Genomic DNA, 72,089 nt, shown 5'->3' with positions numbered 1-72,089 from the left:
CACTACTGCTGTATTATTAACATGTGTAATGCCTAAAAAGTGCTCATTCACATGTCCCAATTTGTTTATATAACGCAAAGCAATTGCCAATTGTTCTTTAGTAGACATATCATGTGATTCATCAACTATAGAGAAATGATATGTCCACAACATTTTTACAACAAATCTTAAGTGGTAGGTTGTTATTGGATGTTATTGTTGGGGCAAAAAAGTAATCTTACTGTTAGATTCAAATTTGAACCAATAACAACTAATCACCTATGATTTGTTGTGAAAATATTGTAAAAATGTTGTGAATGTAGCATCTCTCATCAACTATAATAGCAAATAATGAGTCTCCAATATCCTTAATAATAGCATTTATTGTATCGACGGTTGCAGCATTTGCTATTTCTTTTTGGATATCAAGAGAGGTCATTTGATGATTTGCATGAGCATTTTCGAGGAATGCCTTATCAATTTCTTCATTGTGCTTTGCAAGAAACCAAAATAATTCAAGAAAAATTCCTTGATTATTGGAGTTTTTAGATTCATCATGGCCATGAAATGCTAATCCTTGCCGTTGTAGAAAACAAATACAATCCACTGATGCATTCAAATGAGTTCAATATTCCCTTTTTTCAACATCCAATTGTTTGTTTATAACTGTTTGAATACTTTGTCTCTGGTTTAACAAACCTTCACATTTTCTTTGAGCTATATTATGTGCAATGTTGTGATCCCCAACGTGATTTTATAATTTCTCCTTATTTTTCCAAATTCTGAATCCTTTAGTAACAAATGAGTCTCCCCTTCCTTGATCACCAGTATTAGGTCAAAAAAGATAACAATATAGACAATATGCAGCATCTTTCGTCATGCTATATTCCAACCAACGAGTTCATTTAGGATTTGATCCAGACTCATTATTATGATCAAGATTCTCCATAATCTCAATTAACTACAAATATATATGTCATATCATTAAAATAAAGAAAAATAATTACCAATTTATGGTTAAGAACAATCAAATTAAGAGATCAATATAAATACAAACAGTTTAAACGTATAATTTGAATTATAAATTCATGGTTAAGAATAGTCAAATCAAGAGATCCATCTAAATATAAACAGTTTAAACGTATAATTTGATTCTTCAAAAAATTAAATAAATCAAAGAAAAAGTATTAAGAGTATGCATACCTGTGAATATTTGAACGTATAACTTAAAAACCCAGCTTAAATGCATTTAAAAACTCCACAGATTCTCCGAGGTACAAACTGAAAGAGACTAGTATCAAAAGAAATTTTTATTCTTTTTGATGGGAGGCGCGCTTTGTTTACATTATATATACACCTTTTTTCTTTTTTAGAGTCATATTAGGCTGCTAGTTCTGATTCCTGTTTTGTGTAGGTGTAGCAGTAGGTTGTTATTTTTTTATTTTTTTATTTTATAATCATTACGAGGTGGGACCCATAGTTTTATATTAGAGTTGTAGTACGTTTTTGTTTTCAAAATTCCATTAGGTTGCTGTCTTCTAACTCCTATTCAATGTAGAGGTTGTTCTTTTTTTTTTTTTTTAATCATTACTAAGTGTGACCCATTGGTTTTATATATTAGAGTTGTAGTAGGAGTGGAAGTCTACTAAGAAAAAGCTTACATGAATTGAGAAAAAAAAATTTTGTCTTTTGCGTCAAGGGTGAGGGCAAATAAGATATTTTAGTTCAATATAATATTAAAATTAGTGAAAATTTTGAAAGTTCAGGGGGCAGCTCCCCCCCCCCCCCCCCACCCTCGCCCCCCTCCCTTCACCCCTGACTTAAGACCTATCTCGTCATTAAAAATCCTTTGAAAAAAAAAAAAAGTATACTGTATGTATGGACTCCCTTCTCTTTTCCCTCCAACTCCCTCTATTCCAAACAGACTATATGGCGTTATACATACTTCTGGTAATTAATCAAACCTTATACTTTTGATTGTGACCATTTGAACCCCACATTTTCATTAATATGATAAACAAAACCTCCCATTCTCATTCTATTAAATTTTATCCAAAGAGAGAGAAATTCGGCACCAATACATAATTACATATACAAAAAGGTAATGTTCTTAATTTTGTTTCGTTTTAGTAGGAAAATCTCGTACTAGTACGCAACTTGGAACAATAACACCCTTTGTTCCACCTCAAATAGAATTTCGGCCCATTCCGGTGTGTTTCGAGCATTCCATCTTTCTAGGATGTGTCAGTTAATTTCGGTCAATATAGAATATTCAATCAGTATTAGAATTTTGAATATGAGAGAGAGAGAGAGAGAGAGAGAGAGAGACTTTGAGGTTATGGGTCTAATAATTAGAAAGAGAGTGAGAAGGGGAAATAAAAGCAAGAGCTACTGCCAGTATTCCCAATGACCAAAGAAAAAGTGAGCTTGAGTGGATTGGTCTTGGTCCTCTTGGAGGGGTTTTTTTTGGCATTTAACATTATTTATGGAACATTTTAAATAGTAAGTTGTCAAGTTTGCAAACTATTAGCAAACTAGTATCTCGAGACCCTAAAACTCGAGTTCAATATGGAACTCGAGTTTCAAGTGGGGTAATTTCTACAATATCTAAAACTCGAGTTCCAGCCATTTTCCACATCTTCTTATTCTTCTTCTTCTTCTTCTTCTATAGAACTCGCGTCTCACGTGGAAACATTGTTCCACGTCTGTTGTGTACTAGTATTGGAACTCGAGTCTTAAATGCTTAAGTTTTGTCACCAAATTAGAGTCTCTAAGACTCGAAATGCTAATTTATAAAATAATTTCAAAAACTTGACAATTAATAAAATTGTTAGAAAAAATTGATGCTAAATGCCAAAAATTCCCCACTTGGAGGGTATGCTGAAAGAAGAGAGAGAAGAAGACAGATGAGATTGAGAATAGGGTAGAGAATGAGAGGAGAGTACTAGACTTCCAAAAGAAAAAGTGATAAGTAGTCCCGTGAGTGCATGGGAATCATGGGATACTTCTTGGAAGTATCCTATGTTGGAAATTCCGCATATCTCTATCTATTTCTATTAGGTATATAAAAAGGGCCAATGCTTCTACAGTGCCACTTTGGTGTATTCACTTTTTTTTTTTTTTTTTAAATAGTTTTGAACCATTGCTACAGTGCCACTTTGGTTTGTTCAAGTGGCACTGTAGCTACAGTAGCTACAGTTTTTTTTTTTTTTTAATTTAAATTTTCAGTCTTCCGTTTGTACTTTTTTTCTTTTAAATATTTATAAGAACTCACATATATATTGTTATACTAACACAATAAATTTCACAATATTTTCACAATTAATGAGGTGTCAATTTCTTATAAGTCAACATAAAATAATAAAATATGAAACTTGTGACCAACCACAACTGAAAATAAATATTTTGTGAAAATATTGTGACACTTGTTGAGTGAATGTATAAAAGCTATAGTACTTTTGGTTTGTTCAATATGTACTTTTTTTTTTCAATCATCAATATATGTTCTTTTTTCTATATATAAAAAGAGTGAATAGACTCATAAATAGTGTTATGAACAATATTTTTGGTTTAGCGACTTACCATTCCCTCCCCCCTTTTTTTTTCTTCAAGTTCACTAACTTTTTTTTTTTTTAATTTTTAATGGATCTTTATATGTTTACTTTGTACTTGAACTTGTAATGTAAGTTTACATTGTATACACACAAAAAGTAGCAAATATTATATACATTTAATAAGGTCATGAACAGTATTTTTCCGTATAATGAGTTGCCTATTTCCCCTTTTTTTAAAAAATTTTATTTCTTCAAGTTCACCAACTTGGTTTGAGATTTTTTTTTTTTTTGTTAAGAATCCTCATATGTTTACTTTCTACTTGTAATGTAAGCTTACATTGTATACACACAAAAAATAACAAATATTATATACCTTTGCAAAAAAGAAAAGAAAAAAAATTGTACAAATTGTGCAAATGTGTACAACATTTGCTAATTTTTATGTGTTTACAATATAAATTTACATTGTAAGTGCAATGTATATTTCTATATATATATATATATATATATTTCTATATATTACAGTAATTTCGCTACAATAGTTTTGGTTTGTTCAACTTTCACTATTTTACTGGCCGATTTTTTTTTTTTTTTTTTTTTTTTTTTGTGATTGCTTAAAGTTGTAGTATATTTGCTATATTATTTTTTATTTGTCCAATTCACATTGTTTCACATTATAATAAAATATTAACATCACAAATTGGCACAATATTTTCACAATTGTTGAGGTGTTAATTCATTATAGGTCAAAATAAAAAATAAAATATTATACTAGAACTAGTATCCAAAACAAAACCAAATAATGTTTGCTTTTAATTAACTAATGTTAGTAATCTGATCAGTTTAATGAAAAAAAAAACAGTTTATTAGAAAATTGATTGTAAGTTAAAACTCTACATTAAATTCATTAACTTATATTATTATTTAAATAAATAATAGTAATAACTAATAAATAACAAGTTTATTATAAATAAATAAAACGGTATCGAAACGCTCTAATAGAGAAACTGAAACGAATGCCAAAACGGTATTCATAGCTTTGCAAAGAAGCACTGATTTGTTTTCTGAAAATAGTGGTGGCTTTTTTGGTTGGAGAGAGAAAAAATGATTTCTTGATGAATTTTTGCCTTTTTGTGAAGTCTCCCCCTCTCAAATGTAAAGAAATTAAACGATGAGCCGTATGGGTTGAAACATTGCTTCTTCATTTTTATCTTCTTCTTCTTCTTTTTTTTAATTTATTTTTTAGTGTGTGTGTGTTAGAGCTCTTGCATAGAATTTAACATGGTGTAATGGTAAATGGACACCACGCAAGTGTGTATATGCGTTGAGGTCTAAAAAAAGGTCATAGTGAAACAAGCCCAAAAAAGAAGAACAAGTCAAGCCCAAAAGGAAAAATTCAGGCTAAGCCCAAAGTAATAGATACGGAAGACCCATGAGGGAATAAAAGAAAGGCCCAGAGGATCCTGAAGCGCAGAAAAAGAGAAGCATCCGAAAAAAAAAGAAGACCACGGCAAAGTATAAGAAGCAGGGATCCTCAGGAACCATCAATAAGCACGGATCCCTTCAGGCACAAAGAAAAAGGAAGACTGGGACAGATCGACAGAAAGAAGACAGAAGAAGAAAACAAGAAATAAAAGCAAAACACGAGCGACCTCTCATGGCACAGACAGAAAAGGCCTCGGGGAACCAGGACAGGGAAGAAGAATGATAACAAACGACTTTCAAAAATGGCAAAACAGGATTCCGCCCAAATAGGAAAGAAAAGGGAAAAGAGGAAGACGCCAGAAATGGGGATGCCGAGAAGGGCATATCTCAGCACGTCCCGAAGAGGATAGCCAACCAGAAGTTTTCAAAAGAATCAGAACCGAAAGAAGGAAAGAATGAGAGAAAACGGAAAAGGGACTTACCGAGACGATGGGGACAGGACATGCTTTGTTTGCAAAAGAACAAAACAGGGGAACCAACGGTTCCCTGGGAAGCCCAGAAAACTCCATTATAAAAGGAGGGGATGGGTTGTGAAGAGAGTAGCGAGAAAAAAAGAAAGAAACACAAGAAAGAAGAAATTCTCTAGGAAAAACTATCAGAAAATCTGTGTAGAAAGAAAAAATACTAAGGGAAAAACAAAGATTGCTTCCCGGTATCCTGTAAAAGCCACTATTGCACCTACTCGGATTCAACGAGAATCAAACTTTGCAAGTTTTGAAGGCTGAAATAGCCATTCAAGACTGCAATTTTTGAGCTTGACTGAACCTTGTATCACGTCCTAGTGAGCTTTCTGTAATCCAACAGATAACGAATTAATGAAACATTGCTTCATATTTCCCAGGATCCCCGCAGCACTATTTTTTATCGCTTTGCTAATCCTGTTTCTTTCCTTCTGAATTTACCTTGTTAATTTTTTGGCACTCTTCGATATCCTTGTTTGTCATTTTTCTTTATATTGTCAGGAGTATTCTCTGCATCCTACTTGATTCTTAAACAGCTCGTTAGCTGCGGTGAGTCAAGGCCTGGTCCACCAAATCCTCCTTTTTCATTTAGGCCCAGGATCCTTGGGCCTGAGTGTCACGAAAAAGGCACCCTCACAATATGTCACAGTCTCATAGGTATAAAAAAACATCTACTATATATTTTATAATAAAAAAAATACACTAATGAAAACTCAAGAGTCAAGCAAAAGCCAAAAGACAAAAAGGGTTAAAATTAAAAACTAAAAAAATGAAAAAAAAAATAGTGATTAAGAGAATTCATGGCCACAGTATCTTTTTTTTTTTTTTGAGAGAGTTTCAACCTATGGCGTCCACACCTGATGATAGTTCTTTATCATCAGACCAAGACACCAATCAGTTTTTGGTGTAGGCAAGGGTTGAACCCCAGATCTCTTATACAACCATCAGAGACTTTACCAGTTGAGCTAACTGGAACCCACGGCCACAATATTTTTTTGATATCTTATTTTAGGAAAAATAAAATTAGTAATTATTTTTATGGAATGGATTGAATAAGTTATAAATACGAATGATTAAAAAAATTTATTTTTTATGTTTAAATGGCCTTTTTGTTGACTATTTTGTTCATTTACATATTTTGTTCTTTATACAAAACTGTGTTAACACTAAGCATATAGTCATCAAAGGTTTTCCTCTTAGACATAGGTCATTGTTAAACCGAATAATGTAAATTCCTTCTCTTTCTCTTACTTCTACTTTGCCTCTCTATATATTTTTTCCTCTCTTTTTTCCTATCAAGATATAATTTGGAAATATTGCACCCATATGAAAACCATGCACAAGAGTTAGAAATTTAGCAATGTAAGTGTCCATGGGGAAATTATTGTATACTTTCGGAATACCATAAATGCATACTCTCTCCTCTCACATGAATGGTGGGTCCCACTAATTAAATTCATGGTGGGACCCACCATTCATGTGAGAGGAAGGAGTACGCATTTATGATACTCCGGGAGTACTTAATAATTTTCCGTGTCCATGAGTCAACTATCAATCCCCAGGTGACAATTTCCAAGCCAATTCACGGACCCTCCAAGTAGCAGGATGAAGATTAATGGGGGAAGAACTTATTACCTAGCTAGAAGAGCAAGGATATATTACATCTTCAAAACATTTGTTAAAAGGAGTGTAAAAAAAGTGTCAAAAGCCTTGTAATTTAGTAGTACTATTGGGCTTTCTTTATAAAGGGAATAGGGTTCAAATATCTCTCCTCCACTTGTTATATCTTAGAACAATTCAGTTAAAAAAATACAGTCTTTCGTCAATACGCCTCCCCAAAAAATTACATATAGAGATTATTGGATTACACATGTGAGTAAAGTGCCACGTTGAATAATAATGAGAAAAATGAGTAGTTAATATAACATAATTAAGCACATACACATTGGGCTTAGGCCTTTTGGGTTAAAGTGCGTCTTTATATGTTATATTAATTATTCAAGGAAGCTCCCCAATGTGTTTATCTTCCCAACAAGTGATATCAAAGCCCATGGTGGTGTGGGGCAAAGGTAGCAAGGTTATCAAGGTTCCTTTCACATTTGGAGCTGAAACGAGGTGTGAGTACTTAAAACCCTTTCGCTAAAGGAGTAAGGCAAGTCCCTTTTGTAGTTAGAGTGGGGATGATATATTGCACCAAGTAAGTCCATAAAACCCACATAAACGATCTTGGAAAAGGCCCAACAAAAGAGTATTATCTCCAATGGTGCTAGAAAACAATGAGGTGTTTATCTTCCCAACAAGTGGTATTAGAGCCCATGGTGGTGTGGGGCAAAGGTAGTAAGGTTATCAAGGTTCCTTTCACAATTGAAGCTGAAATGGGGTGTGTGTACTTGAAACCCTTTCGCAAATGAAGTAGGGTAGGTCCCTTTCGTAGTTGGAGTAAGAACAGTATATTATACCAAGTAAGCCCATAAAACCCACACAAATGATCTTGAAAAATGCCAAACAAAGGAGTATTACTACCAATAATGCTAGACAATGGTGAGGTGCGAGGTTCCCATGAAGGATAAAAGACATGCAGTGTATGGATGCACTAGTACAGTGAAAGGCTCATTAAGCAAGAGGGAGCGAGTAGAACTTGTTCATAGCCCATGGAGAGGTCTTGAATACTGATGAGAAGAATGATGACTTAATATAACATAATTGAATACATACCCATAGGGTTTACGCATTTTGGGTTAAAGTATGTCTCTATATATTTGTTAAGGACCATTTTTTCGGCCCATGTGGCATTACTTCATTGGCAACCCATGCCACATTAACAGATTATTGATTTTTTAGGTAAATCTATTTAAAACTCAAAATAAGCTCATATCTCATTCAACTACATAGATTGGGCTCACATGGCCCACGAGATCCTTACTTCAAGAGGTGGATTCATGGTCCACAATTTCCTCTTCATCAATTGGGATCATAACCCTACGACATCATCAACATCAACATATGGATTGGGCTTAAACAATGAATCAAAGCTCACGGCCCATATCACCTCTCTTACACTCATGGCAAGCAGCTTCTTCAATAAGAGCCCATATTTACACAAAATAACAACGAAACCCAAGGCACGTCATCTCATTTTTGGCTTATGACCCAAGCTCATTAGTCTCTTTGGGGAAATTTTAGGAGTCATGGTTTGGAGGGCCAAAAGGTATGTTCAGTAAAGCTCTAGCGGTTTAAAGTTGATAAAAGGAACATGTTGCTTGGCGTGTCCCAACTCCCTAAACTCTGATGAGTCTGTATGTAACGGGTAACATATAGTAAACATCTCTTATCACATAGCACTTAAAATGATATAATTCCCCATTGCTCTTTTTCTAAAACTTAATATTCATCGTATGACAAGTACTCAATATCTCCAACCATCTAACTGCTGGAAAGATAACTCTTTATTCAATCCCTAGCTATTGCTATACAAATTTAGAAACTTCATTATATTATTCTACATAAATCTCATTACTTCTTTTAGCTAAAATCTAACTCAAACACATGGCCTAATCTGATTGGCTATCTTTAATCTCCAACTATATATAAAATATTCATGATATCTCTAATACTTAGCTGCTGTTTGCCACAATCAGACCATATATGTCATTGTCAGCTGCTAGAGCAGAGCATTAAATACTCTTCTTACTTGCCAAGATTATGTCACAATACAATGAGACCTTGACTAAATCTTTAAAACTTCCTTAGCCTTTAACCAATCATTCTATTACTTGCTAGAAATATGTTGTAATGGAGCCTTGGACCAAAAACACAAACACCCGAAAAGGAAACATTTCTAGCTGAACCCCAATAGTGCATTCAACACTTGACACCTGGCTAGAAGTGATATCATCAACCATTTAATGCTGAAATCCAGCAACCATCTATTATAACCAAAATAGCAAGATACCCTTCAAAGAGATCTTACCATTTTTCAGCCAAATCCATGAAATGACCCCTCCAGCAGTCTGAAATCACCCAACTGACCTCATTTGCTTCTGCCCAAAGCAAATTGCTGTCTCATGACAGTTGTGACAACTGTCTCAAGATAGCAGTTACAGCTTTTTCGTGACAGCTGGGACAGCTTTTTCAGAACAGTTGTGACAGTTGACCAACAGCCTGATCATTATTGATTTTTCCACATTTGACTAAAACCAAAACCAACTATTGAAACTACCTTTTTCTTACTAAAATACCTTCATTTGCTGTTGCTCTTTCCCCAGTAGCTCTTACCCGAAACAGCAAGAATACCTTAAAGCTAAACATACCTTTTTTGGCCAAATCTTAAGATGGATTCTCTGAAGATTTATTGCTATTTGGGACAGATTTTGGCTGATATTATTTGCTAAAATACCCCTTTAAACTCAGCTAAATGGAACCCTTCATCAACACCTCAAAGGGGACACCAATGGAGAACAACTCTCTCATAAGCTTTCCTATTCTTTCTCCCTCTAATTATCTTTTGAAGTTCTTAATGAAGTTCTAAGCTTTTGAGTTTTTTAGTCTCTAAATTAGGAACTAAACTCTTCATCCCTTAGCTCATAAATGCTATTCATAAGCCTTCATACAATCCCAGTAGTAAATCCTAGCAACATTGTTAAACACACTACAACACCAATACTCTCTTACACTCATTCTCTCACTCTCCATATCTAGAAAATACGTCTATCTTACTGCTCTTATCTCCAAATACCTAAACACATCTCCATACTCTTTTCTTACAAAATCTTTTTTCTTGGAAAGCAATCTCTACAACTTCTCCAGCGATTAAAATCTCATAATTTTACTATCTTTAACCTCCATATCTCTCATACTTCCATATATCATACATATTACAAATACTACATTCCACAAAACATTTATATCTTTTACCATCTCCACACTTCTCAAGAGATATCAAACACTCATACTAAAAACCCTTCTCATGGAAGGCATGAACTTCTATTACTAAAATCCTTCTCCTAGGAGGCACCAAAATCTCATATCGAAACCCTTCTCTTAGAAGGCACAACTACTTCTTACAAAAACCCTTCTTTTAGAAGGCACAAATACTCCATGCAAAAACCCTTCTCATGAAGGCAACACTATTCATAACTTCACAACAACTAAAAGAACATTGTCAAGGGGAAAACTCATCTAAGTGCATGATAAGAGGGGCAAGCTTAACCAACCCCTACACACAGCTGGATATACTCTCTCTCCCTTTAGTTGCACCCACTTTTCCCCCTTAATCTTGAAGTTGTCAAGGCAAACTGCCCCTCTACCGCTAGGGTCACTCTGCTGGGATATTATCAACTCACAGAAGCTGTACAGCTGGGGCTGCAAACCATCAAAGATAAGTGACTTTGCTTCCTTATCTTTAAATTTACATCATTGAGTATATGATTACTTCACATTTAAATACATATTACTTATTCCAACTACTATTACAACTATTAACCAAGGCTTAGGGCAATCTTAACTAGCCTCTATCGTTGGCATCCTGCTAGAATCCTATTAGCTCACTGATGCTACACTGCTGAAGCTATAAACCATATAGAGGGGTAAGCTTAACTAGCCTCTACTGCTGGCATTCTGCTGGAATCCTATCAACTCACTGATGCTACACAACTTGAGCTATAAACCATACAAAGATAAGTGACTTTGCTTCCATATCTTTAAATTTACATCATTGAGTACATGATTACTTTACTTCTGAATAAATACTATATTTCAACTACTATTACAACTATTAATCAAAGATATTATATCAAACACATATTATATATTTATTCGACCATTATCGTGATTCTTAGACTTTGGCTTTAATGATCTTGTAGGCTTAAAAGTACGCCAGTAGCCATTGGACCACAGGGCCCATTGTTGAGTTCCGAAGACAACTCCTCAAAAAGAACCCGGGCCTAGTAAGGTCATCTCTCTAATGGACCACACGTGGCTGGACAACCGAAAAAGACCCCCAAACAATATTATATTAATTACAAAAGGAGGCTCCCCAATGTATTTATCTCCCCAACAGAGATAGCATTTAACTCTGGTTTGCCCTTGAATAGGCCAAACTTAGTATTGGTAATTGTAAAATTATAAATCAGCATACTTTTATCTAATGTATATACTATATGTACATTTATTATCTTTCAAATATATTGGTAAAATATAAATATGAAAATAAAATATTTAAAGAGAGAAAGAGAGAGCAAAAGAAGGATTTACCTAATTCAACCTAATGGCTTACTCTTACATTGAATGACCTTTATTGGATATGCTTTTATTATTCTAAGAATAATTGTGTTTACAATAAACCCTAAGCAGGTATATCTATAAATCAAGTTAAATAGGTATATTGACAGTCAAGCGACCCAATATAATTTGGGGTCTATGTTATTATCCTAGTGTCCCATATGAATTAAAATAATTAGCTAGTCAATTCAACATGTGCTCTATGAATTAACCATGTTTTAAATGAGCTACATGTGCTCAAATCATAACTAACTCATCTTAATCTCAACTAACTAACTAAAATGATTACAACAACTATGAGGAGATTACAAGGCATATGACATAATTTGGGGTTTCTATCATTTCCCTCCCCTTTAAAACATCTTGCCCACAAGGTGTTGTTGTGGTTGTCATCTTCATCAAAGGGAATCTTCCAATGGACTAATACCTTAGTGACATTTTGATCACCATATTCATGCACCTCTCTTTGACAAGCAGTCTTGTGTGCATAAAGGTTCCTTCTTCATAGATCTTCAACCTTTGCTCAAATTCTTGAGTCTTCAATGGTTCTTCAATCTTCAAGGTCTCATTAATTCTTAGGACCTTGGAATGTTCTTGGATCCTTAAGACCTCATTTAATTCTAGAATCATTAGAATTGTTAGCACTAGCATCTTTGATTCTTGGATCACCGACACTTGGATTGTCGATTCTTGAATTGTGGACTCTTGAGTGGGAGCCTCCATTGGTGCATCAAGAATTGGTTCTTGGTCCTCTAGCATGAAATTCGTGGGCTCTGCATCTTAGATTCTTAGAAAGGTAGTCTCCATTGATTCATCAAGGATTGGGTTACCAAATCAATCTTGTTGGGCACATATGAAATGCACCCTATTTGTGCACAAACCCAATACCTCTGCATCATGGAACCAATCTCACGCTTCTCCTTCCATGTAACAAGAGGCAAGAGCTACTACTGGTACTCCCAATGACCAAAGAAAAAGTGAGCTTAAGTGGACTGGTCTTGGTCCTCTTGGGGGACTTTTTTGGCATTTAGCATTATTTTTGGATCATTTTAATTAGTAAGTTGTCAAGTTTGCAAACTATTAGCAAACTAGCATCTCAAGGCTCTGAAACTCAAGTTCAATATGGAACTTGTGTCTCTAAAACTCAAGTTTGAAGTGGTGGTAATATGATGTGGAAGAAAAAATCCACTTGGAACTTGAGTATCTAAAACTTGAGTTCTAGCTATTTTCCACATCTTCTTCTTCTTCATAGAACTCACGTCTCACGTGGAAACATTGTTCCATGTTTGTTGTGTGCCACTATTGGAACTCGAGTCTTAAATCTTCAAGTTTTGTCACCAAATTTGAGTCTCTAAGACTCGAGATGCTAATTTATAAAATAGTTTCAAAAACTTGACAACTAATAAAATTATTAGAAAAAATTGATGCTAAATGCCAAAAATTTCCCTCTTGGAGGATATGCTAAAAGAAGGGAGAGGAGAAATGCTAGTAATCACGTGGGTGCATGGGAATCGTGGGATACTTCTTGGAAGTATCCTCTGTTAGAAATGCTGCACATCTTTATTTATTTACCCAAAACAAAACCAAATTATTTTTGCTTGTAATTAACTAATGTTAGTAATCTGATCAGTTTATTGGAAAAAAAAAATCAGTTTATTAGAAAATTGATTGAAAGTTAAAACTCTACATTAAATTCATTAAGAATGGTGCAATTAATAATTCAACGATAGAGCTTATGGAAAAGAAAGGTTAAAATATTGGTGGCAGAGAGAGATAAGAGAAAGAAGTCAGAGACTCCCAGTAATACTATTATTAGTCTACTATCTCAGATATGTTGAGTTCTTGGAGGTATTGGATAGACATGTTTAGGTCCTTTAATCTCAGTCGAGTCAGTCTAATCTTAATTATGTATAAATAAAATAAAATGAACAATGTATACAATCGGTAACTTGACAAAAAAGGAAAACCAAATCATTTTTTTGAAAAGTGATCTCAAAAGCTATGGTATGGTTTCGTTGCCTTTCCAATTTTGGTGAGTTTCCACTCCATCGGATTACTTTTTATTTTGATTCCAATTCATCCTTCCATTTTTTTCTTTTTTTCTTTTTTGGTATGGTGGAAGTGACTAAAAATGTGTTATTAATCAAAATACTTTTCTTGAGGGGAAAAAATTGGAAGATCATTCAAGAAATTAAACATTATTAATCAATCTCAACCATTTTTTAAGCTTAATTTTTATCCATTTGTACATTGTAGCGTTGTTGTTTGTGTTTGGGATCTGGTATATGACCAAGTATGAACTAGTCAAAATCTCATAATTGTTAATTGGTTACAGGAAGCTTCAAGAAAAAGATGGAAGATTTAGATGAAGACGTAGAATTTTAAAATCAAATAAATACCATATATTGCACTTTTAAGTTCTAACTAAAATTGGAGAGAAATAAAGGATTCAATTGGAGAAGATCCTTAATAAATAATGACAAATCTGGATTTTTTTTTTCTTTCTTTTTGTCCTTTTTGAATAAAACTTCAAGGCTTTAGTATTAGGTTTTATACACGCATTTTGAATAAAACTTCTGGGGTTTTGGTATTAGGTTTTATATACGCACAAACATTTAGGTATCTTATCTATAGCTAATTATACAATAAAGGAGTGTTTCATGGTTGACATAATTGCAAATTTAATATGTTTCGGGTTTACAGTGAAGGCTATAAATAACTCAAACTATGCATGAAATACTTGAGTTATTCAAAAAATACTAACTTATGTTCATTTACTTAACAAACAAGCCAGCTCTATCACAAAGACTTGACTATTGAATGAACTAAACTCCATAATAATATACATTCATGAACATGATACTCTATTTAAGATAGTATTAAATGTTTAAGGGGAAAAAAATGTGGATATAAAATTCAAAATACAGCCAAAAAAGTTCGCATGCCATTTGTCACCATGTAGTGAATGCTTGGCTAATGAGAAAAACACTTATCTGAATGAAAATATTTAATATTCCTTATAATTTTTTTTTTTTAATACAAGATAGAATTTCTATTTTAACCTAATTTAAGTATATATGTATGTATAGCTCTCTCTCCAACCCTTCTCCCCACACCCCACAAACACCCCTACAATTTTGCAAATATACTTGCCATAGGAAAGAAAATTTATATCATTAATGGTTTTAGGATTCTCTAAAAATTTTCGTTTGTTGTGCTTGGAAGTTCAGGTTAGTGCAAACGAGTCCTACCCAAAGCGGTCAACTGGACCGTTCAAACCTTCAAATGGCCTTGTTTCAGTTCTCAAATGTTGACATGATTAAAAGAAGTTTATACTGCTGTCACAAACAAAATACAAATACTATAGTAGTTTCTCTGTACGCATATTGATGATGCATAAACTTTTGACAATGTACTCAATTGGTCCATGGACCAGTAATGAAAGAATCAGCAGTCAAAAGAGTTGGATTTTACTAAACCAATTATCCCAATTTCATACACAAATGAATCTTAAAGAACCTTACATTGACTAATTTATTATAAGAACAAGAAGAAGTTCTTATTGCCAGAATAGCTGCTAAGGGAAACAAATAAATAAAATCATAACATACAACGCTACAAGATGTATAACCAGTTTAACAGAGCTATACAATGAATCTCGAATGTGATTCATAACTGCTGGGTGGCCACACATTTTGGTTTCAAGATACAGATCTCCTTCCTTAAGGATCTTCAGAAATTCATGACGGCTTGAGCCCTCTCAAGGAGGCAGCGAAAATCTGAAAAAAATCATGTAAAGCAATTTAGTAAAACATGAGGTATACATGGTTTCATTTGCTTCAAAAGACCCATACATAAAACAGAAACGAAAATGGCATCAATCGTGGCATTTTTCACTAATTTTTTCGTGATGCATCATTATTATCATACTGCACCTGATACTTTGCAATGATTTAGCCATGGAGATCCAGCCTATGTTCAATTAAACCTCATAAAACAAATATTAAATTTATAATCAAACTGTAATGAGAAATGCACTTTAGAGGCATAATTCATGTTCAGTACAGTTTACTTACTATCAAAACCCAGCATCCATATAAAATGGATGCAAGCAGATGCTGGATGCATCTGGAAATGCACCAAATTTCATAAAAGTCTGGGTGGAACCTCAGAAGGACACAGGATCTAGGAAGCAAGGACACTTCATTTAGGGTGTCATGCCCGTGTTCATGCTTCCTAGCACAAGATGCAGCCACAAAGCCCGAAGCTTGTAATAAATGTAGTTTAAGTGGGCACGTCAGATGGTCTAAAAGCAGGCTTCCTAGACTAAAAAAAACTCTTATGAAAATGAAGAGTTTGGTGATTGATTTAGAACTAGCTTTTGTGAAAAGACTTTCATACAAGTCTAATGTGTAAATTTGAAGGTAGTTTTTGATATTACTCTGCAGGAAGCAACTCTGCCCACTTAACCACATGACGTTGTTTGTGATATGTAGACAAATTGGTTGGTATTATTACTAAAATGTCAAAATGCTTCTAAATGATATTGAGAACACTAGAACCTCAAAAATATATTTTGATAAATAATAATACTTATTGAAAAGAGGAAAATCTTATGTACACAATAAACATACACAAATCTCTCCTAAAGAATTATAAAGAGAAATATATATATATATATATATATATATCAAACTCTACAACAAAGGTAGCCCATAAAATCTACAAGGCAATGCCTTTCAAGGGATCCAAGGATCCAAGACCACTCAAACAAAGATCTTAAAAAAATAATATTTCAACTCCATAGCTGAATTCACAACAATATAGAAAGGCAGTTATTCATTTCCCTCTATTATGCCCACTGCCCACATGAGATACAGTGGAGCTACCTTCCAAACAATTGAGTTGTCATGATTACAAGCATAAGTTTTCCACCCAAATAGAACACAACTTTCCCAAACATCACCCATTGAACCCCAAACATAGGAAATATGAAGGACCATAGCTCTTGAGCAAAAGCAAAGTGAACTAATAAGTGATCCCCAATTTTGCCATTACATTTGTACATATAACACCTATTTGCCAAAGCTATGCCTCTCCAAGATTATCATGGGTTAGGATTTTGCCCCAGATAGCAACCAAGACAAAGAATGCCCTCTTTTAGGAAATTTTGTGCACCGTACACTCAATGGGAAAACCACTCCAGTGGAGCCTCTTAGGGTTTCATAGTAGGAACAAACATCAAACATATCATTCCTCTTCATCCTCCATCTCAAACAATCAGGACCCCACCTCTTCAGAGATACCAAACAAGGCTCAAATGACTAATTGACTTATTGAATTTCCCAATCACTGAATGCTCATGTAAAAAACATATTCCAAGAACGTGTCTCCCTCTTAACTGCTATAAAGTACAGCTAACACCATCAAAGGTTGAAACCCATTCCAAACATCATGCTAGAAAATCGTTTTATGCCCATCTTGAACTAAAAACTAATTGTGACAGAAAAACCTTTTTTTACCCTGTCCTGATACTCTAAAAAGACTGCATGCATGATTAATTCTAACTACCTTCATAATCCAGTGTCCCCACTATTCTGCATATCCCAAACAAATGACTGGTCTCAAAAATGATCCCCCCCCCCCCCCCCCCCCCCCAAAAAAAAAAAAAAATCCATCAAACTTTTGTTTTTGTTTCTTGTGTACACCATCCATTATTCAGATTGTGAATGTTGTTCAATATGGTGGAATATTAGGTCTCTGACACTGATGTAATCAAGCAACCACCTGTCCCCCACAGAAAGATTTAGTTATACTAGAAATATATTCAGAGATAGGTGAAATCTTTGTCTTAGAACTTTTCTAATACATAATTCACTAAATTATTTGGAAGGCTTTCTCCAATATGAGATTTACATTTGTTTAATGGAGATGTTTTCTCTTATATGTTACTAAGCGATTGGTGTAATCTTTATTTGAGATCTCTAATATCTCCCTAACACTCCTGGAATGGTCAAACTCAGTCTGTCATAGAACCCAAATGATAAATATTCTTCCCGAAATGGTGAAAGAGTTAGTAGCAAACGCAAATGGGTAATTATTCAATGTCAAGAAGCTGACAGTCAATAACTAATTCTCACTAACCCACCTATGCTGGATCTATAATCAGAAATTGCTAGCAAAGAATCTCCAAAAGGAATCATTGGATAGGTATTTCAAAATTTTAGGTTTCAGATGATATACAAGCAGCTCAAAGAGATACAAAGCAATGGGTAAAACTGAGTCTATTTACACTAGTACAGAGTGGGAGACATGTAAGGGGTTTTGAATTTTTTATGCTACTCTCAATAGAAATAAACAACCTCCTAAGGGTACATGTCACCACGAATTTTGATGCTACTCTCAAAATAAAGAAACACTCTCCAATGAGCTTTCTGCTTCTTGTCTGGCTGAAGCCTTTTTGGGAAGGGCAGTCTTTGACTTTGTGGCCCACCTTACCACACCCAAAACAGGCTCACCAGTAACAGGGTTGGCCCCCATGATTCTTGCCACAAAAATAGGCAAGCTTCAACAGTTTTCAGAAGTGGTGCTCTCAGCTCAGACCCCACTGAAGTTTGTCTCTTGAATAATTCCCACATTTGCCTTCCCTTTTTGTGGTCCTAGTCTACAAAAAATTATATCTTGTACCCGGCATATATGCCGGGTACACAATATACCACCTCCTGGTCTACACCGTCTTTTCTGTTATTGTACTTTCTAATATTTTTCAATGTCCCTCTCTACCATCAAAGCCACGTTCCATACCTCAACACAAGTTCTCAGTTTCACAGGGGAGATATGGCCTGATGCTAGGTTTTAACCCCCTCGGAAACATTCTGGCTATGGGACCCGCCTGTGTGTGAGACCCGGCATATATGTTGGGTACACGATATGCCACCTCCTAGTCTACACCGTCTCTTCTGTTATTGTACTTTCTGATATTTTTCAATGTCCCTCTCCACCATCAAAGCCACGTTCCATACCTCAACACAAGTTACAATTTCACAGGGGAGATATGGCTTGATGCTAGGTTTTAACCCCCTCTCAAACCTTCTGGCTAACCATTCATCATCCATCACCTTGTGATCAACAAATTGGACCAAATTTATAATTTTGGCGTCAAGCTGATGTACCTTCATGCAGTGGCGGAGGTAGGATTTCAAGTCAGGAGAGGCAAGATTAAAAGACAAGATTGAAAGTAAAATTAATCTAAGAAATATTAATCGATACTATAAACAAAATAAATAAACGACTATATGCCAAAGTCATTGTCATACATAATCTAATATAAAATTTTACTTTAATTCATTTTTTTCATTTCTAATTAAATTTACTCAATTGCAAAATCTACTTCGATACGAGCTATGAAGCTGTATGTGTTCCTCAATGTCATGAATGCTTTTAAAATGTTATGTAGACATTTGAGTTTATAGCAAAAACTTTGGTTTTTCTTTTTTCTTTTTTTCTTTTCTTCTTTTTTTCTTTAGATTAGCAAAAACTCAAGTTGAGACTGAAAATGGTAAATTACAAGAGAAAAAAATTGTAAATAAGAGGCGGACTAGTGAGGTGCTACAGTTTGGAATCACTATATTTTTTTTCCCAGTCATATTCAGCGAAAGTTGTGTGCAAAACCAATGTACTAGTAGGTGGGACCCATTATTTAATAAAAGTGCTGCTTCAATGCTTTGTAAATGTAAAATTGTCTTCTTGTTGACAAGTTAGCTATACATATATAGTAAAAACCAAAAGTTGTTTCTATTAGGAGGGGCAAATGATCTTTTACTACGTTTATTAATAGTTTACAACTAATACATAGAGAATTTTTGAGAAGGTCAGGGGGGGCAGCCGCCCCCCCTTGACCCCCCCTCCCTCCGCCCCTGCCTTCATGATCCCCTGTACTAGCTCCATGAACTCAGCCTTTTTCTGCTCTTGCACAGTCTGAGGAAAGTGCCTATCATAGAAAGCATCCACAAATAAGGCCCAAGACATAGGCTCATCATCCTTAAAGGTCATAGCCCCCTCGGTCATATTCCACAAACAATCAGCTTCAGCTTTCAGCATGAAAGTGGCAAAAAAGATTTTCTGCTCATCAGTACACCTCAGCACTTAAAATATTTTCTCCATCTTTTGAATCCATTCATAAGCCTCCAAAGGATCAGGGGCACCATTAAAAGCAGGAGGGCTTACATCCATGAACTATTCTGACTGTTCAATGCTTCAGCCTCTTTCCTGCTAAGGTTTCTCCTAACCCTAATAAAATGTTTAATGGCTTCCGTTAGGCTCTCAATGACCTTATAAGCTTCCTCAATGACTACAGGCTGAGCGGTAGAAGTTTCAGACCTAACAAGTGGCTCCTATAACCTAAATAAATAAAATGCCTTAAAACATTTTCTCCATCTTTTGAATCCATTCATAAGCCTCCAAAGGATCAGGGGCACCCTTAAAAGCAGGAGGGCTTACATCCATGAACTATTCTGACTGTTCAATGCTTCGGCCTCTTCCCTGCTAAGGTTTCTCCTAACCCTAATAAAATGTTTAATGGCTTCCGATAGGCTCTCAATGACCTTTTAAGCTTCCTCAATGACTACAGGCTGAGCGGTAGAAGTTGCAGACCTAAAAAGTGGCTCCTATAACCAAAATAAATAAATAAAATGCCTTAAAACATTCAACAAAATACAATAGATCTAACCTTTGACTTACTATGCAACACCATACAACAGTACATAACGCTCTAACCAAATTCCATAATCATAAGCCTAACACAGATAATCTGCAGAATCATAGCCTACAGAATCATAAACCTAAGCTCAATTGGTCTCAAGAATTGAACCCATGCTTTCATATCACTACTGTCATGAACCAGACCCAATTCAAGTGAATTTAGGTACAAAGCTTTTTGAAAGCATATCTTCTCCACAAAAGACTTCCTAATTCAACTAGAAACAAACACAACCTAACTATCCTCAGTCCCCGGCCTAAAACTCAATGGTATGGATACCCACTAAGTCAGAAACAGAATCTAGACATATGTTCCATCTGATTCTGTATTGTACTTGAACTGAACATATTCTTACACGGTACATATCAAATCCTCAAATGTCACACATGGACTACTGGTTCATCAGTGGATGAAATGCAGATCAGTAATGCTTCACTATCTACTCAAGGATCTAGACCTAGGATCCAAAATGTTTAATCAGAATCACACACAGGATCCCAATCAAATTGGACACAGACCTGGCAATAAGAATTATATAAACGATACTTGTTTAACTAGTTTTTGTGGTTAACTATCGATAGCCATGTTTTCATACATGTTCATCTTTTTCCTAGTCACGCAGTTTAATGCTCATATTTTATAGCAACATAGAAAAGAAAACCCCATAATGACAGCCAAAGAGAAGAAACTGCAGACCTTATGAGGTCCCCCATGTTCCACACCTGCAGGTGTCTTATTACGGCTACTACTTGCCTCACACTTAGGGAGGAAACTTTGCTCCTTGTCATTTGACACCAAAGTCCCATCATTAGATGATCTTTCATTAATATTAGTGTCTAGCATTGCATCCTCTTTCAATGATTTGCTTGTTGATTGATCAGTCCTTACAGTATCAGGTGTACTGTTCATGATCACCATTGAGAGATTTTCATCTTTTTTTGTGAACTGTGTAGCTGCTGCTCGTGCACCAGCTATGGCAGCACTGACGCTTGATGATTTTTCTATGTCAGATGCTTTAGATTTAGGGAATTCAACAGAGATAGATCCTGGCTTCAGGGAAAATGGATCTTGTGGATTTGGAAGTGGAAATTTCACTGGCAGTGGACCTTCAACTGAAACAAGACCTCTAACTGCAGCCTCATATATCTATAACAGGTAATATAAGTTAGCTAATAGTCTCTCTTACAAAAGAAACCCACAGAGAGAGAACATAGACAGTATCTGCAAAAATATACCTTCTTTTCCAAGTTATATACACGTTGGTATCCTCGCATCTCAAAAGGAATCAGCAATTTCTGCATTGTTTGTATAACAAAATCATTACTAAATATCATCAAAACAATCATAAATGTGTAGCGCTGTTAATGTTCACACCTGTGGCTGTTCACAAAGCCAACAAAAATCAGTCTGTCCTTCTAGCCTCACCTGTATGCAAACAAAAATGAATAAACTTAAGTCAACAAAGTCCAGGAAGCCATATATGAAGTAAAAACAGAGAAAAAGTGGGTTGCCCACCCCTTCGGGTACCATCTCCCAGCGTGCTAGTTCTTCACCTCTAACACATCCAACCACTTCGATGCACCCTGAACCAAAGATGAAACCATTGAGTTTGTCAAAATATGTATTCTCAAGTGAAATTTTCAACTTTATAGAAATCCAAGATGTTCTACTCAGAAATTCTAATTAGAAATATCTTGATAATGCCAAAACAAAAACAAAACAAAAAATGTGGAAAAGAAGAAGCAAAAAAAACAGCTTAGAGAAAAGGTATTCAAAATGCAGTTGTGAAAATAATTGTATCCCATAGAAACATAGAAGCATGTATTACAAAAATCTAAAATTCCGAATACCTAATAATCTTGAAATTGGATAATGCTCTGGAAACTTAAGATCAGTAATTCCATTCACTGCATAAATTTCCCGGTAGAAATCCTCCATTGCTTTGATTGTAGCCTCATCTGGAACCTTACTTGCAGCATGAATCCAAAGGCGGCCTTCAAAAATCAAGATTCTGAACTATTAGAAACATCATCAGAAAGTATAGAATGAAAGAAGACAAAATAATAATTAGAACTAGTAAATCAAATCAACATTAAGCATTTTTCTCCTCAGGAAAACAGTATAATAAATTGATAATTAAAACAGAAAAATTAGAACATATGACAGTATCAATTGCTTCTCCTAAGAATGAATTATAGTAATATTATGGTGTTCAGATCCAACGCCGTTTTCTTATTTAAAATATAAATAATAGAAATTTGCATTACCAAAATGAGACAATTGAGTACACAAATATAAAAAAGAGTCCTATAAAGATTTACAATCTGAAATTCGTACAATCAATAAAATCAAACATAGAATAGAAGTGAAAGAATTATGAACAGAACAGATCCAATCATACAGCCCTCTCATAAAAGAACATTCAATGGGAAATCCATATGCTCCATCCCCTCAAAACTCCAACTGTTGTGTTCCTTTCAAATAGTTCAAAGAAGGCACAATGGAATAGCCATCTTTTCTTTTCTTTTTTGATAAATAAAATATTTATCCAAATATTAACATTACTTTAGTGACCAAACTTCCCATTCCAATATTCAAACAGCTCATAAACTGACTTAGCCATCACTCAGCCTCAAAATGGTGAAGCACAAAATATTTAAGGAAAACTTAACCTCAAAAAGAACTTTGCTTTAAGCAGCGTTTCTATTTTTGCTATATTATAAGCACCTTTTTTGTTTTGGCTAAATTAAGTAGCGTTTAGAAAATAATACGCATGACTTATACTGGTCACAGACTCACACTCACACCACACACCATCACAATGAAAATCAGTATGTCTTAACCATTCAAGAGATCTAAACAACAATACAAGCTACACTCCACTTCACCTTACACTTAGTTTTCAAGCAAATACACTAGAATACTACTTTTTCCATAAATTTCAAAACTCATCCATAATTCAACAAAAACCCAAAAGAAAAAAACTCAAAGAAAGGGAGCCCAGCTGAGCAAAATCACTTTTCTTATCACTTCCCAAATGAAAATAGATAGAGAGAAAGAAAACACCATAACAACAACAAAAGGCGAAGTGGGTATGAAAAATTTTGACTGAATTCATTCAAAGATTAAAGCTTAGGGTATTACCTCTGATTGGAGAAGGCCATGACCTGCCTTCAATGCGTTTGATGCCATGAACAAGCAGTGAAGCCCAGGGCTGGTGCATTGTAAGACATGGGTTTCTGTAGTTCCCAGAAAGGTTTCCTCCTCCTCCTCCTCTCATCTTGCTGAAACCAATATCTCAAAATTCCAAACGCTGTTTGTTTCTCGAGAATCAGAGAGAGAACTAGAACTATGAAGAGGGTTAAGGCGGTGCAGTTCTTTGATAGAAGACTATTGCATACTCAACTACTAATCTTTACCGTTTGATCTATGATTTATGAAATTGATTATCAGATTAACTCGAAGGGAAACTCCTAATCCGTTACTTAAAAAGTTTTTTTTAGCTAGTGTACTAAAAAGTTCTCGACTTAACTTTGGGTTTCAGGTTTTTTCGAATCAACACGTGGTTCACGAGGTTTTTTTTTTTTTTTTTTTATTTTAACTTAACAAGTAAAAAAACAAAAACAAAAACTAAAGAGTTCATAACCATCAGGATTCAGACAATTAGAAATTTTGTTCATGTTAATTTAACGTGTGTCCTTAAGCTCCACATTAACCGGAACTATTTATTACTCATCATATGTTTCAGGACCATCTGAAAGTCAAAAGACCATGTGACAGAGCCTAGTACTGAATCAAAGATTCTATGCTAAAGTAAAAAGAATTTATACTGACAAATGAAAAAATTTTAAAAAATCTATGATTGTTTAGGCTCAGGGGGCTATTTACTTTTTTTTTTTTTTTTAATAGCTTTAAGTGATAACTCTATAGTCTTTTGAATATATGTCACGGTTAATTTCTTTAAAATTTATTCCTTTTTTTTTTTGTGTATTAAAAATATTTACTATTTTCAAAAAATAAAAGGTGGTAGCTCTTTTTCTTTTTCTTTTTTTTTTTTGGGCTAAATAATAAACCTTATTAAAGATGAGAGGGTTTGACACTATCTCTATCTAAAACGTGAACTACAAAGGCTGGAAGACAAGAGAGAGAAATTGAGCGTGCCAAGTTGAACAAAGATGTCCATTGGCCTAAAAGATGGGCAATGGTATTTTCCCTCCTTGTACATAAAAGAAAAAAAAAAGATTCAAAAGAATTTATTAGCTCCATGATATATATTATGACTGCTGCTATGCTCTAATGGGGGGTTGAATTAGGGTTAATCAATGGCTAATTGACATTCCAAGCATCAGTCTCCACTATAATTCTCACTGTTTTAAAAACTAGACCGAATTGGCCGATTCAACCAAAAATTAATATCGGAATCAGTCCAATAAAAACTGGTAGGGGTGTGCATGGGTCAAGTTGGGTCGGGTTGAAGAGTTTTTTCAACTAACCCACCATGGTGGGTTAAAAAAAATCCTAACTAGCCTAATCCATCACAAGGGTCCAATCCAACTTTACTCAACCCACGTGGATCAGGTTGGATTAGATTTAAACTATGAGTTGGAAAATTTTTTTAATTATTATTATTATTATTATTATTATTAAAAAATTGAACATTAGAGCATTTGCATCAGTTCATGCAAATTTTTTGTAAATTTACACATCTAAAACCTACCTTTTCTATTTTACACATCCATTTTTACAAAACTCCCACATCAGTTTATCTATTATACATTTTTTTAATAAAATATTCATTTTTTCCTCATTCTCATCTCTCTCACAAAACCAAGACATCCCACACAGCCACCGTAAAACAACAAGATCGAACCCACAAATCAAACAATGAGATCAACGGTGAAGCACTATGATAGATCAAACCCATTGATCGACGGTGAACACTGTGATGGATCAAACCCATTGATCGATGGTGAATCACTGTGAAGCTTGACAGAGAGATCGAACCCATTGATTAAACAACGAGATCGACAGTGAAGCACTGTGATGGATCAAACCCATTGATTGAACCCATTTATCGACGGTGAAGCAGTGTGAAGCTTGACAAAGAGATCGAACCTATTGATCAAACAACGAGATCGACGGTGAAGCTAGCAGAGAAATTGGGCGGGTGGCAAAGTACTGTGATGGATCGATGGTGACGCTAGCAGTGAAAGCTAGGCGAACGGCAAAGCACTGTGGTGGATTGATGGAGGAGGCTGGACTGAGGGATCGGAGAGAGAGAGGTCAGAGTAGAAGCTGAAGGAGAGATTGAGGTGAGGAGAGAGAAACAAATAATAAAGTAATGTATAAACGAGCTACAGTAACTGTGTATATTTACACGGTTACTGTAGCTCATGGAAATGTTTACATGATTTTACACAACTATACACGCACTGATGTGAGTGTCTTTTTGGCCAAAATGTGTAAAATAGAAGAATTTTTGTATTAGAAGATTATCCATTATCTGATGTGGATGCTCTTAGAACAACATCACTACAAATAAAAACAATTTATAACCACGTAATCATGATCATAACACCAAACAAACACAAACTATATGAGAACTTAGGATTTAGGTTTTATTTAGGAAGAGGGGCAAAAAATTAAATAACAAAATTGTATAATATATATTTTTTAATTTTAAATATACATATTAAAATTTATGTGGGTTGAGTCAAGTTAAGGGGATTTATGGATCTTATGACTTGAACCCAACCCAACCCACTATTTAAAAAAAAAAAAAAAAAAAAAATCATAACCCAACTCAACCCAACCTGGTGGGTTGGGTTAGGCCATGTTAGTTTTGGCGGGTTGGTAGGTTCGCTACAAACCCTTAAAACCTGGAATACCAACTCTCTCTCCAAGACAGTGTCCAAATCGTTACGCTTTTCGTGCAAGTTGGAACTTACCCAACAAGGAATTTTGCTACCTTAAAACCGTTATAGTTACAGCTGTCGTTCACTAGGGCTTTGGTTACCGGCTCCCCTATTATCAGATTACCAACTTCCTTGATCTCTCGGCACTGGGCAGACGTCAGCCCCAATACATGATCTTACGACTTTATAGGGATCTATGTTTTTGATAAACAGTTGCTTCCGGAAAAAACTGAAAACCAATCCCTTTTTCGATTCTTTGACCATTCTAGTTTTTAAAACCATGATAATTCTAAACTACTCTCCCAATTATGCATAAAGATGCCTTCACTTCCCAAGCAAAGGAATACCAGGATTGGTTTGTTCCGCCCAAGCCATCAAAATATTCCTTTATCATTCCTACTCACCAGTGTTATTGTTGTTTTCTCATCTCTTATGATTGCATCAAAGTTTAAATTCATCTCTTATGATTGCATCAAAGTTTAAATTACTCCAGCCTATAGGTGGGGCTTGGCATTTGATCTTCTTTCTTAGGACATTTTGATTCGGTATTCCAGACTTGTTTTTGTTCTCCGAAGGATGGGAGAACATGTCTTGATAGCTCCACGCCTCCACTAGGTTGTCCTTCAATTCTGACCTTAGTTCTAATCATTTATATATGGCCACAAAGAATCATGGCATAGAGTTGGAAATTTCTTGCTTCATCATCTTTAAAACTCTTTGGGTTCAGAATCAGTTTGATCCATTCATGGATAGACACATTGTTCATATTATTCAAGTTTAGGGGCCATGGGGGGTAGGAGCCGAAGTTGATATACCCAGTCATATTTCAGAAAAATATGCTCCAACGATTTTGGGGCATATTTGCGCAAAATACAATCAAGAGAAGGTATGGAAAATCTATTGTTTATGGTTACAAATGTTGGGAGAATATCCCATGCCATTTTCCACAATAGATGTTTGTGCCTAGCATGGATTTTGAGTTTCCAAATATCCTTCCAGTCTTCGCTGTTTAAGTATTGATTAAGGGAGAAGTAGGTGCTCTTAAATATTATGGATTTTCACTTTTTTTTTTTTTTTGATGAATAGAAAAATTATAAGTTGACATGACTGAGAATTCATCTATTATAGATAGACATGGAATCAAATATGTGAAAAGGCAAAAAGCTAAAGAATCCTTTATCCCTCTATGGCTCTGCCAGTTAATAAGAAAATTTTCCTACTTTTGGGCGGGGGAATTCACAATCTTCTTAATTGTCTTCATAGTGCATAATGATATTTCCAAGATCTGAAATCCAAGAAAATAAAAATAAAGCACATATATATATTTATAACAAAAGACGTTTTTTAGTTTTTTTTTTTTTTTGCAATGTTTGTAATTGTTAGTCTCCAATGTTTTAACTTTTTCAAGATAGTTTTTGAGTTATATTTTTGTGAACTTTATATTGGTATAAAGAACAACCGTAAACACCTTTATTCTTCTTCTTTTGGGAGAATGTTAATATTCTCATTCTTGAAAACACGTGTTTGAGAATAGCTTTTTTCTTTAAGAAAAAAAATCCAACCACTTGCTCATATTGTTTGGGATAATCTCGGATAGCAAAAAATATATTATGTATATGATATATGATCACACTCACAAATGGTAGGTCCTAATGGAATATATAATTTCTTCAACGACCTTATAGATGTTTGATGTCTCCACCATATTCTTCATTTTTTATATTTGCTAATTCCACTTTATGCTTCATTCACGTTTGGTATATGAATATAGAAAATGTTAGAAATAATGTTGTAGCATTTTAATATTATCTAATTAAAATGAATAAACTTGACAGCATAAATATAAAAATATGAGAATTAATATGGAAAATAAGGAATTAATGAAATGTTTAATCTCACATTGTAAAAGAGAGAGACACTTTTATTGTTTTTAAGTGTGGTGATTAATGAGTTGAAATGTATTGGAGTGGATATTGGACTAAATATGTGTGTAAGGGAAAGGTGAAAGGTGAAAGGTGAAAGGAAGATGTGTCAAAGTTGGAAATGAATCAGCCTCAATTGAGGGTTTGAATCCCCTTAAAGAAAACAAGTGTCACGCCTCAGTTTAAATAGTATTGTGCAAAAGTTGTTCAAAATTTAGTTGGGAGGTAAGAGTCGGAGTTCAAGTCTCCAATAATTTACAGTGTCTGTGTAAATATACACGATCATTAGCATTAGCTTATGCAAAATTTTTTGTCTATTTTAGCATAAAAATATTTTTTTTTTTTTGGGTTCTATTTTACACCGCCACATTAAATTATTTATTCTACATTCTATTTAGCTACAATAATTGGGTATATTTATATTGTTACTTTAGCAATTTTACAAATATACACATTTTTAGCTTGATTGATGTGAGTGATTTTGAGATTTGGATGTGTAAAATTGAACCATTTTTCTATTTTTCATTGTTTGATGCAAATGCTTAACTTATGTTTTGTATTTCATTATTTTATTTATTTATTCTCTCATCTCTTCCTCTCATCAATTATCTTTCTCTCTCTTTATGAAGTTTTTTTTTTTTTTTGATGAATTCTCTCTTTATGAAGTTAATAATAGACAAAGAATGAAAAATAATTATTTAAATAAAATATAATATAGAATAGATAATCTAATATATGTGTTTTTGAAAGTGACAATATAAAATAGAAAAAAAAAAAAAAAGGGTTTTATATAAACATTTTTGTAGGTTTATGTGAGATGGGCCGCACCCAAGGTTTTATACTGAAAACAAGCAGATGGGCTGATAATGTTGGGAATAGGCTGACCATGATTCTCAATTCACAAGACTATTGAATCATCGTTTAAGGCCTTATTGACCATGTCCAAATCACAGGCCATAGCTGCTGTTTAGGGGACCAAATTTTATCCACCAATAACACTGGGTCCTTGGATGCTAGTTTCTTATTATATGGACTTGTCTAGTAGTCACAGAATCCATTAAAATAAACTATAGAAAAATTCACTCAAATATTCTAGAAAGAAACTTGCATTGAACTTCCTGACTCATTTGTTTTTTTTAGGTCAGCCCTGGGCTGTAGTAGTGTACACGCCTACATACCCACCCACACATCTTCGCATCTTTTTTTTTATCCCTCTATCTCTCTCTCTGTTTAAAAGGGAACATCTCAAATTCTCTCAAATCTTCAAACACACCACCAACACCAACATCAAGCCTTTTCTTTTCTGATTCTTCTATCCACAATATACATATAAAAGAAAAGTAGACCAAACCAAAGGCATGTTGATACTATTCCCTACTCACTACTCCCTCTATTCCTTTCCTTCTTCTTCTTCTTCTTCTTCTTCACTGCTCTCTGTCTCTGTCTCTGTCTCAGTTTCTCACTCTCTCTTCAACCACATCCAATAGAACTCTTATAGTACTAGAACTAGAACCCCCCACAATCCAAACCCAACCAAACAAAGCGTTGACTTTTGTTTTGTTTTATTTTGTTATTCTGTGTCTGACCAAACAGTGGTTAAATGGAGCAACCAGTTCTGGACGACATCATCAATCGTCTTCTGGAAGTCCGAGGTCGACCGGGCAAGCAGGTCCAGCTCTCCGAGTCCGAGATCCGACAACTCTGTAGCGCTTCCAGAGAGATTTTCTTGCAACAGCCTAACCTGTTGGACCTTCAAGCGCCTATCAAGATTTGTGGTACTACTTTTTTTCCAATACCCACTTTTTGTTTTTCGGTTTTATTTTCAAAATTTTGCTTTTTTTGATTTTTAGTTTGGGAAATTTGATGTGGGTTTGTTTTGATTGGTTCGTTTCTGGGATATTTGTGTGGAAATTCCTAATAAACCCAGCTGTGTTTTTGTTTTTGTTTTTAATTTTTGGTTCAGTCTCTGTCTTAGGTGTGTTTCATTTGATTCTGTGTGTGTGTGTCTATTGTTGGACCCCATGAAGAATTTTGGTTGTCGAAGTTTAAAGCCCACTTGGGGTTTTGGGTGGTTGTGATTTAAGGTAGTCTGATGGAATCATTCAGATGTCAGAGTTTTGGTGTTAATTGCAGTTATTGGTTGTGATTCATTTGTTCTTTGTATAATCATTGATTGACAGTGAAATTATACTGTAATTTTGTGATTCATGTTTTGGACAGTGTTATTTTATGTGTCTGAATATGAATATAATTGGTTGCAGAAGCTATATATTCTGGATGATATGTTTTTGGGTTTGGATTTTCCCTGTTAGTAATGCAATGCGAGTGGTAGTTTAGGTTTTATTTGTTATGAGTATGTGTAATGATTGCAGCCTGGGTTGAGTTGCTAAACCTGGAAGGGCTTTGTGAATTCGCATTTGCATTTTGATATTCTTATCAATTTTTTGTTGTATTACTAGATACTTGAATTCTTTATTGTTTTCCATTTGCATTGTGTATCAGATCTTGTATGGTGGGTTTTATTTCCATCTGTGATGATGACCTGTTAACAATGAAAATTAGCTTGGACCTGCCTGCCTTATGAGCCCTTAATTGCATGCCTATAATTGGCATGGTATGGAGTTTTAGGAGCTATTATTCATGGGAAGTTTGTTCTTTTTTCTGTTTTGTTGTTCTTTTAATTTTCAACAGTAGTCAACAACTAGAGACTTTTTGATGATCTGCAGGGTGTGATTGTTTTTTTTCCTTTTAGTTATTTACCTTGGTGTTCACATATTATTCGCAACAGCATTATGCATTTGTGACCTTCCTAGAAGCCTATGCCCTTAAGTGCCCCTGGCACTCTTAACAACACTGGATGTGAGTCTGGGTTCATGTTGTTTGGTTGTGGTACCCCCAAAAGATGTTCTCTAATGATTGTGTGGCTTTGGCTCTACAAGACTTATTTGTATATTGTGCTCCAATTGTATGGTATCTTTGAAATTGAGAAAATGCAATACTCTTGAGGCTAATGCAGTACCTATCAAAAATACTCTCGAGGATGCTTTTTGTTTTATTGGTGGCCGTATCCTTTGAGGTCCAAAAAAAGTCTTATTATCTTGCCTTCTGTGTTTGATGCTCTAATGGCCTCAACTAATCTTTATATTGGAATATGTCATCAGTATTGGTTTCAATTTATGAGATACCACGTAATAGTAAGAAATAATTCAACTTTAAAAATACATTTGAATATTAACAGTAGTATTGCTTAATCCATTTGACATGAGTATTTGAATGCTTTAGATGATTATACATGAATGGAGGTGAGAAAGATAACAAAATCAAGGAAATAGATAAATTGATGAGTTTTTAATGAAAATAATAGCCCTCTGTTACAAACCTGATTATGAAAAGAGAAGATTCTGGTTTGTTGTTTGCTGATCCTTGTAATGAAATCTGAAAAGGAAAAGAGTGATTATTATTTTTTTGATAGATAAGGTAGTATTTTAAACCTATGACATCCGCTCCATGGTGATTGCTCTTTATCATTAGGCCAAGACATCAATTGATTTTTGATGTAGGTGGAGATTGAACCCCCCCTAGATCTCTTATTTATCAGGGAAAGAGTGAGTTAAAATATAAACATGAATATATAAGTCCATTGTAAATAAAAAATAAAGAGTAACATTAGATGTGCTGAAGTAGTTATCTACTTTGTGCCATAGTTGTTAGAACTTAAGATTACAATACATACAATTGAATACAACTTGTACATTGCATGATATGCATTGCTAATATGTTTAACAAGTTGGCTGTATCTTACAATACACATGCACAATGTTTATGACACTTCGCAAAAAAATGAGAAAAATAGTCAATATTAATTTGATTATTTTTTTAAATGTAGTGCACTTATTATTTGAGAGGGATTTAAAGAGGATCCATTGTCTGGTAAACTTGTAAAGGTCTTGGGCTGCCATGTGCAAATGCACAGGTTTGAGTCTTGAAAGCGGCTGATTCATGTAAAACTTTTGAATGATTTGGTAATTTTGTTCAAAGCACAATAGAAATAGGAGAACTGCTTGAGGGACAACAGCTTTCTATTGAAAGAATAATGAGTTTTTCGGTTCTTTATTTTCTTGCATATTAGTAGATGAGAGCTGACCATCTAGCATATATGATTTCTTCTATTCATTGTATTGTTAATTTTTATTGCATGAGCAGTATAGTACATAGCATGTAATATAAACAGATGTCCTAAAATGTTGTGAAATTCTTTCTATTAATTCAAATTTTCTTACTAGAGAAAAAAAAAAAAAAATGCACACTTAAGTGCAAAGGCCTTCTGGGGCCTAAGTCCAAAGTGTAAGTGCACATCTGAATAAAGTAAAGCACAAATTGTTAAGTATAATATATAAGATCTTTAAAAAAAAAGATTATAACATATCATAAAAATCAAAATAGTATTATATATAACCTATTTGGTTGGAATGTTGTGTCAATACTAAACAATTAAATGCTATGGAACTAAAGTTGCAAATCTCAAGAACTAAACAAATATATAAAACAAAAACTAAATCATGATATTTTCTTGGGTGAATATTACAAAGTTGTTGCTTTATTTTTGGGTTAAGGAATTCAAAAGGGGAAAAAAGAAAGACACATATAGAGAGATGGAGGCAGTAGGTTGAGGAAAGAAAAACCAGATATTACTCTTTCTTTTTGTCCCCCGGGTGGGGGGCGGGGGGGGGGGGGGGGGGGGGGAGGGGGTGTTGGCTGAGAACTTCCCAGATAAAAGGCCACAAATTATACAGATTCCCTTAACAATAAAAGAAGCATACTTTTAACATTTGTCTTTTCTGAAAAGGTCAACTCTTAGTAATCATGCTTTGCTTCATGCCTGGACGTCTCACTTTATGTGTGCCTTATCAGACCATTGGGCAATACTTTATCCAAGCCATTCGTCCCAGGTTTAAAGTGTCCAAGAGACTTTTTGCATATTGCACAAGATGTAAACCATTTTAATTTTTTGTCAAAGCCCAATTGCATACATCTTTTGTAAAATGTAAGAAATGCAATTTTTTGCCAATGCTGAACTGTGCAATGAAGATCACGAGTGTCAAGTTGGTACCAAATTACCAATGAATATACCAATGCATTAAATGTACATACTTATACAAAAAAAAGTGTTACATTGTAAATTAAATAATAATCTTAATTTTCAATTATGGAAACAGTGAAACACATACAGGGTTGGTCTGTTAGTTGACTTGTTTTTGGAAGCTTATAGCTTTTATATTTTTCTTTTTTGCTGGATATAGCTTTTATATATTACCACATTTTCTCTGCTATTTAGTAATTAATTCAATGTGATAATTGTTTATTTTGGAGACATGTCTTACCTAAGTCCTTATTTTAGTGTTACCTATATAACTCAGTACTTGTAATTTGTGATGTAAATTAATACTTTATGATTATTTTGGTAACATATTTTGAAAATTTAGGTGTATACTTCATTGTCCTAATTATTAGGACATTTGTTCATTAGTTTTTTTTGTTTATTTGGCGTTCATTATGTTATGGCTAACATGATGGTCCAGTTGTTAGCTTGTGGGAAAGGTAGGTGTATGATGAGTATGGTTGTTCCAAAAGCCATTCCTTGTTATTTGATTTCAACATTCAGATGGGAAGGGATAGTAGAGCTTTTGAGTAGTGGAGCTTACCGACGGTCTTAAATTCACTGATCTCATGGCTTTTAGTTTAATATTCCTTTGTTACTTGCATTAGTTTGCTAGATTTATTGATGCTTTGAACTTTAGGTGTGGAATATTTTTCTTTTGCTTTGTGAATTTTGTTTAGCTCAACTGGTAGTCTTATGGTTGAATAAGATATCTGGGGTTTGAATCCTGCCTACACCAAAAACCAAATGATGTATTGGCTTGATGATAAAAAGTAATCATCATGGCACAAACGCCATAGGTTGAGATTCTAATGTATCTATATAAAAAAATAATTTTTTTAAAAAAGTTTCTTTTTCCTCTTTAGGTGTCTCTCATATTCTTCCCATTTATTAGGGATGGCCCTTTTTTGTGGTGCCATTATTACTTCTATTGGTTATGGAAAAGTAAAAAAAGAAAGATGGTGTGAAATGATAGTATGATACTATGAGATGTGAGATCACGGTGAATTAACTTTCACATTGTACTAAGATTTTTAAAATCCATAGCCAAAATGCCTAGGTTTAACATATCAAGGCACTAGACTACTTTTCATCAAAACGGTACTAGACTACTAGAAAACATTTTGAAAGTGGCTTAAGGTTCAGTTTTGGATCTATGTTTTGATATTATGAAGTTTTTTTAGATTAATTATTTAGTGCACCTATCTAATTGTCTCAAAATATTGGTTTAGTATAAGTTGGAATGGAAGAGGCTAAGGGGAGGCCAAAAATTGAGTTGTGATTCTCACTGATCTTACATAGAATGTGCTTTATATAGGGTTGGATAGTGAAAAAGGGTTCAGATAGCTAACACCTATAAGTAGGAATTTGCACATAGTCATGTGGAGTTATTTTAATTTTTTAATTTTTTTTTTGGTTAGTAATTTCCATCTATGTGCTTTATCTTTTTTAGGACGAACCAAGTTTGTCATTCCTTGACGTTTCTATTGTAGGATATTTCTGAATGGAGGGCTTATCACATGGGCACAAACACCCTCCTCTCTCTCACTCTTGATTCAATTTTCTTCAGGTGGCATTTTGCAATAATGCTAAGATAGCGAGGATCCTTGTGAATTTGAACATGCAATAAAAATTCTTCATGTAGAGAAATTAGAATTAATGGGATTATAATAAGTAAATTATTATGGTAATGTGGCAAAGAGAACAAAGAAAATAGTGGGAGGAATTATAATCTTGAGGATGATTTGTGTTGTAATGTACTTGGTGTTGCTTGTTGGTACTAGCAATTGTGCTTTAAGCCAAGAGCCTTGTAACTGGAGCAACCTTGAGTGAATATCTTTGTCCAGGATGCATTAAGGAAAAAAAAACAAATTACAGATGAGGAACCTTGAACAGATTGCCAAAGCTTAGGAAGGATTGAACACAACTAGTGAGGCCAAGCAGAAGCTATATGGTGATTTATATTATGCCTTACTTTCAGAAGGAAGAGTGGAAGTTTTCTGGCAATGTTGAGATATTCATAATAGCTGTATTTTGCGTAAAATTTGATATGTGCTTCTGTTGAGCTTGATATTGCATGGGCTTGGACGTAATCCATTCGTTATGCATCTTAATATCTTAATAGGAATTGGTTAAATTTTTTTGATAAGTTAATTGCAATCGGTTAAAAATATAGTAGCACTCTTTGATTCTTTTCTATTTTTATTTTTAAATTATGCCTTCTTTTATAAACATGCTAGTGCATGTGATTTTTTTTCCTTTTGCATGTGTTGATTGAGATGATTTTTTTTTTTTGTCTCTGTTGAACTTGTTTTTGGATACTTAGCAATATAAATAAATAAAACAAAACAAAACAACTTGGATGATAAATTATTGAGTCCATACAATCAGTCTTGAGTAGAAAGCACCGACGTGGCTCCAAGGTCGCCGCACCTAAGTCCGACATGGCATCCGACGTCCGACTCACCGACTCTCCCTTTTTTTTTTTTTTTGATTCGCGCCGACTCAGCCAGATTCACGCCAATTAGGGCCAATTCGGGCCGATTTGGGTGGAAACGGGAACCAATACGGCCGAAACAGCCACCAAAACATGCTGATATGGCCAATTCTGGTTGAAACAGCCGCTGAAACAGGCCGAAATGGGCAGTGGCTGCCATTTTTCTGCTTCATGTGGCCTTGTGAGAGGAAAAAGAAAAAAAAAAAAAAAAAGAAGGAAGAAGAAGATAAGAAGACACAAAAAAAATGGATGGAAGAAGAATAAAGGTATGTAACAAAAGAATATAAATTAAGTAGGTGGGAAAGTCAATTATTTAATGTGGGTGGGCTTGGGCATTGGAAAATGAGTAAAGGAACCTACTTGAAATGTGGTTTTTTGTTTACAATTACCAAAAGTATTGATTTTATTTAAAAAAAATTATAAATAATTGTTTTTTAATAATAAATTCTACCATTTATTTGAATTTTTTTATATAAAAATATTAAATTTACTATATAAAAATGTTTTTAATAATTTTTTAATTGCCGAGTCCCGCCGCACCCGCACCCATCTTTTTCAAAAATTGCCGAGTCTCGCACCCACACCCGAGTCCCAAAACGCACTTGTGCTTCATAGCTCTTGACTTGTTCGTGGATGATAAGCCTCTGAGTCCAAATGTATGGTTACAGTGTGGATAGCATTTCACATTATTTAGATCATTCCCAAGTTTAACACGGTTTTCTCAATTGTGTACATAATTTGTGCGGGATAAAGTTGTGTTGTTTTTCATGATAGCCTCTCTCTCTCTCTCCCCCCCACAAGCTAATGCATTGATGTTAAATATCAGCATGTAATGAGCTTCTAGTACTTATGTGGTGCTGAAGTCGCTGATATGAAAATATTCAATTTTACTAGGTATGCCAACTATTAAATGTCTGATGTAGCCATCTGACAGATGACGACATGAACAAATGCTTCCTTGCGAAGCACTATTATTCTAAGATGTTAATTGGTTGTTTTTTTTCTTCTTACTTTTTTTTTTTTTTTTTTTTCCCCTTTAGAAAGAATGAATTTATGAATATCTGTCCTGATAACCAACTCTTTTAATGACATTCAGGTGACATACATGGTCAATATTCTGATCTTTTAAGGCTTTTTGAGTATGGAGGATTACCTCCTAATGCCAACTACTTATTTTTGGGGGATTATGTGGATCGAGGCAAGCAGAGTTTAGAAACAATTTGTCTACTTCTAGCATATAAAATAAAATATCCTGAAAACTTTTTCCTCTTGAGGGGAAACCACGAATGTGCTTCGATCAATCGTATATACGGTTTTTACGATGAATGTAAGAGAAGATTTAATGTACGGTTATGGAAGATATTCACAGATTGCTTTAACTGTCTGCCAGTGGCAGCCCTAATTGATGAAAAGATTCTCTGCATGCATGGGGGCCTCTCTCCTGATCTACATGATTTGGATCAGATTAGAAATTTGCAGCGGCCAACTGATGTACCAGACACAGGTTTGCTCTGTGATCTTCTCTGGTCCGATCCCAGTAAAGATATTAAAGGTTGGGGAATGAATGATAGAGGAGTTTCATTTACATTTGGTGATGACAAGGTGTCTGAGTTTCTTCAGAAGCATGATTTGGATCTCATTTGTCGTGCTCACCAGGTTTGACCAGCCATAGTAGTTCATTTTATTACTCACAGTGTTCAGAGTTGAGTTCATTTCCTCTTTCCTACTGGTAGAACTGTACAGAATATTCTGTTGAGGCCATACAACTTTCCTTTCAGGATTTATATATATAGATATTGGCTGGAAATTATACTTTCTGTGAAAGTTCTATAGCAATTTTACACCTATTTGATAGTTGCCAAAATTTTAAATTTAAAACCTTGTGGGTATTCAAAAAGAAAAGAAAAGAAAAGAAATGGTTTGCACATAAGAATCAAACCTGACATTACTTCTGTTTAGATGCCATGCCTCCACCCCTTTTATAATGACTGCCACCAGTTACTCCTTTCTGTACAGTCCCATGTTGGGTATAGAGGTCATGAACCTTCATTAATTTTAGCACTTCTGGGAGTAGTTAGTGTTTTTCTATTATATTGTTGGCAGGTTGTAGAGGATGGATATGAGTTCTTTGCTGAGCGACAACTTGTAACTATATTTTCCGCACCTAATTACTGTGGGGAGTTTGACAATGCTGGTGCCATGATGAGTGTGGACGACACGCTAATGTGCTCCTTCCAAATATTAAAGCCTGCAGATAAAAGCAAAAGGTTCAACTTTGGGAGCACAACTACATCTAAACCTGGAAATTCTCTAGCAGGGATGAATATGTTTGGGAGCACGACTACAACTAAGCCTGGAAACTCACCAACTGGAGTCAAGGTAAACACACCCCGTTTAGCTTGAAAGACAAAATCTAGGTTTACTAATGGAAGCTTTTTGCTGGAATAACAGATTATTGCATGAGATTTTCTCATTAGTATATAGTTCTTGTCACATCTTTCTTGTTTATAGACTGTTTTTAACTCGTTAAAATCAAGTGGTCTGCTTACTTCACTGTGCTACTGCAGGCTCCTTTTTTGTCAAATTATTTTTTCCATATCCATTTTGGGATGTCTCAAAAAACTTCTCTATGAAAAAATTGTAAAAAAAGTAATTATTATTCATTTTCCCATAATGCCCTTTATTATAATACTAAGAACAAGCTAAGAAAAAAATTATTGTATTTTGAGATGAGAAGTACAATTGGGTAAAAAAAAGGGGAAGAATAAATTATAGATAAAAGATATCAAGTATTTAATTCACTTTTTTCTACACATTGTGCTATATCCAATTCCAAAGTGACTATAATTATGGGATGGAAGAAGTAATGCATTTATCATTATCTTTTTCTCCATTAAAAAGAAATGCTCCAAACGAAAATAAACATGAAGATAATAATGAAAGTTAAAAAACAACAAAGACTAATGGAAACTGAAGGTCAAGGCAGCAGGAACTCAAGGAAGTCCTCACTTCTCAGTGGAATAAGAATGAAAAGTGAAAGTCCAGTCGTACTACTAAATAATAATAATAGAAACTTCAATTTCTACTGTCATTCCTCTTAAAGCAACGAGAGTTTCTTTCTCACTATAAGCATCACATTAAACACAGAGGATCAACATTCCAAATCTCCCCATTACTTCTTGTACCAAAACGTGCCTCTAGCACAAAAGAAACCATAAATCTTGAGCTACTGCACATTTACCATGACACACCAAATAAGCAGAGAATTAGAGACCATAAATCTTGAGCTACTGCACATTAGATTTGAACATAAAACATCAATCCATGATTATTAACCCTTGTTGTAACTTTGTAGTGTATTATCCAGTAATTGAACCAAATATTCTGATTCCCAATCTTGCACTTCCCTAATGATAATTGGAACCCAATAAAAATTCCTATTCCTGCTCTCTATATATTCTGCCATCTTATAATTTCTGTCCCTGGCTAGAAGAATGAGGTTAGGATGTCATCTTGCCATTCCACAACATGCCAAAACCGTGTTATAGAATCGTCACCAACAGCATATCTGATAAAGAGTGAGAAGCTATCCCATCTTATTATAATCTTTCTTCTGCAAGCCAACACGATAAGGTTGCTGACCTCATTAGAGCACCAACTCCTCAATTAATGGCATACCTTATGTCTACCACCTCTCCATAAAGCACTTTCTTCTTTTTCATAGCGCCATAAACATTTACCCAACAAAGCTTGATTAACAAAAGTTAGCTTCTTAATCCCCAAATCGTCAGCCCAAATCGAAGTACAAAAAACATTCCAATTGACTAAGTGAAATTTAAACTCCTCACCCAAGCCACCCCATAGAAAATCCCTCTGAAATTTTTCAGTGCCTTTTGCCACTCCCAGGGCAACGGGAATAAAGTTAGGAAATAAGTTGGAAGGTTGGATAAAGTACTTTTAATTAGTTTAAGTCTCCCTTTTCTTGATAAGTACAATTTCTTCTAGCCAGCCAATCTCTATGCTTCCTCTTAATGATAGTGTCCCAAATATTCCTTGCCTTCAATTGAGTTCCCAAAGGCAAACCTAAATATTTCATAGGAAGGGAGGCAACACAGAAGTCGATGACTTTTGAATTCATTAAATATTCAGCACCTTTCCGTCTGGCACAATTTCAGATTTGCTCAAATTGACAAGTTGATACCATTTTGAAACAAATGAGGATACTAATAGTAATTACACAGGACATTCATGTTTCTTTTACTCATATTCTCCTCGGATAATGTGCTGTAATGTGTTCAATATTCTCCTCATATTTGTCCTAAAGCATTTCTTATCTTTATGTGTACCTTAGTCCTTAGAGCCAAAAAGTTGTTATTGCTCTTAAATTTATGAACTCAGTTTCGCTTGTCTGATTATAATGAGCCATTTTCTCTCAATTGAAGTCATATTTTCTGTCATTTAAACTTAGTTCCCCATTCAGAATACAAAAGTATTTCTTGTGAAATGATTTCTTAAAAATATACACGCAGTGCATGGATATCTTTGGTTGAGAGAAAAAGAGAGAAAAGGGTAGGAAATGAAGGAAATTGGAGAGGGGTTGTGTATTCTCTTGGTTGGTACAGGTTAAAACTGGAAGAAAGGAAAAAGGGGGTATAGGTGGATTTTCCACCCAGGCTCGCATTACTTTTCTTCTCAAACGTGGGAGGCAAATGGAGGAAAAATTAAACGAGAGACTGAAGGCATATGATATGACCAATTTACCCCTCATTATAAATTTGCTGTCTTTATAAAAAAATAATGCCATTACTATGAGGGTATAATGGTAATTCAACATACCATAAATTATTATTTTAATAAGTTTACACGCCCACTGGCAGGTTTTGAACCCATGACCTGGCTACCCCCTCTTTTTTGAGGGGAGGAAATGTTGTTTGAGTTAGAGCTCATTGTCTTTCCTTCCTCACATCCTTCTGTACTACCAAAAAAGGAAATGGCACTCTAATTTTCATCCTTCTTACCAAATACTTAGAAACACCTAGTAATGGAGAATTATTATCTTTCCTTTTTTCTTTCTGTCATTCTTCTCTCTTCCTTCATCTCACTATTTAATCCTACCTTAAACTTGGGGAAGCAACTTATCTTTCCTGCCCTGTCATCAGATACTGAATATCTGCAATCAAAGACTCAATTTGTTCTGCTGCAACACCGAGACTTCTGTTTATTTATTTGTTAAAGAAACGTATGTCTAGATTTGATCATTCTGCTTGCTTTTGTTGATACAGGACATAATTTGATCTTTACAAGTGTTGCTGTCACTGCCCTTGATCTCTGTAAATGGCATCGTTAGATTTAATGCATGCATCTGTATATTACTGATTAACTAGCAATTTATTTTATTTCTTTTGAGGCTTTGCAGTCCTTCCTTGGGGCAATGTGAGATTTGTATTGGCAGATAGAGGAGGTGTGACAGCCCAGTTGGGTCAAGAACACGTGGGGTTGCCCATAAAGGAGGAAACTTGAGGTCCATTCAATTATTCTATAATATGTTCAAATTGTATAAATTGGAAGGAAAATATCTTTAGAAAGTAATGCAAAAGATAGTTTTCCTTGATACAAAGCTGTGTTTGAAGATAGAGGCTGTAGTCTCCTTTTCCACCTTGTACACTAATAGCTGCAATAGATGCTGCTATGAATTATTAGCTGAAAGTGTTTTCTCCCGTGTCTGTTCTGAAACCATGAAACATGCCTAAACAGTACTCGTCATTATTGGTGATTTAGGGACAAAAACATGAAGTTGTTAACAAATTTTCTCGTGTATGATTGTTGTATGTTTATTTTATTTTTCATGGGGAACCATCTCTGTGTTTGATTAAGTGGCCTAGGTTGGGTGTGATAAACAACTTGGTGATTGTCTTAGGATCCTTCAAGTGTGCAATTTTCCATTGTATATCACAACTGGACACTCCAAAATGCCTATAATAGAGATTCCTGTAAAAACCATGAAGGCCATTTTTTCCCTTTCTAACCCAATGTCAGTGCGGTTACTTTAGTTGCTCTGATCATTGTGAAGGTTACTTATTACATACATATCATGCATCATTGAGTAAATATTGAGTTTTTGGTAAGTTCTGGTCTCAAGGATAGATGGAAAGGGAGATTTGAACCAATGATCTCTGTTTCATAAACCGACTCCCAAATGATTGTGCTTATAGGATTTAGTTTGAACCCTTTGTTTAAAAAAAATTATTTTTTAATGTCAGTTTGAGCAATGTTAGGTGTACTATAACCTTTTTTTATTTTTGGCACCATAATGAAAGTGGCAGTGCAAAGAGGGTTAGCATCAAGTCAATTAAAAGAATAGCTTTGTCTAATATGCATGAAAGATTAACTTGCAATATCTGCTAAGCTGGACGTTTCTGCAGAGCCTGCTTGCTTATGAATTTGCACCAAATTTTCATTTATCTCACCATTGTCCATATTTCTTTCATGATTACCTATATGTGCCAGATAGGTGTCTTTCTTCCTTGACAAAGCAGTCACCTCCTTGCTTTTAAGTAAATAATGACACAAGTCTTCTAAATTTGTGTTCTTTGTTAGGGGCAAAGATTGGGTCTAGTGCTCATGTGCATTGGATCTGTTTTAGGATTTTGACCCATGTCAAAACCTCTCTTGCAACTTAACCAGTTGTGGCAGCTGTGTCTTGACCATCCCAGCTAAAGTGGAAGATGAGACACCTGTGTAAGGGTATTTGTATAGCTAGAGGTGCCGCTCCTTTTGTTCATCTCATGTCTGCTGATGATTGTATACTTTTCTTCCAAAACCACTAATGTTTTGAAAGATCTCCTTGATTGGTATAGCGAGCTTTTGTTCCAAGTTATTAATCTCAACAATCTGAGATATACTTTAGTCCTAATACTCAAGCTAGCGTTCAAGATCGTTTAGCATCCTTCCTAATTTAAGATTAGATGCGTTTTGGTCAAAAGAATATGATTTGTTGAAAGTAATTGTGTTATATGTTTATCTTCAAGAGTGGAAAGCCAAAGCTTCTTTTGCAGGCTGACAGACTAGGCTATAATTATAAGTCAGTTTTGGATTCCATCCCCAAATCTTTCAATGAGAAGATTGGCTATATTGTATGGAACTTTTGGTGGGGAACTGATGTCAATTCAAGGAAAGTCCAAATGTTCAATTACTAAAATGGCAGTTGCTCTGTCAACCAGGGAAATTGGGTGGAGTTGATTTCAAAAATACATCACTGATAGTGAACTAGTTTCTTTTGGCTAAGAAGTTTTGGAGAACTATTTTGCAACCTGCATTTATTCTCTCTAAAACTCTTAGGTCTAAGTACCCAGAGACTGTAAAAGTTCGATTCCCTTCTGATTGTAAAGCAATAAAGCTTCATGCCATAGGGTTTTGGAAAAGTATCTTATCAAGAGGGAATTAAGCTTTTGTTGATTAGCACCCTTGCAGATGGATTGAAAAACTAGTAAAATCCTTGTTCGCTCCTTCCAATGCTCAGAAAATTTTGAGGCTTCCATTATTCATGTTTGCAATTCCCAATAGATTAATTTGACTATTATTCTACTTTGGGTAGATATGAGAGCTCAACATAGGTTATCAGCTACTAAGTGAGAATTCCCAATAAGAAAGCTAAAAAAGATATAACTTTTAGCAATTTAAAACGCATCTTTATCTATTTTGACACTTCACTTTATAATACACTCTTTATCAAATGTTTTATTTTAACATTCAACAAATCAAAATAATATAAACAACACAATAAATAACAATCACAACCATCACCACATTAAATTACTATTTTTTTTAACACCACATATTAAAAAATTAAAATTTGTTTTTTAAGTTTTAAGCTACATTGAGCTAATTGTAGCTGATACCCAAATTTTTTTTAGTTTACCTCCTTTGCTGTGCAATACATTTTGAGAGTATTGGTTGCTAAATTGACTTTATTGGTTGCTAAATTGACTAAAAAGTCAATTTAGCAACCTTATTGGGGATGCTCGAGCTAAGAGAAATAATGGGGTGTTTACTTTTGATCCCGTATGAAGTGGCAAAACTTTTGGAAATTCAAACTAAAAAGAAAATCTTCATTTGGAAAACCTGTAATAATGCATTACCCATTGTCACAAAATTAACAAGAAATAAAAGCCTTGATTGATATTGGTTGTGCATGGTGTTTAATTGAGAAGTCTTGAAATATTCACCCATGAGTAGTGTGGTTAGTTAAATGAAAAAGTTTCGTGTGGGATTATGACTAGTGTTAAATGTAATATTGCTAGGTCTAAATTTGTTGGTTTAAGTTTTGGATTAAGTGGTATCCTAACATATTATATGAAATGCTCACAAAAAGATTCTTCAAGATGTAAATTTTTTAACTATCAAAACCAAAATTCCAATTAGTGAAATGGTTCATAGGGCCAGTCTTCAATGCACAACATTTAGTAGAGAGAGGATGACTCCTGTGTTAGCTCCAGCCATAGTTGAGTAAGAAATTCTTTAAGTGAGCATTAGTTAGTGTTCTAACAAAATACCTGAAACCCTCACAAATAGACTCTTGTAGATCATTTGTTCCATACTTGTAGTCAAGTCCGGCTAGTGCAGTTTGGGTCGGATAATACAATTTACACTTAATGCATGATTACAAACTTTATTTAGCACTGTATAAGAAAGTGGTTAAGTGAAAGGGCAAGAGTAACATCACGAATGTTTTGATTTTTCTACAACGTTTGCTGCCAATAATCTGTGGTCAATTTGGATTGCAAGATGGAAGCAAAAATTTTGAAGGGTGTACAGAAATTTACAAATGTGTGGGTTGACATTACAGGGTTAGATCCTACCAGAAATTTAAGAAATTCTTGAGCTATTACTTTAAAAGAATTACAGACTCACACATCTACTGCATTTTTCATGCCACACATCACACAAACCCATCTACCATGACTACAAAAAAGAATTAAAGGGTGTTGGGTAAGCCCCAAGGGTTTAAGGCCCAATCAAACTTTATTGGCACTGGTCTTACTAATACTTTGTGTTTACTTTTCTCTTCCCATGAGAATATTCATCTTTTTAGACCTGTGTCCAAATAGAGAACTGGGTACCTTGAAAACTCTTGGGTCTTGGCCCAACACCTACAAGATTTTTAGAAGCCCATCTGAGAAACAGAAAAAAGAATGAGACTTCCAGATTTTTGGCAGCCTCACCGTTCTTCTCTTCCTCATTCCCAGTATAGTTTCCTGTGTTTTGTGTTGTTTTGTATGATCCTGCCTGTACGAAAGCTCCTTTGCCCTGGAGAGATCTAGGAATTACATGTTTCAACCTTTATATGTGACATTGCCTAGATTTGTAGGATGGAATTGACTTTACCGACTTACGGTTTTTTTTAGGAGAACCATGGTTAAAATCCTCCCTTATTTGTTGTAACAAATAAATTATAATAAGAAAAGTTTTATCTAAAACAACAAATTAAGGCATTCTGGAAAAAGTTTAAGGCAAAAACATTTTTGGTTCTTATTTTTTTGGCCCTATTTTCAATTTGGTTATTTAACTTTTCGCAGATTTCATTTTACTATTTGACTACATTGCTAGTTTAAAAATAACATTTTATATATATAAGTGAGACTACGAGAAGGACCGATGATAACAAATTTAAAAGAATAAAGTTAAGCTATAAAATTGATTGTAACCTAAGGCTACAACCTTATTTAATAAAATAAATATTATTATATAATTTGAAAATCTAACCGTTGAATTACATAATCTTTACATTCTTAATATACAAATTTTGTGTCAATTAGATATTATTTATTATATAATCTATAAGCTTATATATTATGCATAATTTTAAATTACAAAAACTTGCAATATAAACAATTTATTGATGGCATAACTATTGATCTTTAATTTTCTAGGAATTTTGCAAGGATGAAGGATATAAGAAGAAGATATAATCTAATAGTAAATTTGTCAAAATTCACCTTCGATAAAAAGATATTGAGTAAGATTGTAACCTAAGGTTACAACTAATTTTGTAACTAAATTTTGTCCAATTTAAAAATATATAGACCAAAATGAAAATTGTGAAACTTGAAAACAAAATTAAAATTAGGACCAAAATATAAAGACCAAATTTTTTTTGCCCAAAATTTAAAAGTAATCAAACTTTTTTTATCAGCAATGCTACATACACAATAATTTTCACAATTTTTTTTAATAATAATTGAATCGACAATTTTATACTGTTTTCCGTTTGTACTCCTTACTGAATTTTGTTTTTCTTCCATTAACAATTTGGTAGGTGTGAGATTATTATTATTATTATTTTGTCAATAGACTTTCTCTCTTTTATAAGACAAACATTTTAGTCTTCTTGCACAATGTGCGGTAATCACAAAAAGCAGAGACTTTCAAACTTATGAGCTCGCATGTCTTTCACGTGGTTTCTTACATTTTTAGTCGTAGGAATTCAAATGGAATATTTATGGGATATCCGAAAATTCAGTCAACGAAGTGAACAAAAAGTTAAATGTCAACCAATGTAATATCTTTCTAAGTTTCTGTGGTCTTAGAAGGGCCTCGTCTTATATATATGACGCATGCACTTATGCCTTTTCTTTTCTTTTTTTTCCACCTTAATTTCTACATAGTTTACTATCTTTAAAAAATTTATACATAATTTAATATCTTCAATTTGTATATAACACCTTCAACTACATGAATTCAATTTTTCAACCATCAAAATAAAAAATTATAATAAGGAGAACCTACTTTACAGAAAAATGATTTCAAGAATAAAATAAAACCATGCTTGATAAAGTCTAACTCAACTGTATCTTAATTAATTCTTAAAGCATAATATATATGTAGAAAATGTCAAAGAGATATGGTGACTGTACCCATGTTTGTCTTAAAAAAAAAAAAAAATCATTATTAAGCCAATGCTGCGATTTTATATCATGTTATTTATTATTAGAAAGGAAAAAAAAAAGAAAAAAAAAAAATCCATTCTCATAAGGTTGGCTTGTACAGTTGTACTCATTAGACGAGCCACCAGAAAGAGCAGCAAATAGTAGAACGACATTGCTGGGTTTTTTTTTTTTTTTGGTATATTATTAAAGGGTTCTTATAAATCATTTCCCTCCTTTATGTGAACCTCTACTATTAAATAATTTTTTTTGCTTTTATTTTAGGTAAAATTACAGATAACACCTAATGGTATATTCTGGCATATCCTGTATTTTTATTTTTGACCACTACCTTCTTGTGAATGACGGCATTAGATTAAGGATTAAATTTACTATTTTTTAAGAATTTACTAGTTTTTTTGAACAGTTGTTAATTTATCATTTTGTCAGAACAATTGGATACAATTCATTGTCTTCACTTAACCTCACATATTTTTTTTTTAAATTCACTTGTAGGTCCCCCAATTATTAAGGATAGCTCATGTGACTCACATATGAACATGAAGTCTTACATTTAAGAGTCTTGTTAACGGGTGTCTTTAAGGTATTTATTAATGGACTAATTTAATAAATTTTTTAATACTACTTTCACGTGAAATATAAAAAAATAAATATATGTTAGTTGCTTTTTTCATTTTTTATAAATAGTTTCTAAAAATATTTCTTAGACCAATGTATTTAAAGTGTCTATTAACTTTTTTTTCCTAGATTAAATAATTAGATTCAATATTTCTAAATAGTTTAACCAAGCAATGGATAATTTAACAAATAAAAAAAAAAGAATAAAAAAAAAAGGAATGTTATTGGTAGTGTAAGGACATGATTCGCGACGGACCGTAATAGTATTGGGTTCGCGCCACGTAAAAAGGCCCAAATAATATCATTTGTAGAGCGTGGGTTTAAAAGGTTAGGCCTTGATCGCCAGGCGGTGGGTTTTTCGTGGTATTCGTGCGTGTCTAGGTTATCTTCACCCATGGAGTCTTTCTCCTGGAGGTGGGCTGGGAGGCTCTGGTTTTTGGCCATTTTTCCCAGCCCCCTCTCTAGGTTACTGATTTTTCCTTTTATACTCGCCTGTATTCACTGTCCTTCGTCCACGTATAGGGTCAACATTTCCAAGGCTGATATTTGTCCCATCAGCCCATACCCAAAGTCGTTAGGGGTGGTTGTAAAAGCCAAAGAATGCGGCTATATCAGGTTAAGAGTATTGAATGGCAGTAAGGGCAGCTTTCCCTGGATATTTTAGATCTTTCTTCCAAGTTTCAGTCCTATACCGTTTTTACCCCTCTTTCTGGGGGGACTTTGCGTCTGCCGAGGACTGAACTGCCCTCGGCGGTATCCATAGGCTATCTTGTTGAGCTTGGGCCATAGCCCTTCTTGGCTTGGACCTTTGGATTCTTCCCGGGTAGATGGGCCTGGCCCATAAATCATTTGGGCCCCACAGGTAGCATATTGCATAACAAGAGAACTTATAATCTTGGTTTGGTATATGAGATGCAAGTATTTGTTATAACTTATTTACTTAAACTTGGTGTCTCAAATGATAAAGTCTCTTGTCATCTTATAGGTTAAAACTATTTATAAATTAAAAAAGAAAAGAAAAAACCCAATATCTCAAATTTTTTTTTTTTTATGAAACCTTAAAATAAAATAAGACTCCGATTAATATATGTCTTAAAGGTATATATTAATCATCTATTTTCAAAAATATTTTATTAAGAATTAAAAAAATTGTCAAAAAATTTAATAACTTTTTCATTTCAATAAAAAGTTTTCTCTAAAATGGGAGTAAAAGTGTAAAACCCATACAACAATAGAGGCAAAACCGCAAAAGACTTTTGTATCTCTCCTGGACTTCTTCTTGAATCCTTTAATTCAAATGGTACGTAAACACTGACAGCCCCAAAGAAAGTGGTCCCTGTCTCTCTGAACACCATGTGCTATATAGGGAACCAAGATATATATGGCTTATCATAAAATATTGATGGACCCTTTTGGTCCAAAGAACTGCCTCGCTTTCACGGTCACAGTTCTTTTTTTTTTTCAATTTATGTCACTTTTTAAATTTTGTATGTACTTTTTCAGATTTTTTTACTTTTTCTGACTTTTTTTTTTTTTTTTTTGTTTTCTGCACTTAACCAACACCAAACAGTACTGGTTAACATTCTTCTTATTTTATTAATATGTTATTGCACAAATCACTTCACATTACCTTTAAGCCATTTCTTAAGTCTTTTTTTTTTTTTTTTTCCACCATTTGGTTCGGGTTCTACTTCTCTTCATTTTTTTTAATGATAATTAAGATTTAAAATCTATTACTTTTATTTCAAGATGGTCAAAAAAAATAATGAGATTTTTTTAGGGTATAGGTAACATTTGAATTAAAATGTATATATATATATATATATATATATCTACTTCTTTTTAGAGAGAAAATTTCAACTTATAATGTTTCCTTTTTAACTCCCACTAAGCCAAAAGAATTACAAACTTACACATCTACTGCATTTTTCATGCCACACATGACATGTATCACACAAACCCATCTACTATGACTTAAAAAGAGAATGGTTTTCGAATGTGACTTTGAATTAGGACCAGGTTGTTGGGTAAGCCCCAAGGGTTTAAGGCCCAATCAAACTTTACTGGCACTGCTGTTACTAATACTTTGTGCTTACTTTTCTGTTCCCATGAAAATATTCATCTGTAGATCTCTGTCCAAATAGAGGTCTTGGGTATTGGCCCAACAAGTTTTAAAAATATAAGTGGTAAGAACTTCATTAAGGACCGAATTAAACTTAGGTAAAAAAATATAAGGATCAAAAACATTTTATTGCCAAAATTTAAAAATAATCAAACTTGTTTTCAACAACAAAGCTACATAATAATTTTCAAAAATTTTTTAACAGTTTTTTTTTAGAGAGTTTTAACCTATGACACCCGCTCTTAATGATAGTTCTTTATCATTAGATCAAGATACTAATCAGTTTTTGGTATAAGCGAAGATTGAACCCCAGATCTATTATTTAACTATCAGGGACTTTAACAGTTGAGTTGACAAGTTTTTATTGATTTATCTGCCATCAATAGTTGCCACCTAGGCGGGTGTGAAATTTTTTGTCAAAGTTTTTGTGTCTATAAAGTCATAGACTTTCTTTTTCTCATGGTTTCTTACATTAAGTTGTAGGAATTCAAACGGGATTTATATGGTATATCCGAAAATCCAGTTAAAGAAGTGAAAAAAAAAAAAAAAAAGTTAATGTCAATCAATTTAATATCTTTTGAAGTTTTTTTGGTCTTAGAAGGGCCTCATGTATGTATATAACTATATATTTACTAGACTCATCACACATGTTTTGTGCATGTAATAATGTTCTTTATTTATTTATTTATTTTTTTTTGAGAGAGTTTTAACCCCAGATCTCTTATACAACTATAAGAAATTTTACCAATTGAACTAACTGGAACCCATTTTATTTGTTTTTTTTGGTTTAGTGTTATAATGTTTAAAAGTTTTATATAAATAACCATTTGTATTTTTATTTCTTATGAAAGAGGTAAGGTAACATCAAATAATGTTTAAAGATGAGATAAAGATAGTGTCCATATATTGTCTCAAAAAAAAAAAGATAGTGTCCATATAAAGGAAACGACCTAAAATTTAGGAACAATAAATTACTCTTTTAATTAGTTTGTGTTTTTTAATTTAAAATTAGTTAACTAAAAGATAGATGTATTTTAAAGAGTTTAAGAAATTGTGTGAGGGTATTTTAGGTACATAAAACGTTGAAACTCAAATAAAAAATCATGTTATTAATTGTATAGATGACGCATGCACTTAAGCTTTTTTTTCTTTTTTTTTCACCCTAATTTGTACATAGTTTAATATCTTCCATTTGAATATAATACCTTCAACTTCAAGAATTCAAGTTTTCAACCATCAAAATAAAAAATTAAGATAAGGAGCACCTACTTTATAGGAGTGATTTCATGAAAAAATAAAAATAAAATAAAACCATGCTTTGATAAAGTCCAAATGATTCTATAGTCTTAATTCTTAAAGCATAATATATATGTAGAAAATGTCAAAGAGATACGGTGACTACCAATGTTAGTCTTAAAAAAAAAAAATCATTATTACGTTAATGCTGCTTCTTCTCAAATTTAAAAAAAAAAAAAAAAATCAATGCTGCAAGTTTATTTCCTATTATTTATTATTAGAAGGAAGGAAAAAAGAAAAAGAAAAAAGAAGAAGAAGACATTCTCATAAGGTTGGCTTGTACACATTAGACGAGCCACCAGAAAGAGAGAGAGAACTTTTATTTATTTATTTTTTTGGGCATTTTCAAAGGACCTAAAAATTTTGATAATTGAATATAATTTTATAAAAAAAAAATTGTTGTTTATAAATTTTAATAGTAAAGACGGCACTAATTGTGCTTCACTTTCACTTTCCAAGCGTCAAGATCACGGGCAGCCTGCAATTTCACAAAAACATAACAAGGAAATGTTTGCATGCAGCAAATAGTAGAGCGTCATTCCTGACTTTTTTTTGGTTGGTATTATTAATGGGTTCTTGTAAATCATTTCCCTCCTTTGAGTGAACATCTACTATTAATTGAATTTTTTGCTTTTGTTTTAGCTTTTAGGTAAAATTATACATAACACCTTTTTTTTTTTTTTTTTTTTTTTTTTTTTTTTTTTTTTTTTTATAGATAACACCTAATGGTACATTCTGGCATATCTTGTGTGTGTATATATATATATTTGAAAATTACCACCCTTGTAAATGGTGATGTCAGAGTAAATTATTAAATTCATTATTTTTTAAGAATTTATTTTTCTTTAACAATCAAATATTTATCATAGTATCATGACAATAGGTAATGGGTTTAATTTTCTGTCTTCATTTTACCCCCACATTTAAAAAGAAGAAAAAAATCACTTGTAGGGTCTAAATTATTAAGGATAGCTCATGTGACTCACATGTGAAGAGGAATTCTTAGATTAAAAGGTGTTGTTAATGGGTGCCTTTAGAGTGTTTGTTAATAATATTTTAAGAAAGTTTTTATACCACTTTTATAAAAAATATAAAAAACTATAAAAAAAATATGTCAGTTGCTTTTTTTTTTTTCCATAAAATTTTCTAAACCAATGTTTTTAGGGTATTTGTTAATTTTTCTTTAAATTAAATAATTAAATTCAATATTTTTAAATAATTTAAACTTTTGAGACAATAAATAATTTAGCAGATAAAAAAAAAGACTTTTAAATAAATCAAATGTGATAAGTAGCAGCATATAGCATAACAAGAGTACTTATCATCTTGGTTTGGTATAAGAGATAGAAGTATTTGTTGTCACCTATTAACTTAAATTTTAGTGTCTCAAATGGTAAATTCTCTTGATACAATAATAAAGAATAATAATTGTAGCAGACCACGTAAGTTCAAATTATATTAAACAAAAAATCGGTATCTCAAATCTCAATTACTTTTTCGATGGAAGCTTAAAATAAATGTAAAGTGGTTATAAAATAGGGGAAATGTTAACAAGCACCCAACTGGCGTGTTAAAGTGCAAAAAAGACCAAAAAAAAAAAAAAATCAGTAAAAAGTAAAAAAGAAAACACCAAACGATACTTATAAAATAGAAAAAATGAGATAAAACTTTTTTTTTTTTTTTTAATTTAAAAAAAGTTATTAACCACAACCCATAAAACAATAGAGGCAAAACTGCAAAAGACTTTTTGTTGTATTTCCTGGACATCTTCTTGAATCTTAATTCAAATCGAACGTAAACAGTGACAGCCCCAAAGAAAGTGGTCCCTGTCTCCCTGAACACCATGTGCTAAGGGCACCAAAATAGCGCTTATCATAAATGACGGACCCCTTTTGTTCCAAAGAGACTGCTTCGCTCTTATGGGTTCACCTAGATCTTTATTTTATTGATATGCTATTGCTCAAATCACTGAATCAGTTTCACGTTACCTTTAACTACCTCCCACCCACCATTTGGTTCGGGAGCTACTTCTCTTCCTTTTTTAATGATAAATAAGATTTAAAATCTATTACTTTTGTTTCAAAATGGTCAAAATAACTAATGTAATTTTTTTAAGGTATAGTATAGCTAGCATTCGGATTAAAGTATATATATATATATATATATATTTTAGTGAGAAAGAATTTCAACTTATAACATTCGCTTTTGATAATTATTTTGTGTTATCAAACTAAGAAACTAATTGGTTTTTTGTATAAGTCATTATAGATCTCTAAATCTTTTATTTGACGACAAGAAACTTTGTCAGTTAATCTAATTGGAACACATCAAATTCAAATATCTTATTAAACTAACTGGAGTGGGAAAAAAAAAAAAACTTTTTCTTCAAGTGTTTCTTGTAAGACACCTTGGAGTGATGTGTCTTCTTCATATAATGTCACAAGAAATATGGGATTCAGTAGTTAAAGTCAGAAATATGGGATTCAGTAGTTAAAGTCAGAAATGGCAGTAATCAAACTATTAAAGCATGCGACATTGGTGACCCTCTTTTGACTCATGGTTGTGTATATTGTCCCAACTTTCTTCGTTTTCATCTTTTATGGGATTCCCTTTGTTTGGCCACCTGATGTAATGTGCATTATATAAGATATAAATTGGTTTTTTTTATAAGTCATGATAGATCTTTAAATTTCTTATTTAATGACAAGAGACTTTACCAATTAATCAAATTGGAACCTATCGAATTCAAGTATATTATTAAATTAATTGGAGTGAAAAAAAAAAAAAAAAAAAAAAAACCTTTTCTTAAAGTGTTTCTTGTAAGACACCTTGGAGTGATGTGTCTTCTTCATATAATGCCACAAGAAATATGGGATTCAGTAGTTAAAGTCAGAAATGACATTAATCAAACTATTAAAGCATGTGACATTGGTGACACTCTTTTGACTCATGGATGTGTATGTTGTCCCAACTTTCTTCGTTTTCATCTTTTTTGGGATTCCCTTTGTTTGGCCACGTGGTGTAATGTGCATCATATAAAGTGCAAACTTCTCTTTTTTGTTGGATTTTTTTTAATAAAGGTTTTAAAAAAATTTAAAAAAAAAAAAAAAAAAAAGCAAAGGAAAAACAATATTAAAGCATGCGCTGGATAGCATCTTTCTCTGAACATTAAAGAAAAAAAAGAATCACAACCGAAACCTAAAGCTGTCCAAGACTCCTAGGACAAAGCAAAAATGTAAATAAAGTACTAGATTGATTATCCGTACATATCAATGGTCTTAGATTATCTCTAATATGTTTATTAAAGAATAAAAAAAATGACTAATCAGTACTTGATTGCCTATGTTCATGTGGACTGTCCCTCAAATTTCGCACTAAAAGCCGAGCTCTACAAGTACAATCATGGATCTTGATGGAGGAAAAAGAATTCATAATATTACATCTTTTATAGCATTTGCAAATTTGAATTAGCTTAACATCCACTGAGGTATTTTAGCAAAAAAAAACAAAAAAAAAAAAAAAACATCCACTGAGGTATTATAAAATAAATTTGTATATATTAAAAAGTAAAAACCATCCCTGAGGCAATTTATTAAAAGTCTACATATAGTTGTTGATGAAGATTATTATGTGATCAAATCTTCAGAAAGCACGTGCCTGTTAACGTTTATGTTGGATCTGCCATGGCCATCACAATGGTCCACAAATCATTTATTTATTTATTTATTTATTTTTATTTTATGCTAGGTGGTTTTGCGGGGGCTAGAACCCCCTAGTAATAGGACACAATACCTGGGTGCCAGTAGGCTATTGAGGCCAAGGGCAATCAATTTTTGTTTTGTTTTGTTTTTGTTTTTGTTGTTGTTGTTGTTATTATTATTATTATTATTTTAAATCAACTAGCAGCCAAGTTAAGTGCAAATAATGTTAGTTCCAACTAAATTAATTCAATATCTATTGAGTTTGTGTTACTCATAAGATGTACTCACTTAAATTATCTATAAAAAAGAAGAAGAAAAAAAGATGTACTTATCAACTAATTCAACCTTAATCATTTAAAAAAAAAAAATTCAACCTTAAGCACAAGTTTCCATACCAGACAGGCCTCATTCACTGAGGAATAATCAAATTAAGAATAATTCTAACTTTCTAAATAGTTCTAATGTTCTATATTGGCTTTTTCACAGATGGCCAAACTTTAAGCTTAAGAAGTATGATAACTTATCAAGACCAATTCTCAATGATCTGAAACTCACATGACATCCCAGGTTATTTTGGTAAATACCACCTGTACTTTGCTCACCCCCATTTACCCAATTCTTGAAGCTCCTAGTAGGTTCTATTTAGGTTGGACCCAATAATTATTATATATCTGACTCTTTAACCAACCCATAATTCATGGCTCATCTTAAAGTTTGGAGGTTGGACAATCTTGTTCTTTGTGTAATTAAAAAAGAGAGATGCAATTTTTTGAGGTCCTTGAAGAGTCAAGATTTAGATAATCAGTGGGTTATACTAGACAGGTGAACAACCCACAGGACAAGGTTGGTGGTTCCCATGTTAGGCATTGACACTTTGCAGCTAATCATGAAAAAAAACTAATCATGTTAATCTCTTATCTCTAATCAATCAGCATTTTGTTATGAGAAAAAAGAATATTCTTATAACAAAGACAAAAAAAATGGGTTATTATAAAAATTAAGAATATTCTTAAAATTCTGAGAAATTGTTGTCAATATCACCATCCCAGAAACATGAAAACTGTAGAAAAAGATATGGTGGCTTCATTCATGACGTTATAGTAGGTGACTTATAAAGTCAGTTAAATACAAAATAATTTTCTATCTTAAAAAAAAATATAGTACAGAATCTTTAAAATAATAGCACTTGCCAAAGTGACAGACTTCTTATGGGAGAGTTCAAATATCTTTAACAATAGTAATAACAGCTGTTAAGCTATTTGTAGAGTTAGGTATGATGTATAGTATGATATTGAAAATCCCAAACTACTGTAGCTTGGAAAAAAAAGACAAGGGGATTTCAACAAGTCTAGGTGTCACACTTTTGGCATTTTATGCATTGCATTTATTTTCAGCAATCCAATACTTCCAAAATTATAGAGAAAAATAATCAAATTGAAAAAGACTAGTGGGAACCCTCGATATGGGGGACATGGAATCTTTGACATTTGATGCATTGTATATTCTTCAATGGAAAGTGGGATGCAAGGTAAAGAATTTTACCTGTTTCCAGCAAGGATTGAAAATATAAGAGATGGTATGTATCATAGCATATGCTATATACCTCACTCAGTTACACATTTATTATATTCCAAATTCCAAAACATTTGCATTTCCAAGTGTTTTCCATTCCCAAAACTTGACTTCTAAGCTTTGGCATCATATTAGTGTTCTTGAAAATGCTAAAGTTATTAGCTATTTTACTTTTATTTATTTTTTTAAAAAAAAACTTGCAAATTAATTTGATAATGACTATGATTGGTGTAATATTAGCATTATAAATAAATTTATGAATTATTTTCTAAAGACTTTAATTTTTAGCTTTCTGTGCCTCTTATTTATAATGATATAATTAAAAGCTCATACAAATTACCAACGTATTCCTAGGTGCAGAAACTTCAGCTGAATTGTTTGATACGTTTAGATTTGCACAGGAAACCCGAAAACCTAGTTTCTAGTCTTCTAGAACTCTCGTTCAAAGGACAAATATATGAGTAGAAAAAGATGCAGAATCCTTCTTTGATTTTCAGTTTCTGTTTTTTGTAACCAATAGCTTGTACAATAATTTGACTAATTAATTTGAGCTGACTATTTTGGAATTTTGAATGGTATATGGTCATTGGTCACCACTCACCAGCCCACTAAGAGCCAATTAGGGGCCCGTGACCATATTGTGGAACAGCAAACATTGGAACTAGATTTTTCAATTTAAACGAAAGAGAATGTTTATAAGCACAAAAATTTTGACAATTTTTTTTACAATTGTTGATGTTACAGATAAAAGAGTGATTTTAATGGTTAATTAGATAAAAATTAATAAAAAGTTGTCAATTTAATTGTTGTGAAAAATATTGTGAAACTTTTATTTTTGTGTATACTCTGTACGAAAATCCAAATGCCCAAAGAGTGCTTGTGCTCCTTGGGGAACAAGTAATTACGAAAATGACAGCGGGAAAGAAAAAAAAGAAAGAAAATGTAACCCTTTTTCTGCTTTAGGCCCAAATTATACGTGAGAACGATGGAAAATAAATTTAATAGTGAAAGAATGAGACCCTTGATGCGCACGCTTGAATATTGATAAAGTAAGAAAAATTTGCATTTATCATTTCAGTTTTTACTTTTTAGATATACGTTATTGTCTATATATTAATATAGGATGTCATGAACATGATATACTAAGTCATAATGCTAATGAGAAAAGTCGTGAGCAATGATGACCGTATTTTACTTGTTCATTTCAAATGGATCACTTTTGAAGGAAAATTATTCAATTGGGTTTGAGGGTGCATTTTTCTCTTGTTGAGAAAAGCTAAACAGTTCGGTTATTTTATTTGAATAAGCCTGAAATACAACTTTTTTTTAACTTCATTTAAAAAAAAAAAATACAATTACACTTTTACAGAATAAACACTTTAAATAAAACTAGTCTCATTACACACACTTTGTGCGTGCAATGAGACTTTTTTTTAGCAAAAAAAAAACTGTGTTTTTATTTTATAGATATAATTTTTATTTTGAGAATTTAATTTATAAGTAGATAAAACAATTTGAAAATTAACAGGAGAACGGTTCTATTTTTTTGGCAATGTTTTAGTGGGAGTTAGTTGCATTTTTACCTGATTACCTTTAGTTCTTTTTTACTTAAACATTGGAGTGTAAGAGTATTTTTGAACTAAAAAATAAAAAATTCAAATAAGAAAAACTCCTTAAATAATAATATAGATGAACAAAAAATACCGATCATGGTAAGCCCGTGAAATTTGGAAGAAGAGATGAAAGGACCTTTTTTTTTTTTTTTTTTTTTTTTTTTGGGGAGATAAGGACTTTGCATAGAGCTAAATAGTGATGAATCCTTGTATCTTGAATCTTGATCACTCCCCACTTAAAAAGAGAGACCTCAATTCGGCTTGACCAACTCAGAGTTGGCTAAGGAGTAATTATGCCCAAAACTTGCTAGTTGATTGTTCCCTCAATTCAACTAAATGGACTTGCGTCTATACAACGCCTTTCAGAAGGGAACATTATTGTTATGGTTTGTACATGTGACAGTTTGGACGGTGGAGTAATATTATGAGTCTCATCCAATCCAACTTCAGTTTTGTGATAGAGAATGGCTGAGATACTATTTGTAATGACTTGAGGAAAACTCTAGTCATATTTGCACTTATACGGTTACACCTTGAACGAACTAATCCAATTGCAATTTGAGCTCTTCACAATTACTTTATAAACCTAAGATTTACCTATTAATACTCTATATAGGACTTTGCCATAATATTCTTGTACATTGTTCTAGAAATGAAATGTAATATACTTACTAAAAATGCATTCTATTAAGACATGTATTATATTCACAACATTTTTATAACAAATCATAGGTGGTTAGTTGTTATTGGTTTAAATTTGAATCTACCGCCGAGATTATCTTTTTACCTCAACAATAATAACTTGTCACTTAAAATTTGTTATAAAAATATTGTAAACATAACATTTCTTTTCTATTAATGAGTACATGAAAATTGTATACTAATAGTTTTTTTATTTATATTAAAGCCATGTAAAACCAAAGTGATTCATATACAATAAATATATATTTTATTTATTTATAGTGTCTGCTTTATGATAATGATTACTTATCATCAGACTAAGATACTAAACCATAAACATTATCATATAGCTAACTAAAACCTACCGAGTAATTATTTTCTCTTTTACATAATTATTAAAGGATATTACTATGTTTTCCCTAAAAAAAAGGAGGATATTACTATATTATGGATTAAGTTTACATTTTAGTATCATCTCAAAAAAAAAAAAAAAAAAAAATCTCAAAAATTACATTTTAGTAATAATTAATAATGACTGATGGATAAAGATTTTGAATTTCTTTTTTTAACTTTAATTACTCATAGATAAGAATATTTATTGAAAATATTTACTGATTACGTTATTAGTTATAAATTATAAGTCATAACCATATGAATTTTAGGTAAGTCAAGGTAACCGTAACCAGATGCTAGATTATTTTGGTAGTATCATACTATTACCAGATGACAACTTTTCTTTCCATAAACTGCACCTTTTCTTCAAAGTTCAAACCCATTGAAAATCCAAAGATCACCAAACTGCGAATTATAGATTGATAAGTTATCAAAGCTGTATCACACATGGTCTCAGCCCCAGTGCAATAATTATACTACTATAATATAATAAACTTCTTGATCAGGCACTGGACAGATCATCAAGATTCTTACGAGTTCTGATCCTGTACACTACATATTTGTTCACGAAAACATGTAAGCTATTTTGGATTTGTATGCTCTAGCCGGCCCCATGAAAATTTTTAGATTAATTTTATAAAAATTTGAAAAAATTGTTAAAATATTAATTTTTTTTCTTCTTAAAATGGTTTACTGATAATACATCTAAAACATTCGTTAACTTTTCCTTTATTAAATTACTAAAAAGAGGGTAAACACCACCCGAAATTTTATTCAACGGTTTCATCTATTAATCTAACATTGTTATGGATATTGATTAAACAAAAGTTCTCGCTTTTGTCTGGTTCTCAAGAACAGGATAATGAAATTGATTTGTTATTCGAACATCACATGATACGTGGTATCTTGTTGGGACAGCTACTTGGGGACTAAGTTAAATAAAAGAAAAAAAAAGACATGAAATTATAAGAAATAGACATATGGCAGTTAAAGGTCTACTAACCTATATATTAAAAAAAATATATTAAAGGTTTAAGGTCTACCATAACATGATACTAAGGGTCTGTATCATAAATTCATAATTTTTTTTTTTTTTTTGAGAAACATAAATTCACAATTATCAAAAAAGAAAAAGAAAAAAAAGAGAGGGTCTGTATCATATTTTGGTTGACCATCATTCTCTCTCATATTCATTTACATTAAGATTAAAAAAAGAAAAAGAAAAGAAATCATATTCATTTAATTAAGAAGCCACCATAACTTTTGGTTCCTAAAGAGGCTAAAGATCTACCTGACTTTATCTTAACAGGCATTAAAAAAAAAAAAAAAAAAAGTGAGGCATCTAGGATTCAAATCTACCCTCCTCTAATGTAACTACCGAATATTAAATAAAAGAAAACTTTTAATTTTCTTTTTTGTTATTAAAAATGATAGCTTGTATAACTTTTGGTAAATTCTTATATAAATCTTATGATGAAATAAGTATTTTTTTTTAATATAAAAACTAAAAAAAATATCATTCAATCAAATGAATATGCATAAATGTGTGTAGGATTCAAATCCTCCATCCTCTAATGTAATTATTGAATTATTAAAAAAATACAATAACTTTTTTTTTGTTTTGTTTTTTTGTAGACAAATAAAACTGATAAGTTGTATAACTATTGGTAAACTCTTATATAAATCTTGTTATGAAATAAGTCTTTAAAAAAAAAAAAATCAAAATTAGAATAAATATCATTCAATTAAATGAAATATGCATAAATGTGAATATTAGTTTGTTTCGTAATATGGGAATGCATACAAGCTCCTTATATTGTTGATTCTTAGTCTTAAATTTGATCAAAAGACTTATTTCTAAAATAATTTATCCAAGGCAAAAAGCAATGTGGGGTTAAGGTTTTTCTATTATTTCTAAAGTAGGAGAAAAATATTTCTAAAATGCCTTCGTTTTGTTGGCACCTATTAAATCCTTTTTCCTGCTTTACAAGAAACCATGGGCGAACACAACTGCATTTGGATATATAATTTTTTTTTGATTCAGAACAAAAGAAAGAATATTTAAATTTTGTGCTGCGGTCATTGCTGATGTGCTCATAAGGTTCTAACTAGGTGCGCTAATTACTCATGATGAGGTGTTAACTGGTTAGGTCTGCCCCTTGAAAGCATTAGTACTTATGATAATGCAAATGGACAACAAATTTTCCATATAATTTGCAAGGGGACAATAATGTTGTCATACATTTTGCACATAAACAATATAAAATTAAATATCAATATATCATGGTGCAATAGATCCTTGGTTAAGAATAATAATGGAGTTTTAGTGATAGTCCAATGATAGTCTTTCTTCTACAATCTTCCTATCAATAAGAATTAAGCATTTAGTCTAAAGGCACCTATTATCTTCCTAATCTCCCACTATCTTGTGTTGCATATTTACCCACCTCTCCTAGGGATAAAAACAAATAGCTTAGTATGATGATACGCACTCTTAGTGCTAGGTATTTGGTTTATGTGGCATTAGTTTAAGCTTTAGTTTTCAGTTTTTAATTTTTATGTACAACTTTTCAAAACTTTATGTTTTCTGCTTTTCTGACTTTTTAAAATTTTTTTTAAGGTACAAGTATACTTCAATATACTTTTATCAAAAAAATTTCAGGAAAAAGTTAGATAAACTATTCCTAAACGTACACTTAGGTGTGAAAAAGAGGGATTTTGCTTATCTATATGAATTTGTTACTTATAACACACTTATCATTAGTATGTAGCTCTTGTTTTCTTTGATGCTAGGAGTCTAGGACTATATTCATAATGTTGGCAATACTACTTTTTGGGTAGATATAAGATTCCCAATATTCTTAAAAGTGAATAAGTTCCTATTTACCCCCAAAAAAAAAAAGGCTAAGCTTGGATGTGACTTTAATAGTTGTGAGAATTTGTGCATTGCATATACTGCAAACACACTAAGAAAAGAATCACACATGTTTTTTAAGCAAGGAATATATAAGAGATGGAATATATCAAAGCATATGATACGTATCTCCATCAAGGATGCACGTTTATTTCAACAAGGAACAAAGAAGAGAAAAAGATCCAAGAAAAGATAGTCATATTTAGATTCCCAAAACAAATAAAACAAATTCACATTCCCAAAATTTTCCATTCACAAAACATACACCTCAACCTCATATTCCATTACTCAAAAAGAGAACATACATGGCAGCATCATATGCTTTCTCACTTCCCAATCTTTTTATCAAAAAAATCAACAAAAGAAAAGGCGGGGAAAAGCAGAATTCTAAAACCATATATATGCATATCTACATTCGACAGTACTCTCAGATTCTCTCCAAAACCTTTAGACAAAAGAAAAAGAAACAGAAGTACAGCTACTTGAAGAGCCTCATGTGCCTCATGTGGACCATCTCTCTCTCTGATTCTATTATTTCTCTGTTGTCTGATTGGAAAAGTGCCATGTATGATGGAGAATTATTGAGCTTATGCAGACAGAGAGAGAAATGGGATCTCTTATTCATAGGTCGGCAGTAGAAATATGTACATTGCTGAAACAGCCCTTCCTTTCTTGCTTGCTTATTGCCTTTGAACCATTTCATTCTATTGCACTTGTACCTTCATTTAGGATCCATGGGTGCCCTGCATTTACAAAAAAACAAAACAGAGTTCAGCACTTTTGTTCTAATATTAAAAGCTAAAAGAAGCCCAGGAATTAAAACACAGATTCAAAGTGAAAGAATTAAAAGTTAAACATAAAATTAGATCAAGACGACAACAATTTACCACACAAACAAGAGTTGATAAGCAAAAACTGACAGAATCAGAGCTAGAAAGGCTTTTGTTAGATTTATAACTAACAACTCCTTAAATCAATCTCAAATATAACAAAAACAGGCCTTAAAACTTCGGTTTGGCTGCTGAGAAACTATTGGAAAGGAGAAAATATTAAAATATTAAAAAATTCAAACCTTTAATCCTTCCATACTTTTGAGAAACTACATGATTGACAAGATTCAAAATTTTATTCCCTACATGATTGACAAGATTCAAAGATTTTCCCCAAACAAAATTAAACAAAATACCCAGATTCAATTATGCATATGCAAATCAAACACATACACACACAAAAAATTGAAAAGATTGGAAAAAGCAACAACTTACTTAAGGCTTGTTCTGCAGATAACCTTCTTGAAACATCCCTACAAATCATCTTCCTCAACAAGTCCTTGGCTGCAGAAGACACTGACCTGAAAATCCTCGTAGGAAATCTCAAGTTTCCCCTCAAAACCGCCTCGAAAATCTCAGACACGGACTCACCATAAAAGGGAGGAACCCCGGCTAACATTATATACAATATGACTCCACAGCTCCACACATCGACTTTATCATTGTAGTCTCTTCCCATCAAAACCTCAGGAGCAACGTAGTATGGCGTTCCCACCACACCTGATTCCGTGCAATTTCCTTCAGGTAACCATACTGCAGAGCCAAAATCAGCAACCTTCAGATTGTTTCTTGAATCAAACAACAAGTTATCAGGCTTGATATCTCTGTGCACAACACCAAGCTTGTGACAATAGGATATCGCTTCAAGAAGTTGCTTCATATACAGTGAAGCTTCATGTTCAGAGAACGGTCTTTGGATTATCTTGTCGTATAGAGTAAAGGGTTCGCAAAGCTCCATTACCATGCTAAGAGAGTCTTCGTTTTCGAAGACATCGAAGAGTTGAACAATGTTGGGGTGTGGAGAAAGAAGGGTCATGATCTTTGGCTCGTTTTCAAGACATTCACGGTCTGTTTGATCGGTAAGAGAGCGTTTGTCAATGGTTTTGCAGGCAAAAAACTCAGATTTGATCGAGTGGAAACATCTTGAAATGGTGCCGAATTTGCCACGGCCGATTTCTTCACAAAGCTGGTAGTTGTTCTTCAATGTCTCACACATTTGCTTGTTGGTTTGTATGAGTTTTTTTTTGGGTGGGGTTGTGTGTGTGTTTCTCAGTAAAAGTCTTATGTATTATTTATAGAAGAATTGTAAAGAGGGTTTTGGAATGGAATAGATAAAGGAATATCCGTTTGGTGGGTATGCCAGTTATGATTTACTACTTTTTTGGTAGAAAAACAGAAGCTGTGGTTGCCTTGTTCATTTTGGTGTATTTTGACAGTAACTGCAACGTCACAGCAGTTCATTAGTACTACATTTTTATTTTTGCTACACAACAATTTTGACATAAGTGATGAGACAATACATTATACTAATTGATAATAATAAATATTTTAGAGGCATTGAGTTTGTTGTGATGTATCTAGACGTAATGCACAATAATATAAAATTACAAAATACCTTAATTTAAAATTACAAAATATACTACATCATCTTAATTTTATCACTTTCCTAAATAATGTAATATTATATTATTGTATTGAGATTATATTAATGTAAGATTATAATAATGTAGTATTACAGTGTAATGTAACATCTCGGCGAATCAAATGCCTCTAAGTGTTTTGTGTAAAAGTGATGTTGTTCCCATCATAATTAATAAATTAGTAATGATTTTTGTTACCCATTTGACATAAAGATTATCTACAAATTTTATGTGGTAAACTGATATCGATAAGTAAAGAAGTAACGTTAGTGGTGACGCTAAGTTAAACGATTTGCCATATAAGATTTATTGTGAGGATATCATGGATGGAACATTACTTTTAGCTAAAAGCTAAAAAAAAAAAAAAAAAAGTATTTTCTTATCGTATTTAGTAAATAACCTATCGAAAACTGCGGCCATCCAAAGAAGCGCTAAGAATAACTAATATAACTGTACCGGAGTTTTGTCTATATTCTCAGCACTGCTGTTATTTTTGAATGCTAAGTTGGGACCCTTGTGAAAAAAAATGCTAAATTAAATGACAATAACGTGGAGGAGTTTTGAACTTTTGAGCTTTCTGAAGGAAGGGAATATACTTTTCAAAATCTAAAATTGGGAGTCAGAGTTGCGTGGAGACGTAGGAAGGGATAGTACAATTGAATTTTTAATTCTGAATCAAACATTAGGACAAGCTAGGTTCATCTCAACCTCTTCTCAACAAAAAAGAAAAAAAAAAAGAAAAGAAAAGGAAGGTTCATCTCATCCGGTGCTTTTAAAAAAATGACCGAAATTCGTTTTCCTTTAAATAAGGCAAATAATAAATATATATTTTTTGAGAAACACAAATAATAAATAAATGACTGTAACTTAACTCTTTTAGCAATTGTTATTATTATTATTATTTGATTTCAATTTTCAAGCAATTGTTAATTTGTTATTATTATTAATTTTTTGTATATATCAAGAATTTTTTACTAATTAGCTGTGCATCATGGATTATGTCAAAAAAGAAGAAGAAGCAATTATTATTAATTAGTTGAGCATGTATAAATCAATACTTATATGCCTTTAAGATTTTTTTGAATGTATATGCCTTTAAGTTTATTTAAGCATTCTTCCAAAAAAAAAAGTTTATTTAAGCACAACACTTTTTTTTTTTATTGTAGACAAGCACAGCACTTTTTTTAAGTACGTAATACCATGGCATTACAAGGCTTGTAGCCTAAAATTAAATTCTTTTTTGAAGTAGGGTTGATAGTGTTTAAACTATATATATATATTTTTTTTTGAGAAAAGTGTTTAAACTATATTTGTTGTACACAATTACTTGAGATATATTATTGAATACTTTTAGAGAGTAAAAGCAATAAAATTAGGCCTACTTTATACGAAGATGCCATGCGGAAAAAGCTGTTGGTTAATTTATTTCAAAAGCCTGTTATGTGGCATGATTTCTACCTAGTGTCTCTTTGTAAAATATGAATATGTTTTTTTTTTTTTTTTTTGGGACAAAAAAGAAGAAGAAGCAATTATTATTAATTAGTTGAGCATGTATAAATCAATAATTTTCAAAAAATTGAATTTGAAACTAGTTTTCAGATAATAATTTTTACATTATATATGTTTGGCTCCCACTTTTAAGAAAAACTTTCAAAATACTAAAAATGAAAAAAAAAAAAAAAAAGATGTTTAGGAGATCATTTCTACTTTTGAGATTTATTTTTTATTTTTTTTATAAATTGTATTACATTATATGTGTTTGGCTCCCATTTTTAAGAAAAAATTTCAAAATATTGAAAAAAAAAATGTTTAGGAGACCATTTATATTTTTGAATTATTTTTATTAAAAAAATCTACAAAAGGTAATGTGTAGAACTGTAGATTACTTTATTTTTTAAGATAATGAAAAAAGAATAGATCTCATGTACCTTTTTTTTTTTTTTGGGATATTGATAAGTTTCAAATTTGAAGTTTGAGAATTTTTTTAAGATAAAGATAAGCCTTTTAATTTAAGAGATATAAGAGTTTGGACATATTTTTGGATTTCACTATTTTCAATTTAATTATGATATTCAAATCATTTTTTGTATCTTGAAAGCATTCTCTTAGTGGTTTTCAAAATCCTGTTTTGAATAGGAAAAATAGGAAATAATATTATGAAAACTATATTTAGAAAACATCATCCAAACAATATATTTAAGTGTGAGACCCATATTTTTTGGTTTTCAAAACAAAAAATTGCATTTAAATCCTCTTATGAAACGTGTCCTAATATTCTACACGTAAAATACTATACTTAAATTTTCCCATACAAATATATAGAAGAAGAATATAGAACTAACTCAACAAACATTCTAAATAGATAACTGCTAGGGATTTAGATGATATTTCCAATATTTTTTAAGGCTTTCTTCCTTTTTTTTGGTTAGTATTCATTTAAAATGTAATTGTGCTGCTCTAGCTCTTACCAGTGTTGCAAAAGAGAATGAGAAAACTTGTTTGGTTAGAACAATGCCTCTATTTTTTCTTTCTCGTTGTACACCATGATTTTCAATAAATAAAGTCTACTATTGTTTCCTTGAAAATAGAAAAAAAAAAAAAAAAAGAAGTCTAAATAAAAGGCTTGATACATAGAGTCAAGCGTATGAAATTGAAGTGGGACGTAATTTGCAATTCAAAATGCTATTTTAAATTTGGTGGGGGCATATTATCAACTATCATCATGTATCTCTATATAATAAGAGGATTTAGAAAATTAATTATGACTTTATACCCCTAATCTAATTAAATAATCATTATTCTTTAAAAATAAAAATGGTTAAATTTGTAATTCAACAAAATTCAAAAAAAAAAAAAAAAACTATTAGAGAAATTTTTTTCCTAATAATTAGCATACACTCTTTCTTCTATTTAAATATATTTCATGCACGTTTGATACATTTTTTCTTAAAAATTAGCACACACTAAACCTAGTAGTTTATTCATTTTTAAATCCTAAATTTTAGTATTTTAAAAATCATTTTCTATGTAACCACACTAATAATAGATAAATTTAAATTGAAAAATTACATTAAACTCAAAATTAAAAAAAGAGTTTCATCACACGTGTAGAGCGCATATGATGAGGCTAGTATATATTATGTAAGTAAAAAAAAAAAGTATCATTTTTTTTTTTTTTTTGAATTTATGATAAGGAATTTAGGGGCTTATTCATAAAGAGAGTTTGGTCATAAACACACAACCTACCTTACCTAAATCTTGGTCCACCAGCTGAGCTCCACCCTAAATGTTACTCTAAACTAAAAATCCATTGCCTCTGTATATACTTGCTTCGCTAGCTAGTCATGCCTGACTATTTGCATGTACGTCGGAATCAAATATACCTAATTTTCCTTTTAGGTTACATCAAATATACATTATTGGTTCGATAATAGCAGGGTCATGTCATCTACTTAACGACATCACTTACTCATTTCAGCCAGACTCCTCATATTTGTAAGTATTCGGGTCCTTTCAAAATCGCTGTCTCTCATGTTCTTACGCATCCTCTCAGTCCCAATATTGCGCTTTCTTGTAGTTGTACTCATTACTTCATGCTTTAAAGACACCCTTTTCAAGCGTCTCAATGTGCTCGGAGAGCCCTCACACTCTTACGTCTGACTTCTTTCTCTTTGATGGGAATGTGTTTTAAGCATTTTTTGGTGGATCCCAATTCATTTAATAGGCATGATAGATCTTCCGTGCATCGAAGACTTTCCTTCTAAACTTAAGTTTTAGTCAGGTCCCCGGCCATCTTGAGTTTAGCGGGTGTAAATATTAAAATATTAAGATATTACTATAAATAAGTAAACAACTATTTTGGAGATTCACTATTATTGTTTTGTAATGCCATGGACTATTGTGATTTTAGGGTTATCAACTAATCCTATTCCATATATTGGTTTACTTTGTAATATACAGTTCCGAATAGCAAATGCGTAGGCATAGGCCATCAAGATGAACTTTGTTAATTCTCCTTCTACTTTTCTTATTCTATGTATTTTTTATTTTCTTATTTAAGGATAACCATTGCTAAAAGGGTGAGTTAGAAACTCCATTCATCATTTGAATTGTTTCGTATCCCTTTAACATGCGTACTTTCTTCTTTTTTCAATTATATTTTAAGGAAAAATTGTGTATAAAGATGAAGAAGTTTCCATTAAATTCATTCTCTGCCTTCCTTAATTATCACAATAATACAGAACACAACATCTGCTTTGTTATAGAATATAAAATCGATCCTATAAGAGACTGATCGGATAATAATTCTCCATATCATCACACAATTTTCTATTTTAACGATATTGATGTTAATATTCCAAGACAGTATCGCATTTTATGGCTAGACTGCTTTAAATTAAAGTTGGGTACAGGGATGAAAAGTTATCGAAATTTCAGAATGAATTTGAATATGCTTATCAAAATTTCAAAAAAGAAATGAACAGAAAAATTTAATGGAAAGATAGCTACTCCACACAGCGCCACACCCATTGTCATTTCAATTGGCTTATCTTTGAGTGCTTTGCTGCATGGATGTCCCTCATGTCACTGTCTCTCCTTGAAGGTGGAGTCTGCCGTGGTCCAATCTTTGTTTCAGGGCATTCTAATTCTAAAGATAATGATAAAGCCTTAACATATTTTATTTCTAATTAACAATCATTCTCTCATATAACTCCAAAATTTTGCTTCAGTTCTACAATGACATTTCTTTTGGATAATTAATTTAGTGAGACTAATAACAGATGCAAAGTTATCTTAATGGGACACATCACACACGTGTCTCCACTATGACTACTTTCCCATATATAATTCTATCTCACACTCAAATGTACTATTCTTTTAGCTGTTACTTTCATATTTGTAGCTGAATAGATGGTATCTTTGCTGGAGCATGACGGTTCCTTAAGATATGGAACCCAACTTTTGGCATGTAAATCTTGATCATTAAAGTTTAGCTGATTCCAGAAAAGGGTTGAGCTCATTCCACACTTGGAGTTTGGAGAGTGAATGAGTTGCTTTGCAGGACAGTACAAAGTACAAAAGTGGGGGACAGTAACATTGGGTTTAGGAACGTGCATAAAAGTATAACCCGATAAAAAAATGATAAATTTTAATCACTTAATCAATTATTATAGATACCTATGCTATGAAGAACAAAAACAGGACAAGGGGAGCCTCTTGGCAAAGTAAGCAACCATAAGACTCTCTCTCTCTCTCTCTTTTATAATAGCAGCATAGTTTTATCAGTGAACTCTAATTAATGAAAAAATTATTTTCTTTTTCTCTTTTAATTAAGGACAACTAAATTCAATCATAAGATTCATTGGTCATTGCATCTACATGGTTAAATTTAATTAAATTTTTTTTTTTTTTGGAGAATCGAATTGAATTAGAGAACCTAAACTTACTAACTGTACTTATATTTTACCCTAAAACACTAATTGACTCAAGCTATTCTTTTGACAAAGGTTAGTTACGAGAATAAATATTTAATGTGTAGGTTGGAAAATTAAATGGAAGACCAACAAGTAGATATTAAAAATAATTTTTAATAAATTTTTAACAGAACTCCACTAGATCTAAATTTTAAAATAGGATGACTGCTTTACTACCCAAGAGAACTAAGAGCCTGTTTGGCCAAGGTTTTTTCATCACTCAATTTCCATCACTCATCACTCATAACTCATCACTCAATTTTTCACACTCATTTGGCATCATCACCCAATTTCCATCACGCGCGCAATATTTTTCACACTATTTGTGGGCCCCATACCTGTCAGCCGGTGCAGCTTTTTCTCTCTCTTTTTTTTTTTTTTTTTTTTCCAGTACCCAAACTCACCAAAGCTAAATAAAAATAAATAAATAATAAATAAATAATAAATAAAAACCAGAACTGAAGACCGAACAAGTGAAAAAAAAAAAAAAAAAAAAAAACCAGAACTAAAGACCGAACAAGTGGAAAAAAAAAAATAGAATTGAAAGACCGAACAAGTGGAAAAAAAAAAAGTCAAAAGGTGGTCAAAAGTTGCAGCTGTGGGTCCCCTATGTGTGTTTAATTACAATATTGCTATTGAGTTATGAGTTATGGAAACAAAGTTATTGTTTGGCCAAACAACCTTTTTGCTATGGGTCCCATCATTTTTAAGTTATGAATTATGGAAACTGAGAATTGAGTTATCAAAATATTAAATCCAAACAAGCTCTAAGTTTCTCACTTTACAGTCCAGATCAAAATGTTAACATGCGTTAACATGAGTTTTGGTTGGTACTGTGTTTCCATAGTCATGAATGGGACACACATTTATGTGTCATTATTCATTAAGAAATAGTTTATTTCCTCAAAGCAGTCCACTAGTACCACACTCTAGGTTGTCCCTTATTAAGAGCAAGTCAAATACGATCCACATCTGGTAGCACCCGGGTTATTAAGTAGTATGAGCTAGGACTGAAAGAAGACGTTCCTTCGAAATAATAATAGTTCTCATCCCATCAACTTGCAGCTTTGATGTAAATACATCGAATCATCTCCATATGATATTCAATAATAGTGATTGGACGTCTGAACTGATAGCTTGTATTATGGGCACTTAGACTTGGTCCAAATCCTCCCAAAGAAATTGGATAAAGCCAATGCCACAACGTTATGCATTTATCCATGATTAAATGAAGACTTAATTATAAATTACATTCTTCTAGTGGTCACTCTAATAAAGAAATAACATCAATATTTTAACGTTACAAAAAAAAAAAAAAACATATGTAAATATATAAAATATTAGAGTTTCTTTTTACCAGAAAAGAGAAAAAGAAAAAAGTCTGATAAGAGATAATGTTATGACCCAAGTGCTAAATAAATTATCTGAATTTAATTTAGTGATAAAATAAAACTTTCTAGATAGAATAATATTGTTATTTTTATGTATTCAAATTAATTCTTATATTTTAGGATATGAATGATTCCTATGTTTTAGGATTTGTTGATGAGGTTGCATCATTCTTAACTTTTTATGCATTTGAATGCATAAATGAGAATTAAGTATAAAATTAACCAAAAATATTTACTTCCTCTTTCAAGTTCAGGAAACATATAATGTGAAAACTAAGAATGCTAAGATGAGAGAGAGAGAGAGAGAGAGAGAGAGAGAGAGAGAGAGAGAGAGAGAGAGAGAGAGAGAGAGAGAGAGAGAGAAGAAATTTGCAATGCCATGGCATCACCACATGTTGAATATTTGAGGCATGATTGAAAGTAATAAGGGTAATTCTGAAAGTTTGATAAACTCGTTCACATAAGGCAAACTTGACGGTCCTAGTGAACCTGTCGACCTTACTTGTGCATTCATAGACACAAACGACAATATCATAAAGCTGATGGTTCCACCTCAAGGCCAACTGCTGCGCCTCGAGATCAACGACACCTAAATGAGACGACCAGAATGCATAGACGGGATAAGAAGTTGGCAGAAGGAAGTTGAAGGGGATAAGTAAACCTTTGACGGGTCTGACATGGCCTTGCTTGGCCTCCACGCATGAGTGTATAAGGAAACATCTTGTACCCCATGATTAATCCTGATCAAGGGGATTCCTACAAGAAAAGGATCCCACAAGATACGCGTATTAATGAAGATCTTCCCTACAAGGAAAGGCCTTGTATGCCAAGGAATGGATGTTAACCCTATGCTATTATGAAAACCCCAAAACCCTCACAAACCAAGGTACGCA

At 32.8% G+C, this 72,089-nt stretch overlaps 3 protein-coding genes across 3 annotated transcripts; 1 reads left to right on the top strand and 2 right to left on the bottom strand.

Moving 5' to 3' along the window:
* Nucleotides 1-15,210: 15,210 nt before the first annotated feature.
* On the bottom strand, nucleotides 15,211-24,003 carry LOC115982612. The gene is made up of 7 exons (XM_031105257.1): nucleotides 23,661-24,003; nucleotides 22,367-22,510; nucleotides 22,032-22,099; nucleotides 21,891-21,941; nucleotides 21,752-21,811; nucleotides 21,213-21,662; nucleotides 15,211-15,537 (listed from the first exon to the last, which is right to left on the bottom strand). The coding sequence occupies exons 1-7, from the start codon at nucleotides 23,794-23,796 to the stop codon at nucleotides 15,499-15,501; spliced, it is 948 nt and encodes a 315-aa protein (XP_030961117.1). The 5' UTR covers nucleotides 23,797-24,003; the 3' UTR covers nucleotides 15,211-15,498.
* Nucleotides 24,004-29,489: 5,486 nt separating this feature from the next.
* LOC115981489 (serine/threonine-protein phosphatase PP1 isozyme 2-like) lies at nucleotides 29,490-41,854 on the top strand. Its single transcript, XM_031103661.1, has 4 exons — nucleotides 29,490-30,128; nucleotides 37,105-37,664; nucleotides 38,112-38,387; nucleotides 41,425-41,854. Exons 1-4 carry the CDS (start codon nucleotides 29,954-29,956, stop codon nucleotides 41,443-41,445), a joined length of 1,032 nt encoding a protein of 343 aa, XP_030959521.1. The 5' UTR covers nucleotides 29,490-29,953; the 3' UTR covers nucleotides 41,446-41,854.
* A 20,227-nt stretch (nucleotides 41,855-62,081) lies between these two features.
* On the bottom strand, nucleotides 62,082-63,974 carry LOC115979121 (phosphoenolpyruvate carboxylase kinase 2-like). Its single transcript, XM_031101087.1, has 2 exons — nucleotides 63,127-63,974; nucleotides 62,082-62,604 (listed from the first exon to the last, which is right to left on the bottom strand). The coding sequence occupies exons 1-2, from the start codon at nucleotides 63,905-63,907 to the stop codon at nucleotides 62,561-62,563; spliced, it is 825 nt and encodes a 274-aa protein (XP_030956947.1). The 5' UTR covers nucleotides 63,908-63,974; the 3' UTR covers nucleotides 62,082-62,560.
* Between the last annotated feature and the right edge of the window lie 8,115 nt (nucleotides 63,975-72,089).

This window comes from Quercus lobata, chromosome 3 (assembly GCF_001633185.2).
Source record: "Quercus lobata isolate SW786 chromosome 3, ValleyOak3.0 Primary Assembly, whole genome shotgun sequence".
Taxonomy (NCBI): Eukaryota; Viridiplantae; Streptophyta; class Magnoliopsida; order Fagales; family Fagaceae; genus Quercus; species Quercus lobata.
This window is presented reverse-complemented; position numbering and strand designations above follow the sequence as displayed.

Coding starts and splice junctions, on each gene's coding strand:
- LOC115979121 (XM_031101087.1), bottom strand. CDS start 63,907: ATGTGTGAGACATTGAAGAACAACTACCAGCTTTGTGAAGAAATCGGC. Junction 62,605..63,126: donor ATCTGCAGAACAAGCCTTAA/GTAAGTTGTTGC, acceptor TTGTAAATGCAG/GGCACCCATGGATCCTAAAT.
- LOC115982612 (XM_031105257.1), bottom strand. CDS start 23,796: ATGAGAGGAGGAGGAGGAGGAAACCTTTCTGGGAACTACAGAAACCCA. Junction 22,511..23,660: donor ATGGCCTTCTCCAATCAGAG/GTAATACCCTAA, acceptor TGATTTTTGAAG/GCCGCCTTTGGATTCATGCT. Junction 22,100..22,366: donor TCCAATTTCAAGATTATTAG/GTATTCGGAATT, acceptor TCTTTGGTTCAG/GGTGCATCGAAGTGGTTGGA.
- LOC115981489 (XM_031103661.1), top strand. CDS start 29,954: ATGGAGCAACCAGTTCTGGACGACATCATCAATCGTCTTCTGGAAGTC. Junction 37,665..38,111: donor TCATTTGTCGTGCTCACCAG/GTTTGACCAGCC, acceptor TATTGTTGGCAG/GTTGTAGAGGATGGATATGA. Junction 38,388..41,424: donor ACTCACCAACTGGAGTCAAG/GTAAACACACCC, acceptor GAGGCTTTGCAG/TCCTTCCTTGGGGCAATGTG.